Raw genomic sequence first — 71,892 nt, forward strand, 5'->3', positions numbered from 1 at the left:
TATAATCCCGTATGTCATTCCCTTTGTCCTTCGGCATGTTACTTGCCCGAGATTTGATCGTCAGTATCCACATACCTATTTCAATCTCGTTTACCAGCAAGTCTCTTTACTCGTTCCGTAATACAAGATCCCGTGACTTACACTAAGTCACTTTGCTTGTAAGGCTTGTGTGTGATGTTGTATTACCGAGTGGGCCCCGAGATACCTCTCCGTCACACAGAGTGAAAAATCCCAGTCTTCATCCATACTAAGTCAACGGACACCTTCGGAGATACCTGTAGAGCATCTTTATAGTCACCCAGTTACGTTGTGACGTTTGATACACACAAGGCATTCCTCCGGTGTCAGTGAGTTATATGATCTCATGGTCATAGGAATAAATACTTGACACGCAGAAAAACAGTAGCAACAAAATGACACGATCAACATGCTACGTTCATTAGTTTGGGTCTAGTCCATCACATGATTCTCCTAATGATGTGATCCCGTTATCAAGTGACAACACTTGCCTATGGTCAGGAAACCTTGAACATCTTTGATCAACGAGCTAGTCAACTAGAGGCTTACTAAGGACAGTGTTTTGTCTATGTATCCACACAAGTATTGTGTTTCCAATCAATACAATTATAGCATGGATAATAAACTATTATCATGAACAAAGAAATATAATAATAACTAATTTATTATTGCCTCTAGGGCATATTTCCAACAAATTTACCCTTCACAAATTTATTGGTTAGTGGCAACTAAATCAATGAGTCTAGGAAAGTAAGAGATATGCACAATCGAGAGAGAGATAGTTTCCTTCTTCTGATACAATTAAAGATACACGCAATCATGAGAGATATACTTTCTTTTTTCTAGAGGGCTAATAAGGGGATTACAAGGATTTACAAGAAATGCACCTTACATTGTGGAATTTTATCAAAAAACAAATACACCTTATATAAAGGAATGGAGGGAGTAGTGATCTGTGTGTTGATCAGTTTTAGGAAGGAAATGTCTGACGACGAAAGGAAATTCGCTATGTGTGAATACTGCCAAGACGAGCGCGGCCTGTGCGACACGCCTCACCTAGTTGATGATAGGCACTTCAGCATCATGCTGGATGAGGACTTCGAAGTGGATACAATAAGTCACAATGATAAGTCTTTTTTCGTAATTAAGCATGACTTATTTTGCTTCGACTTATAATTTTTATTTTTTACTATTCTACTAGTGTATCCCCTTCCATGCAAGAATTTATGTATTGGATAAGATTGGTTTCAGTACTAAAGAAACTATGGAGGTAAAGAGAGTTCACTTCAGGACCGAGCATGGTTATACTTTTGCCGTAAAGTTGTACAATGCAGACACCTACTCCTATTTTGAATGCATAAATTGGTAAGCACTATGCAAGGCTTATGCATTTGAGCCTAATATGCTTATCACCTTTGATATTCGTCTGGAAGATGAAATTGAAGGTAATATCGACATCTGGGTCAATGTGCAGACGCCTCCAATTCTACCATTATGTAGTTTCTCAACCATATTTATTAAGTAATTTATATTGTTTATTTAAAAATAGTTGACAACTTATTTCCATTGACAGCTTATTTTCGTTCTTCAAAAAATGTACGAAAGATGGTAGACAGAACTTATTACTACAATGACGAAGTGGAATTAACTTGTAAGGAGAAACATCATCTTGTCGCATTTATCAATGATCTTGAGAATTACAATACCTATCAGCAAACTCCCCCATATTATGGTCAATACGTGCCACTAGTGCACGTGGTGAACTACGGTAACATGCATGGAGATTGCATGGTAAGATTTTCTACTATTACGACATCCGTGCATCTTTTGCATAAATTCTTGTAAAACTAAACTACATTGCTAGCTACAAAGTTAATACTATGTTTTTAAACAGAAAATCCCGCAAGATTGTGTGCCTCATCTGATGTTTACAAGAGGTCACGTTGATGTTATGAGCATACGACCAGCACAGCCAGGTCAGCCTAGGTATCTGCATCACTCTTGTCCATACCGGGTTTCTAAAACCGATGAAATGACAACCAAAGATTGGAAAAAATGTATGGTCAATCGTAGAGAGCTACTTGGAAGCAACATTGTGCGTAGGTCAAGAATGGGAGACAAGATGATCTCCATTCTGCATAATGGAGAGTCAGGGCCTATCTTGTTTTATGATATTCTACCTAAGAGAGGGTAGAGTAGGTCCTATGAGAGAGGAGTAGGTCCTAGGTACAATGTGTTATTATGTGCTACAATGTGTTATAGTTGATGATGAGGAGGAGGAATTGTGATTATGACTAGTGACCAACTTTTGTTATACATATGACGTCTCATTGACGAAAATGATGATTAAATAGTGTTGGTGGTAATGACTATGATGATTATTAGCTATAGTGATGCAAGAGTTTTTATATTAATATGATGATGATGTTGATCATGATTATCATGAAGATTTGTTATTATGATCATGATTGGTTATTATATCATTGGGGGAAGGAAAGCGGATTAGATTCATGTGTGGATGAATCTTCGACGTTGGGTTCATTAGCCCAGATGTTGTAAATGAATGGTCGGTACGCCACAATACCTAAGAGACCGAGGATAACTTGCTAAAGTCATTACTTGTACATCACGGAGAAAGAGAGGACACTTCTCTCTATTAGCTAGCTAACACAATATGAAACCCTTAAATTAACCCTCCAAAACCCCCAACACACCCCCCATTCAAAAGAAAACCCACCTCCTGGTCCCGCTTGGTATTACCAACCGGGACTATAGGCCCTCCTGCCTGGGCTCCCCTAAGAGGCCACGTGGAGGCCCTTCTGTCCCGGTTGGTAAAGGAACCGGGACTAAAGATTTTGGGTTTTAGTCCCAGTTCCGGAACCGGGGCTAATGGGCCTATGGAACCGGGACAAATGGGCCATTTTCTACTAGTGGCTTGATGTGATCGAGTGGAATGATATGTGTATGTCATCTTTCTTGTTAGTTTCCGGTTGGTTTGAGTGTGTTGCTCGATTTTTCATTCTTTGTATTACCTTCTTTCTGGTTTATTAGGCATATGTATATCCATTACTTAATGGTTTTACCTGCGTAGCATAGTTTATATATTACAAGAATATTATTAGAAACTTTAAACGGTATAATCTTTAGTCATATATGTTTTGGGATATATTACTTCTATTATATTGATTAAAGCTAGGCTCATGCCTTATACCTCGAGACTATGGTTATTTTGAGCTTAACGAATATGAATGTATGCATCTTCAAATGCAGGGGCCAATAACATACCCCTGTTTTCAAAGAAAAAATATTGATTTGCACATCCCCGCCCGGAACAAAAATATTCAAGTTTAATATGATTTCCCCCGTGTATTTGGTTCTTCTCTACCATGGGTTTGCATAGATACCATTGGCTAGAACCAAACCTGAGGACAACCCAGCCCGACGACCCGACACATGCCCGACGTGAGAAAAGCCACTAAGTCATAAAGTAATGGCTTTTCTGCAACGTCAAAAGGTTCATGATGTACTTTATTATTTCTGTTTTATTGTGTTCAACTTGTGAATCACATATTAATACTACATGCATGGCCCTCTCACCCCTTCATGCATTGTTTGATTCTACATTCACAACAAAAATTTAACAAGAGTTTAATGTGGATATAGCTACATTTGCATGTTCCCAAGACGATGGACCTTCCAAATTGAATTTTTCTAATTTTTGGAATAGGCCCTCTGAACTGGAAAGGAGGGAGTAGTTGGGATCATTTGGGGTTGATCTCGCCTTTTGGGACAGGCTCGAGCTTCATTTTATAGCCTGAAATAGAATTTGGGTCGAGCTCGAGCTTCTATTTTCCTGTTTTTTGGGTCAGGCTTGCACGTGCGTAGGCTAAAATACAATGTTTGATCTGGTCTTTTGGGCTTCGAGTTGCTTTTCGAGCTAGGTTCGTGCTTGAGAAAATAGCTAGGCTTCTTGTCGGCCTCGGGCTTATAGTTTGAGGATTGAGCTTTTGCAAGTCCGGCCCGGCCTGGTGTATGATCAGGCTTAAGTATATATCTCTCCTTCTCTTTTTTAAATCAACTATATGGATGTGGTAGCAAGATCAAATGAGCTCGGGAGTGAACAGTAATATCCGAGCTTTCTTTTAAAAAAAGGCAAATAATTTTGGAAAAAATCGGTGCAAACATTGACAAATATTTTGAGCGCTCACAAAATTTCATCATGAAATAAAATTCATGGAAATGGTGGCAAAAAAACTAAATCGATGCTCCAAAGGTGTTATTTTCATAAGGATTTTAGAGTGCTGTTTTTTTCACGACTTTCACAAATATCATTTCATGATTAAATTTGGCAAGTGCTGGAAATATTGGTCAAAGTTCATCACTTTTTTTTGGATATTACTGTTCAACACGAGCTGAAATGAGCTTGCGAGCAGAATATAACTTCCATGCTTCTTTTGAACTTTTACTTTTCTTGAGGCCTAGAGGTTTGAAGACATCGTACAGCTACACTTTTCACGGCAATTCCTATCCCGCGCCATAGGCTGACCCATTCGGTACTGCTGGTTTGGTTCTTTTCTTTTTGGAAAGGTTTTGTCTGTGTTTTTCTCTATGCTTTTTTCCATCGGATTTTTAAATTATTTTTCTAGTTTTTGATTTTTTTACTATATTTTAGTTCAATACTATTTTAACATTCGGTTACATTTTTCTAATTCATATATATAATTCATGATTTTTTTCTAATTCATGAACAGTACATATTTTTAAATTCGTGAAACAGTTTCAAAATTCACGAATATTATTTAATATTTTGAATTATTTTTAAAGTTCACAAACCTTTTAAAAATTCATGGATATATTTTAAATTTGTGGCTATTTTTAAAATTCATGCATGAACATTTTTTAAGTTCATGTACTTAGGCCAACTCCAGCACGCGATCCCATCCGGACGTCTGTTTGGCCCGGATTCTGTCCATTTGGGGCGGGCGATGGGGTCGTGTCCGGGGCTGTCCTCGGATGCCGTGGTCATGCGCCTAACGCGCGAACTCATCCTTCGGTCGCATCCTGTCTGTCATGGCCAATATGCTCATATATTCATATTTATCGATGCTTTAAACAAGTTTGTACGTCCAAATATCAATTGTCTCGAATAAAATTAATTTTACAACCCAATCGAAATTGTCTCGAATAAAATAGTTTTACAACCAAATCGAAATTGTCTTGAATAAAGATAATTAACTAATACATCTACTGGTTTCCAATGTGATCCCACATGTGCTCAATCAAGTCATTTTGAAGCTGCAAATGAGTGTGCCAATCACGGATTTCACGATGGAATTGAGTAAACTGCTCAAACGAGGCCGGTTCTTGGTGCAGGGCTCAACATTGTTACCTTAAAAATTAAATCCTTGGTCGAAAATGGAGTCAGCACGCTCGTCCTCGACGATCATGTTGTGCATGATCACACGAGCAATCATCACCTCCCAAAGATTCCCTTCATCCCATTTCAATGCAGGGGTTCGAACGATACCCCATCGGGATTGAAGCACACCAAAAGCACGCTCCACATCCTTTCTAGCACTCTCTTGCATTTGGGCAAATCTCTTTCTCTTCTCTTCTTAGGGGTTTGAGATTGTCTTCACAAAAGTTGACCATCAGGTGGGGAGTATCCCTTGTTGTAATGGTGGTCATTGATCTCAAAGTTTACATGTGGGGAGTGGCCTTCTGCAAGCCTAGCAAACACCGGGAAACGCTGCAGCACGTTGATATCATTGTGAGAACCGGCCATGTCGAAGTAAGAATGTCATATCCAAAGATCGTGTGAAGCCACCGCTTCTAATATGACAGTGCACGCTTTCACATGCCCCTTGTACCGGTCCTGCCAAGCAAATGGACAGTTCTTTCACTCCCAATGCATACAATCTATGCTACCAAGCATGCCTAGAAAGCCTCTATCGGCGTTGATCGCCAACAGCCTTTCTGTGTGAGCGACATTTGGCTCTCTCAAGTACTCGGGGCCAAACACCGCTACCACGGCTTTGCAGAAGTTGTACATTGACAGCATACATGTGGACTCATTCATGCGCACGTACTCATCCACAAGATCGTCTGGAATTCCATATGCAAGCATGCGAATGACGATGGTGCATTTCTGATAAGAGGAGAATCCAAGCTTGCCAAGGGCATCCGTTTTGCACTCAAATAATGGGTCATGTTGAACCACTTCCTCACGGATGTGATTGAATACATGCCTTGACATACGAAAACGGTGACGGAATTTCTCCGGTTTGAAGAGTGCGGTATTCTCAAAGTAATCAGCATAGAGCAAGGCGTGGCCTCTCTCTCTGGCGGTTCAGGTTGGGCGCACGACCAGGCACTGACCCCGTGTACCGAGGCCGCTGCCTTTGAATGCGGTCATGAACGACCAGTGAAGCCACCACAAGTTTTTCGTCATCCAAGGACGAACGATGAACAAATGAAGTGGTTGAAGAAAAAAAATCATCTTCACTGTCCATACCTTTGTGGGAAAAGTGTCAAACACCTTGCAATCGTGATGGCGAAGAGGCTGCGAATCACCTCGAGGCAGCGGGGGCGGATGGCGGCCGGCTACAGGTCACTCTGTAGCACCCCCGACGGAAGCTGTCGTTGCCGATGGGCGTCGTCGGCGGTCGTATCCCCTCTACGATCGGATCCGACGGCGACGGCCAAAACTCATTCGAACGACGACCAAAACTCCTACCAAAGCGCGAGCGTGGTGGCGGCCATGGTGAGACGTGTTTTGGTATGGACGGCCAGTGGGCGAGCAGCAAGGAGGCGGCCGGATAATAGTTGCGGCGCCAGCGGCGAAGTTGGACGGGGAGGGGCCGGTGGAGGCTTGGGGGGAATGAATCGGCAGAGTCCTCGACAGGCGGGTCAAAGAAGGACAAGGGCGTGTGTACCGCTCGTCTGCGCGTTGTCCGTTTCTCCCCAAACGCCGCGCAAGTTTGGACCGGGAATGGATCGAAAACGGACGAGCGCGCTATTCGTCCATTTTACCTCGAACGGACGCACCTGGACCGGATGGGGTCGCGCGCTGGAGTTGGCCTTATTTTGAACTGCTTAAAATTATGTAAAATTTTACATAATAAAACATTTTTGCAAAAATTAAAAAACCTGGGTTGGAATAGGCAGCTGTCCACTCTGCCTGTCGCGGGTGCGCGTTTACTCTATAGCGCGTGGAACAGGACGCCCCTTGTCTCAGATCGAGTGAATGCGGCCGCCGCTTCTCCGCGTGCAACGACGACTTTGTGGGCAGCCAAATCAAAGCAGCAGCAGTGAGCTGCGCCGCGGCTTCGCTCAGCAAGGTCGCAGCGCGTACCCGCGCAAGGAGGAGGAAGCTGCAGTGCGGCTTTGACTCGCCTGGTGTGTTAGCTTGAGCTGCCTTCTTCAGGCCCCTGGTCCATGGAGAATTGGAGATGCATCGCATCTTGGAGACCTCACCGGCAACTTAGCCGCATAACGGCGGCTTAGAGGTTGCCGGAGACAGCGGATCCACATCGACGGACGTGAGTTCTCCTCTCTGTCCTTTGTTTCCTTGCTATCTACAGTAACATACTGTATTTCCTTATCCTGAATGTGTATCGTTATGCACTGCTGTTATTAACAGTACATCTGAATGGCTCTGCTCATGTGAACAGTTGGTTTAATATCGATTAATCGTGACCAGTTGGACATCGAATTTTATTATTTAGAGCTTTGTCTCTCCCAACCTGAATTTTGGTAAACTTCCGTTAATGAATTCTGGAGTAATGTTACTGAATTCTGATAGGTTGTAGCCTGAAACGTGTTCTGAACTTCAGGCAGCTGCAAATTTGATCTCGAACCGTTAGAAAGCCAACATTCACGTGATCTGTTAAGTTAAGAATCATTTTGGAAAAACAAAACGAAAGACAAATTGTGGCCATCTTATCTTCCGGCGCTATAATCTCATGTTAAAGATTATCCTTTTTCTTTTTTAGAAAAGGAGTATTACCCCCGGCCTTGCATCTGGGCGATGCATGTAGTTAAGTAGTACATCACGTAGTCTAAGTCACCATCTTAGCAACAACTCTCCTATTCACTTGATGAAGGGGTGTCGATAGTCCGAGCCTAATACCAAACAGATGTCGCACGAAAGCCTAACATCTAAAGCCGGAGACCCCAACCAAGCCACATACTGGGTTTGGGGTACAAACCGGTTTGACGCACTCTCATGTATCGTCGCCGCCGTCTTCCATCAATCCATCTTCAGAGAAGAACCTAACGCATCGACCTTGCCAGGCCTCTCTGCCATCGACGCCACCATGATGCCAGACAACGTCCTCCTCCTACACGAGTCCATCTCCGTGCATCGGACGCCGAGTCTCCACTGCGCAAAGTCGCCGAGATCCGCCGTCATCAATGTGTAAGATGAAGCACTGCTCCACCAAAGAAGTTGTCCATTGGTCCCTCTAGCCCGTGTACGCCTCCAAGAATGACCCGTCACCGCAGATCTGGTAACCGCCGCCAAACGCAGCCAACGCCGCTGCCCGACGCAAGGCCGGTCGTCGCGCCCGCAGCTATTGTTGCCCGAGGCAGAGCCGGCCGCCGCGCCGCCAAGGTCAGATCGGCCGCGCCTCCTCACATAGCGGGACTCCGCATCATCCCCATAGCGCAGGAGAGAGGGAGGCCCCCGCCACCGCCATCGGCCCCCGGGCTATAGGCTGGCGGCGTCCTTCGGCGACGGCGGAGGGAGGATGGTAAGGAAGGAGAGCCCTTGACGGCTAGGGTTTCGTCCCGCCCGAGTCGTCTGAGCGGGGGCGACGCGGGGGCGCTCTCTCTAGTCGCACCTGTCTCTCTAGCTCAGTCAAAGATTATCTAATATTGACCTTCTCTTATTGCAGGAAGCAAGTTCCCAAGAACCACTTGCTGCTTTTAGGCATGGCGGAAGGCATTGTTGCCTCACTGATGGTCAAGCTGGGAGTGGCTTTAGCAACTCAGGTGGCAACATTTGGTGGATCATGCATTGCTCATGAAGTGACTGCTTTGAGAAGGCTCTTCAGTGAGATGGAGGAGATCAGGGATGAGCTGGAGTGCATGCAATCCTTCTTACAAGTTTCTGAGAGGCTCAGAGACCACGACGAAACAATGGTAACATTTGTTAGGAAGGTACAGACGCTTTCCTTTGGCATCGAGGATGTTGTTGATGAGTTCAGCTGCAAGTTCTGCGATGATCATGGTGGAGCCGCTTCCAGAGTGATACGGAAGCTCAGGCGCATCAGGACGTGGCACCGCCTTGCCTTTCGGCTTGTGCGAATCAAAGCCAGCCTAAAAATTGCCATAGAAAGAGTTAAGATATTCAACACAGAAGGAATTAGCAAGGTACAACAACCTCAAGCACAAGACAAAAAATTGGGACCATCAGAATCTGCTGGTCTTGTAACAGTTGATTGTCCGGTTGGGATTGAGCATAACAGGGACTTGCTGATTGGATGGCTAACAGATGAGATCCACCAAAACATGGTGATCTCTGTGTGGGGCATGGGTGGAGTCGGAAAGACTACCCTTGTAACTCATGTTTACAACATTATCAAGCCAAGATTTGAGAGACATGCATTCATTACAGTTTCTCAACACTGTAGGTCCATTGATCTGCTAAGACAGATACTGAAAAAGTTCTGCAAGAAGGATCACAATGTGACTCTATCTGAAGACATCGATTCCATGGACCGTGAAAGCCTGGTCGAGATTATGCGAAGTTATCTTCATAGTAGAAGGTATATCCTCATCTTGGATGACCTATGGGATGCTAATGTTTGGTTTGAAATCCGTGATGCATTTGCTGGTGGAGATGGTTCCAGTAAGGTAGTGCTTACTTCGAGGATCCATGACGTCGCATCACTAGCAAAAGACAAGTACATAATTGATCTCGGACCATTAGAAAGCCAGCATTCATGGGATTTGTTCTGCAAAGAAGCATTTTGGAAAATGGAAGATAAAAGTTGTCCTCGAGAACTGGAAGCTTGGGGTCGGAAAATCGTAGAGAGCTGTGACGGCTTACCGATAGCTATTGTGTGCATAGGACGGCTCTTGTCCTTCAGAAGCCAGACTTGTTATGAATGGGAGAAAGTGCATAAAGATATTGAGTTGCAGCTAACGAGCAATTCGATCATTGATATGAACCTCATTTTGAAGGTTAGCTTGGAGGATCTGTCACACAACTTAAAGAACTGTTTCCTATTCTGTAGTTTGTTCCCAGAGGTCTACAGGGTCAGAAGGAAGATGCTGATCAGATTCTGGGTATCAGAGGGATTCATTAAAAGAAGTGAAACAAGAACAGAGGAAGAAATCGCTGAGGATTACCTGAATGAACTAGTTAACAGGTGCCTGCTACAAGTTACTAAGAGAAATGAATTTGGACGAGTTCGTGAATGTCGAATGCATGATGTGGTCCGTGTTCTTGCTCTATCAAAATCAAAAGAGGAGATGTTTTCTGCTGTTTATGACTGCTCAAAAACAACCTCATTACTAGGCAAAGCACGAAGGATGTCAATTCAGAATGCTGATTCTGCGCTTTCAAGACATGAGATGAGACATGTGCGCTCGTTACTTGTATTTGACAAATGTGTCCCTATAGATGCTCTAAGTGCTTCATTCACATCACTCAAGCTGCTGTCAGTTCTGGACCTACAGGGCAGTCAAATAAGAAGTATACCCGTTCAAGTGTTCAGCCTGTTTAATTTACGATTTCTGGGTTTGCGGGGAACTGAAATTGATGTACTTCCTAAAGAAATAAAAAGATTACAAAACTTGGAAGTGCTAGATGCTTACAACACAAAAATTACAACGCTGCCTGAAGAAATAACAAGGCTCCGGATGTTGAGGCATCTCTTTGCATCTGGAATCCAAGATGATACTGACAGCAATGTTGTGGTATCCACTGGTGTAGCTGCTCCTCGAGGCAAATGGCATTCCACTAGTCTGCAAACTCTTCAAAATTTTGAAGCAAATGAGGAGATGCTGCAGAGCATTGCATGTTTGTCCGAGTTAAGGACGCTTGGCATTACAGATATAAGATCAGGTCAGTCTGCAAGCTTGTGCAGTGCTATCTCCAAGTTGTCTAAACTTCAACATCTTTTGGTGTCCTCGAAAGGTGATGAAGCCCTGCAGCTTTCGTCTGTTCAGCTGCCTCAAACAATTCAGAAGCTCGAGGTTGGGGGTCTGCTGGGACAGGCGACAGCCCGTAACCTCTTCACTTCAGTCCGATGCCTCGGGAACATCACTCATCTCCATCTATGGTTCTCAATGATAAATCAAGATCTCTTCCGCTACCTCCAATCGGATTGTTTGTTGTCGCTTTGTATTCTGCGGGCGTTTCAAGGTGAGGAGATGTTCTTCTCCGCAGGATCATTTCCAAAACTTCAGTCGCTTGTGATACACGGTGCATCACAACTCAGACAGATTGAGATAGAAGAAGGCTCTATGGCGAACCTGGTCCGTCTTACCGTAACAGGTTGTCCATCACTGAAGGAGATGCCTCAAGGTGTTGAGTTCCTCCGGAAGCTCGAAGCATTGCACCTGGAGAGCACGGTTGATGATTTTCTTGAGAAGATTCAGTCGGAAGAAGAATGGGAGGTACACCAGAGCAAGATTAGTCACATCAAGAAGGTTTATGTTGGTTTTTCAGGAAATGGATAAAGTACTTTCCACTAATGGGTTCTTAGCTGGTATCTCTAGCTGGACAAGAAATATGTGCTAAACAGGGTCCAAGTTATCTACTTAAAAGAGTTGTAACTGCGTGGAAATAAACTACTATCAGTTTCTGCTGCTAGTGGAAAACTGGGATACTGCGTCTAGTCTCCCTTTTATCTAAAAGAGTTGTAAGTTTGTATCAAATTGTACGTTTGGTATACTTTGATGACTACATTCTGGTATGTAAATATGGTGTCATTCGTCTTTTCTCATCATAAAGGTGACCTTTTATTTTGTCCTCCACAATTCTCTAAAGATTATATCACACATGTTGAAGACAATAGCTGACTGAGCAATGCTACACACACACTGAAACAGGCTTTTACCCTGCTTTTTATATACTTTTTATATAAAGCAACAACCGAACAGAGTACATGGTAGAATGATACAGAGTGGAGAGGTAGCCCCCTTACATAGCCGATGCTAGGATAAACAGCTCACGTACACCGCAAGCGACAACGCAATCGAGAAAAGAACACAGAAGGATCCGAGCACAACGCCACGCTACACCCTACACACCTAAGCTCCACGACAACGCCCTCAAGAGGGATGACGGCGCCACGCGTAGCCGTTGTCGAGTCCACAATGGACAGAGGTTTTCACCCGAAACCCGTGGACACGGAGGAGAAAACCACGACGACGTGTTCAAGAAGAGAGCGGCGCCCACAAGCGTCGCCATCGTCGGCGCCAGAGCGCAGAGGTTTCACCCGGTAGTTCTCCTGTGCCAACACAAGGTCTTCGGAAGGCATGACGAGCTCAGAACCCCAGATTCGGATCGAGGCGCCCTCATGGAGACTGAGAGCGCGCCCGAGCTACCTTGTACCATGCCTCTCGCCGCCCACACGACCAAGAGATAAAGCCACCACCACCGCCATGGTGCCCACCAACCATGCGGACCTCCTTCCAGGGTCGCCGCCCCGACATCCATGTCTCGAGACAATGCCAAACCGTCCACTTCCCACTGCATAAACCATGGTTGGTAAAGCCCGACATCAGCCCCCAAGACAGGGTGAGTGCCACCACCGTAGGGGCACACACGCCTGAAGTCCCCTCCAATCTCGGTGGACCGATGGACGACATGGCCCAGTGGTTGCCCACGACCATCGTCGAGCCAACAACTCAAATGACGCCAAACCGTGACCTACATCACTGTTCCGATAGCTGGCACAACACTGTCCCGACCATCGCCGTCACGGACCATCAACAACACCATAACGAGCGGACAACCCCCCTAATCGAACCGAAAGCTCCAACCTTGACTGAACTGGAGGCGGCCCAGAGTCGTGCACCGACTCTAGGGCGACCGAGCGTCGGGCATCACATGAGGAGCGACGAGCCCCGAGCAGGAGGACCACGTCGAACTCCCGCACCTGTAGCCACACCGTGCTGCCGCCAGCTGCCAGCCAGCGCACCCGGTGAGGCGGGCGCCGCCCCATCAAATCTGGGCATCCAAATCCAGATGTGAGGCTACCCAAGGCAGTCGGCAGTTTCGGCCGCCAAGCAGCCGCAATCAAGTGCCAGCCCCGCCCCTCATCGGCTCACCACACAAAGGCCCCCGACCCTCATCCATGACGAAGGTTTCCACTGCTCATCCACTGCCCTGCCTTCACCTGCCCATGGGAGGAGCCGCCAGCCACCACGCTGCTAGCAGCCGCCGCCCGACGCCCAGGAGCCGTCAGGCCGCGTCGCCCCAGCCCTCGCCGCAAGAGCTCGTCGAGTGATAGAGGCGAGGGTCCCGATCTTTTGATGAGATGATGAGTATCGATTTTGTGGATACGACTTTGACGATCCAACTACAAACGTGCACGACGTTGTGCCTTAGCAATCGCTAAACCAACTCCAAGAGGTTATTGATCACGCGGAAGCACAATCAACCTGACCATGAAGTCTCTTCCTGCAAGCAATCGAAGAACAAGCAAGAATATCATAAAAGCAATATGAGTATTGCTAATATATATGAAGTATTGATAAGAATGGTGATCCGAAAGCGGTATTGGTCTGGTTGTTGGACACAAACGAAGTACACAAAGTTGCAACGGATAACTTTTAACTAAACAAATTCATGTCTAAACGATGCTCTGATACCACTTGATAGAGGCAAAGTTGTCCCTATCTTTCGATGAGATGGTGGATATTGTTTTGGGTGGAGTGGATTTTGACGATCCGACTACGAACGTGTAAGGACGTCGCGCCTTAGCAATCGCTAAACCAACTTCGAGAGGTTATTGACCATGCCGGAGCACGATCAACCTAACCACGAAGGTTTGTTTCCTGCACGCAAACGAAGAACAAGCAAGAAACTAAAATTGCAATCTGGATATTGTGAATATAAGAGGAAAGCTTTATTGATAAAAGTGGGGTTCTATGACGCCTTTGTCTGGTCGTCGAACACAAACGAAAAAAGCGAAGTTACAGCTATGACGAACTTGTAATCTAAACAAAACACAAGTCTAAACGGTGCCCTAAGGGTTGTATATATGAGGGAATAGAGAGGAATTTTCGTGACCCTTGGAGGAGGGTCCAAACAGGGCCCGCCCATAGGCCGGGGCAACGGGGCGCCCGCCCTGGGCCCGTGAGAGGTAGGGGCCCGGCCCAGGTAGTAGCACAATATACGTTTTGCGATATTTCTTCCTTAGATCCAGAAAAATAAGAGGATAAAAATAAGGTCCAAGACACTACCTAGTTAGCACTGACAGACCGAAAGAATTGACCGCTAGTTAACTACTCTGTCGGATTACCTAAAAGGTAAACTATGCTCATGGAGCACGCCATCGGTTCCTCCAGTCTCGTCTCCAGCCTCCGCCTCCTCGCCTCCTCCCCAAAATTCTTCTATCCCAAAGAACAACGCCCTCGCTCCCATGCACTTACAAATTCGAGGAGCCCATCCGTACATCCAATAATGGAGACGAAAGGTGATATTCCCTTCCCAGTCATTTCTCTTTGCATCCTCAACGTTCCCCATCAACTAGATTTTTGAGGCATCACCGCATCAGAGATGGTTCCTCTACCTCCTTTATACCCTAACTGAGTACTACTCTTCTAATTTGCTGTCAAATAATCCCGTGCTCCACGTCTGATTGGTCCAACTGACATCTCTAATTCTTCTCTTCCTTATTCCTACTCTTCTATTAGCCTATTCTAAAAAGATTCAATGGATCCAGGGATGAGAAGGGGGCATGGGGAATAAGTGTTGAAGCCTTGCAGATCTGGGAAGCTACACCAACAATTCGACATCAAGCCATATGCCCATATTCAGGTGCTTTTGTTCCCCGTATTGACTGTTTTCCTGCAATTTTATGGTGACATGTCTTCAAAAAAACTGTTTATCTGTGAGAAAGGAAGTGAAAAAAATATGCATTGAGAAAGAAAAGTTTGATGAAATAAATACTGATGTGGTTATTGATGACTTTTCTTCCAGAAGTGTTAGAAAAAACAACAAGGCGTGATGTGGCTTTAGTTCAAAGACCATTAATCTATGTTATGTACTAAATTGCTCTCGAAATACAGTATATTCTGGAAAAAATTGTCCACAAGGGCCCCATTTTGTTTTCTCGCCCGAGGGCCCCAAATATGTATGGACCGGTCCTGGGTCCGAAAACGACCCTAAACTCGGTTTCCCCACACACACGGACTCTAAAACAGCCTATACTATGGTATCTTAAAATTACTTGGGCCTGACCAAAAAATTAGGTGGCATGGGACCTATAATAGCATATGGACGAAATTTATAAAGTGGCGTCTTGAATATTTCATCTAAGCCTTCATGCTCTCCTTATGGTGGCTTCAAAGTGCGAAAATCACCAGTGAAAGCTTCATTGTTCTTTTCTGCGCGTGCACCTTCTTCTCCATGCTTGATCCCGCTCCAATGGATATCCTTCTTGTCCATGCTACAACAAAATTATCTAATATAGGCGGTATCATATGTTCATCAACATAGAAGGATTTCCAAGAAATGAATGTAATTCAATTAGCATGCGCGAGCTCTAGTAACTGGTCCAGTATGTATAGCACCTGGGGCTGTGGGTGTAACAATGGTATTGATGTCCTCATCACCAAGCAACAGATATGCGCCTCCTCAGCTCGCCCCCGCGAACCCCCACCTCCCGCGCCGCCTTAATCACGTCAACGCCCTCTAGCCCGCCGTCACGACGACGCGCCACGGTGCCCGCGCCGTGTCCCAGCCGACGAGGAAGGCCCGCGTCATGCCTCAGCCGCCGGGGAACATGAAGGCCTCGCCGTCGCCGACCGGGTAAGCTTTGCCCAGCCAGGCCCTCTGGCGGCAACGAGAGAGTAGGAGGGAGTCGGGGGGCTTGGCGGCCGCCGTCGAGGATTCCCTCCTCGCCGCCGCGCGGGGGCGGGAGGAAGAGGAGGGAGTCGGGGTTAAACTTTCGTGTTCAACTCTGACTACTCGAAATCTTACCTCTTGTGGTTGGCCTTACTGTTGCCGTTAGACAATGTGAAGAGTGCGTTGTCAGCAATGCTACACACACGGGGGAGTTGTATGGTATTCACGGAATATCTTAGTTGGGATCTCTTGGTTGGTTAAAAATCAGGGTGGGGGGGAGAAGATTAGTTAGAATGACAATCCGGGAAGACCCCGTGCGTTTAGAATTATCGTAGCTGATTACATGTAATTAGTTGTGAATACTGAACTTTACAAGTTATGCACGGTTAGTTTTCTTGTAAAATAGCTATATGTTCCATCCCCACCATGCACCTTAAGCATCTCCACTCGTTGGCCCCCCCATGAGCCAGTTTTTTAGCCGGTTGGGGTCATGCCGGCGAAAAATTTGGCGGGAGGGGGGAGTTTTTCAGCCATGCCTCCACCCAACACTAGAAGACAAAAGAGATGAAGTGGGCGAGAGGCATGCATGTGGGTGGGCGTGTTGCATGCAAGAGAGAGAGAGAGAGAGAGAGGAGAGAGGGAGCGGGAGGTTGACAGTGGGCCTGTTGCATGCAAATAATACCGTTCGTGTCCCCGGACGCCCCCAAGAGCGTTGGGTTCGGCCTGGGACCGTCGGGGCCAATTTCGGCCCTAACCAGCACAAAACGGACTCATGAGGGTGCGACTGGGCCTTTTTTCCCCGCCGATAAGAAAAAATGGCATGGGGGGGGGGCTGTTGGGGGCGCGGCTGGAGATGCTCTTAGCCATGGTAGTTAGTGGCTTGGTGCTGACCAACCCCTCCCATCAAACCCTCCCATCTTCTTCCTTTCGACCACTTCCTCTTCACCTCTCGTGTGGACAATGTCGTCTTCAAGGGTGTTAGATCTGTCATTGCCTATCCAAGTGCTGCCGCATCGGGAAGTTGACAATCACATCCTCCAAAAGCTTTCTTGCCTCCGCGAGAGAGCCCCAAATCCACTCCCCCTCCCAACAATCTTGGCTTCTTCTCTTGGGCAATGGTGGGTGATGGGGTTATAGTCCCAGGGTAGGGTCATAGGCCTGCCCTATAGGTCCTACCAAAGGACTACCCTTCATAGAGGGCAAGGCCCTTAGACAGTTCTGACTGAACTAAGGACTCCTCCCACCATCCAGTCGGTGACGAGCATTCGGAGCGTATTCAACGTACCGACTGGATTCCACTCTGTACATCGTAACCTCCCAGGAGGACAATGGTGATACGTTTTCATACACCATTATTAGCATTTAAGGCATACGTTACCTGCAACGTAGGCATTTATTCACCACTAATCCACCCCTGTCCACCGGGCCGTTGTGAAGGGCAGCGCACTCTATATAAGCCGCCCTTCCCCACTGGTGCAGGGGTTGGCATTTACTGTAACCCTATATTCCACTCGACACTAAGCTCCCAAGAGCACTGAGACGTAGGGCTTTTACCTCCACCCTAGAGGGGCCTGAACTCATACAACCTCGTCGTAGCTAAGGCTCTGCCCATCCTTTTGTACCCTACATATCTACTGTCAGACTTATACCCACGACAGTGGGAGATAGTGGCGTCGGGCTGGCAAAACTCCGTGAACTTAACGGGGATGAAGGTGGCCATCTAAAACATTGGAAAATCGGAGAGAAGTCAGAAATGATCAGAAGAGAAAATAGAGGATTTATAGATATAAGAAAATAGTTTTCTTCCTAAGGCTTTTCCATTCCTAGAGGTTACGTCCTATGGTCAGCGTGTGCTCTGAATACCATTTCTGTAGCGACCCGACTCAAGACGAGTCAAGCCTCTGGTGTTTCCGTACCATCCCAAGATCATGCTGGTACACACTCAGTACATAATGTATATATTCAAGAGTTCAATCACACAACTTTATTAATCGAAATCTCATAATGAGTACTTTATTACAATAAAGGATTACAATAAAGTGGCTGAAGGCCATCTCATGAGATATCTAACGAAGACTAGCGGAAGCATCAGGTAGACGAGTCCATCCGACTCCAGGGCATGTCGCTGAGCGTAGATCGTAGCCTCACTCCTAGTCGGAAAAGTACTCTTCAACATGATACGTTGCAGCCGTGTAGGTCATCATATGGAATATGCCGGCAAGTCATCAAAGAGAGGAGTAAAATAATAATCAACTATCTCTACATGCATATTTAACCGGTGGGGCTATAAGTTTTGCATAAAGCCAATTTTATCCTACAACAAGAGGGCTGGAAGCAAAAATATTACTACATTGTTTGTTGTTAACGAGATGGTTCCGCCAACCAATTCTGGTACCCGAATAGTTTTTAACACCCACATCATTATTAAGTTGTGTCGAGAGTTCAGGGGAATTTCAATGCCTTCGGCTCAAGTTGTCCATGACCGTGGACACGGCTAATCGATTAGGTTGGGCACTCTGCAGAGTTTTGCACACGTTCCCCCCAAGATTTGATCGCCTCCGTGTTTGTCCTCGCACTTCAGGGTGTTTGAAGACCGGATGACCAAAACATGGTCTTTCAACGGGTCCCTCTGAATCCCTGTCGGTGCCCATCCATTCCTACCGTTCTTCTACATCTGCTAGCACCGCCTGTCCAGAATCGCCGCGTTGTCCAACCAAGCCAGAGCCCATAATGACTTGTGGTTGTGCAGGTAAGCCTTGAGTCTTGAAGTCTCCGTCCGTCTCTTCGAGCCTGGGTGAAGCTTTCCGCAGGATGTCATGGCCATCTCCAGCATCCCGGGCCATCCACTGGTTTCTCCAGGGGGGGCGATCAACCGTCCTTCACCCAGAGTTGCATTGCGTCCGAGGTCTTGAAAATCTTGTCTTAACCGGTCTTGATTTTTTAAATCAACCTCGCATCACTCGTGTTATGCACTCAACCGAACCCCGTCTACTCAAGCATAGCGATATGAAATTTGTCGTCCCGGGGCCAAGTATAGGGGTTGTTGTGTGCCAACCACATGATACTACAAACTACACTAAAATTTCCAAGTACCTAGGCAGCATGCAATTGGGCAAAGAAAGGTGAAACTACCATGCATCGAAAACATAGGAAATAGAATGATCAAAATGACTTGCCTTGATGATAGTTGTCTTGATCGAGCGCTTCTAAGTAGCAAGCTTCGCACTCCGGGTGATCTACCGATACAAACAAAATACACACCATAAGCACTACAATCAAGCAACAAGTAAAAATAACATCACAAGTAAAAGTTTGCTATGGCCTAAGTGAAAGAATTCAATACGCGTCACTAAGGCAGAAACTTGTTTCTGTTAAAAACCCAAGTAAAAATATTTAAAAAAATCTGAAACTTCTACCACAGTAATATATAATCACTAGGAAGCAGTAGCAAAAATAATCAACTAAAAATCAATTTTTAAACTCCTAGAATAGGCAAAACAAGGTTTAAACTAAATCTGATCTAATTCATATTTGAATATTTCAAACATAGACAAATTATATATTTTTAAAAACTACAGAAAAATGGGGATCTACTGGAACAAGAATCAACATCATTGGACTTCGGGATCAAAAGCTATGGTCAAAACAAAACTGAAACTATTCTGTTTTTGGAACTAAACAGAAAAAAGAAAACAATAGCTAACGGACAGGGGGTACACGTGGCGCTCTGTGAATGGCTGCGGGGGTGTGTGTTGCTGGTGTTAGGAGCAAACGGCCGAAGTCTAACAAGAACCCGCTTCGGATAATAGTTAAGTAAATAAAAACCGAGCGGTTTTGTTAGAAAACCGAAGGGGTGTCTAGGAACTAATCTAGCATGTCGGTGAAAGATCCAACAGTTACTGAGGAGGGGTGGGGTGCTCACCGGCGGGATGAACTCCGGCAGGAGCTTGACGACGGCGGCGGCTTGGGCGCGGGCGGGGATGGCGCTGCAGAGGTTCTCCGGCGGCGGCGAGAGCTCCAGAGGGTGCGGGCGAGGGCGGCGAGCGTGATGGTGGCGTCGGGGCGGTGTCGGGGTGGCCGGAGGTGGTGCCTCGGGTGGCCTCGGGTGGCCGGCTTCGGGTGACTCCGGCGAGGGCAGCAAGGGGCGACGGCGGCGGAGCTTGGGCGCGGCGGCGGCGGGTGGAACGGAGTGCGGGGGAGAGGGGTAGCTTTTATAGGCGGGGTGGGGGCTCGGGAAGGGAAGAGCAGGGGAATCCCGGGTGGATCCCGGCGAACCTGGGGACTCGGGCTCGGGCGCAGGTTTGGAAGGGGCAGGAGGGAGGTGACCGAGGGGAGGGGGAGATCGGGCGGTGGGGTCCAGCGCCAGAGAGAGGGGGCTGGGGCGCGCGGGGTCGGCCAGCCGATCCTTAAGGGATTCGGGGTCCCGGGCTTTGGGGGATTCGGCCCACGGCTAAGATGCGCTCGCTGCGGTTTCCTTTTAAAAAAAACTTTCCTAGTTTTAGTCCTTTTTTCCGAAACAGAAAATAAAAAGGAATAAAAAGGAAACAAATAAAATATTTAATATGGGGTATTATATACCAAAAAAATCAGAAAAATATCCTCTACTCGAATAACATTTTTCCAAAGTAAAAATAAAAACTTCTAAAAAATGTTTTTTTTCAGAAAATCCCTTAAATGCTTTATTTCTTTTTGCAAATATGCTCACGATAAAACTTTGGATTTCTTGGCTCCAAATATTTTAGAAATGCCCCGCACTTTGGAGGGTCATTTTCCTCCGCTCTCTCTCTTGCGTGCAAGAGAGTATTTTCCCGGCATTTCTCGTGTGAGGAAAAATAGAAATGCAAAATCAAAAGTCGAAAGAATTCAAATGCCAACTTTATTTCAATCAATATGCATAGATGCTTAGCTACAATGTAAAACATTCCCAATTAGGAAAATTGGGATGTTACAAACCTACCCACCTTAAGATGAATCTCGCCCTCGAGATTCGGGTTGGCTAGAAAATAGGTGCGGGTGGTCTCGACGAAGATCCTCTTCTCGTTCCCAGGTGGCTTCTTCCTCGGTGTGATGGCTCCACAACACCTTGCAGAACTTGATGATCTTGCTGCGGGTAACTCTGTTGGCAGTCTCGAGAATCCTGACGGGTTTCTCCTCATACGTCAGATCACTGTCAAGCTGTATGGCCTCTAGGGGCACTGTATCTCTCAACGGAACATCGGCCATCTCAGCGTGGCATTTCTTCAACTGGGAAACATGGAAGACATCATGAACTCCGGACAATCCTTCCGACAGTTCCAGTTTATATGCAACTTCGCCTCTACACTCAAGAATTTTGTAGGGGCCAATGAATCGGGGTGCTAACTTTCCTTTCACACCGAATCTCTTGATTCCTCGAAGTGGAGACACCCGAAGATATGCTCGGTCTCCCACTTCATATGTCACTTCCTTGCGTTTGCTGTCAGCATAACTTTTCTGCCTGGACTGAGCTATCTTGAGTCGGTCACGAATAAGCTTGAACTTCTCTTCAGAAGCTCGGATAAGGTCGGGACCAAAAAGTTGTCGGTCACCAACTCCATCTCACATCAACGGTGTTCTGCACCTCCTTCCGTATAGAGCTTCGAAAGGGGCCATCTTCAGACTGGTCTGGTAGCTGTTGTTGTATGAGAACTCGGCATAAGGCAAATTGTCATCCCAACTAGACCCATAGTCTAGTGCGCAAGCTCTCAACATGTCCTCTAGAATCTGATTGACTCTCTCGGTCTGTCCATCTGTCTGTGGGTGAAAAGCTGTACTGAACTCCAATCTCGTTCCCAAGGTTTCATGCAGTTGGTGCCAAAATTTTGATGTGAACTGAGTCCCTCTATCTGACACAATACTCTTCGGTACTCCATGCAGACATACGATCCTGGTCATATATATCTTGGCCAGCTTGGCACTTGTGTAAGTAGTCTTCACAGGAATGAAGTGAGCTACCTTGGTCAAACGATGGACCACAACCCAAATAGAATCATAGCCAGAACGGGTCCTGGGTAATCCCGTGATGAAGTCCATACCAAGCTTTTCCCATTTCCACTCGGGTATCGGCAGAGGTTGGAGCAAACCTGCTGGCTTCTGATGCTCGGCTTTTACTCGCTGACAAACATCGCATATTCTACAAACTCGGCAATGTCTTTCTTCATTCCTATCGACCAGAAACTTTCTTTCAGATCCAGATACATCTTGGTGTTGCCGGGGTGTATCAAGTACGGGGAATCATGGGCCTCCTGAAGTATCAACTTCCTGAGCTCGGGATCATTGGGCATATAGATGCAATCCTCAAACCATAAAGTTCCGTGTTCATCCTCACGAAAACCTTTAGCCTTCCCGTCTTTCATTTTCTGCTTAAACTCAGCTATCTCCTTGTCTGATTTCTGTGCCTCGCGGATCTTTTCTGTTAGAGTGGACTGAATTTCTAGGGTGGCAACAAATCCGCTTGGAACTATCTCCAATTTGAGCTCTCGGAGGTCATCGACTAACTCCTCGGGTAATCCTCCCGCTATGAGTGTGTTCACATCATTCTTGCGGCTCAACGCATCGGCTACAACATTTGCCTTGCCTGGGTGATAATGCAATCTCATGTCATAGTCCTTGATCAACTCTAGCCATCACCTCTGTCTGAGGTTCAACTCCTTTTGCGTGAAGATATATTTCAGGCTCTTGTGATCAGTGTAAACATCACAACTATTTCCGATCAGGAAATGTCTCCAGGTCTTGAGAGCGTGCACTACGGCTGCTAGTTCCAAGTCATGCGTGGCATAATTCAACTCACGGGGTCTGAGCTGTCTGGATGCATATGCTACAACTTTACCTTCTTGCATGAGCACTCCTCCGAGTCCTTGACGAGAAGCGTCACACTAAACCTGGAAATCCTTCTGAATGTTCGGCAATATCAGCACTGGGGCTGTAACCAGACGTTTCTTCAACTCTTGAAAGCTGATTTCACATTCCTCAGTCCAAACATACTTGGATTCCTTCTTCAATAATTCTGTCATGGGCTTGGCGATCTTTGAGAAATTCTCAATGAACCTCTAGTAATATCCGGCAAGTCCGAGGAAACTGCGGATCTCCTTGACTGAAGTGGGTGCTACCCATTCGGTGACTGCTGCGACCTTGGCAGGGTCCACTGCTATTCCTTCTCCTGAGATGACGTGTCCGAGGAATCCGACTTCCTTCAACCAAAACTCACATTTGCTAAACTTTGCATATAGCTTATGCTCTCGAAGCTTCTCCAGAACTAGGCGCAGATGTTCCTTGTGTTCCTCTTCGTTCTTGGAGAATATCAGTATGTCATCGATGAACACAACGACAAACTTGTCCAAGTATTCCATAAATACCTTGTTCATCAGATTCATAAAATATGCCAGAGCATTAGTCAGTCCAAATGACATGACCGTGTACTCATACAAGCTGTACTGAGTGGTGAAGGCTGTCTTGGGTATATCCTGTTCACGAATCTTCAACTGATGATACTCGGATCGAAGATCGATCTTTGAGAATACGCGAGCCCCAACTAACTAATCAAACAAATCATTGATCATCGGCAAGGGGTACTTGTTCTTGATGATCACCTCGTTCAATGCACGATAATCGACAACCATTCTCAAGGACTTATCCTTCTTTTCAACCAAGAGCACTGGGGCTCCCCAAGGTGAAGAACTTGGGCGAATATACCCTTTGTCCAACAACTCCTTAATTTGCTTCTTGATTTCTACCAAGTCATTTGCTGGCATCCGATAGGGTCTCTTGGATATCGGGGCTGTTCCGGGTAATAGCTCAATCAAGAACTCAATCTCTCTATCAGGTGGCATGCCCGGCAATTCCTCCAGAAATACATCTGGGTACTCCTGTACAATCGGTACTTCCTCTTGGACTACTCCCGTGAGAGAGCTTACTCGTTTACTCCGTGTCGGGCGCTGAGACACGTACTTAATCCGCTTCTGCTCGGGGGTGGTGAGCAAAATAGACTTAAGGGCACAATCAATATTCCCTTCATACTTGGCCAACCAATCCATGCCTAGGATTATATCCAATCCCTGGGACTCTAATACGATGAGGTCGGTGGGAAAATTATGGTTCCCGATGTTGAGACTCAAAGCATGGCATCCTATCCCGGCTGTCATCATGCCTCCTGGGGAACTGACCTTAATAGGCTGGCTGAGGGTTCTAGTTGGCAAACTATACTTTTCCACAACTACCCTTGATATGAATGAATGTGTTGCACCAGAATCAAAAAGTACCAATACTGGACGTGAATTTAGCAAAAACTTACCAACCACAGTATCAGGGTGATCATATACCTCTTCAACATCAATATGGTTCACCTGAGCTCGAGGAAAAGGATTGGGCTTCTTTGCTGCAGAGTTGCCGTTGCCGTTTCCATTTCCCTGCTTGTTCTGGGGACATTCAGTGGCATAGTGTCCCGTCTTCTGACACTTGAAGCAGGTGATGTGATTCAGATCCTTCTGAGCTGGAGCTGAATGCTGCTGAGTGCCAGTACCACCATTCTTGAAGTTGCTGTTGTTGCGGTGGTTCCCATTTCCTCCATGGTTGTGGCCTCCATGGTTGTGCACTGGGTGGTTATGCTGGACGTGTCCTCCAAATTTACCGGATCCAGTCCCGGTATTCCCTGAATAAGGGGTGTAGCGAGGCTTCTGCTGAGTGTCGGAGTTGAACTTTCCAATCCCATACTTCCGCTTGCGGTTCTCCATCTGCTGGTGTTTCCCCTCCAAGATGAGGGCCTTATCCACCAGCTCCTGGTAGTTGTTGAAGGTGGCTACAGTCAGCTGAATGCTCAGCTCATCATTGAGTCCCTCCAAGAACTTTTCCTGCTTGGCCGCATCATCGGCCACATCTCCAGGTGCATAACGGGCGAGCATGCTGAATTCATCGACATACTGGGCCACAGAGCGATTCCCCTGGCGTAAGTTGCGAAACTCACGCTTCTTCAGACTCATTGCACCAGCTGAGACATGTGCGGTACGGAAGGCTTGCTTGAACTGCTCCCAAGTGACTCCAGCAATGGGGTATGTGGTGGTGTAGTTCTCCCACCATGCAGCTGCAGGGCCTTCAAGTTGATGCGTGGCAAAGCGCACCTTCTCAGCTTCAGTACAACCAGCAGTGATAAGTTCACGCTCCATCTTGCGGAGCCAATCATCTGCCACAATGGGCTCAATGCTGCTGGAGAAAGTCGGAGGGTTCAACCTCAGGAAACAGGTGAGATTGTCGGCCTGGGGTGGATGACGGTTGTTGTTATTGTTCTGGTTCTGTATGATCAGCTGCATCAGGGTGTTCTGTTGCTGGATCAACTGGGTGAGTTCCGGCGGAAAGTTGGAGGTAGGGGCACGTCCCGGAGGCATGTGATGTTTGTAGAGGGGTGAGATTAGCATAGAACAATGGTCTAAGAGTAATTACACTACCCACATGAAATGCAACAAACAAGTATCACACCACACATTTTATTCAATACCATCACAAAGGTTCACACGGGGATACAAAATTCGATAACCTAAACATCGGCCTAAGCGTTTAACGATAAGATAAATTTGGTGGTCTAGTCTAAGTGTCCTCCTCAGAAAAGCATGGTGGTGGGTCCTTCGATGAAGCTTTCTTCATAGTCCTCGTCATTGCTGATCAAGGGGGCTACGTCGCCTTCGGGATGAAGGTTCTCGCCCATGTCCAGTTCCTCCTCCAGGTATGCAACTCGAGTCTTCAGCTTCTCGATCCTCTCCAGAAAGTCCTTCACCTCCAGTTCGTGCTCATAGTGGGCTTCCCGAGCTGCTTCTTCGAGTTCGAGTTCGCGGAGCGACAGTTGCTTGATCTTCCTGGCGTCCCTGATCACACGATGCTCCAGAGTCCCGCTGTGCTTCTCCAAGGTCTGGGCATAAGACAGGAGAGCGTCCTTGGTCTTGCTTGAGATGATTTCTCCGTCTTCGCTTCTCCGGGATACCGCGAATAGGTCTGGTGAAATAGGGCAGCCTTTGTACTCTTCCTTGATACGTCCGAGTGCACAATGGACCGCCATGTCCCTTCCGAGAATCCAGTTGGGTGCGATGAACTTGAAATCCACCGGCTCAGTGCGCGGCTCGAATGTCCTTCCGGGAACGTGCACCTCGATCCTGTAGCGTGAATCCTCCGGGTAAGACGAAGTCGGCTTCCCTGTGATAGTCGGCAGAGCAATCCTCAAGTTCTTGGTGATCTGTACCAGCTCCTTTCTGAAAGGCATAGTGGCGTCGGGCTGGCAAAACTCCGTGAACTTAACGGGGATGAAGGTGGCCATCTAAAACATTGGAAAATCGGAGAGAAGTCAGAAATGATCAGAAGAGAAAATAGAGGATTTATAGACATAAGAAAATAGTTTTCTTCCTAAGGCTTTTCCATTCCTAGAGGTTACGTCCTATGGTCAGCGTGTGCTCTGAATACCATTTCTGTAGCGACCCGACTCAAGACGAGTCAAGCCTCTGGTGTTTCCGTACCATCCCAAGATCATGATGGTACACACTCAGTACATAATGTATATATTCAAGAGTTCAATCACACAGCTTTATTAATCGAAATCTCATAATGAGTACTTTATTAGAATAAAGGATTACAATAAAGTGGCTGAAGGCCATCTCATGAGATATCTAACGAAGACTAGCGGAAGCATCAGGTAGACGAGTCTATCCGACTCCACGGCATGTCGCTGAGCGTAGATCGTAGCCTCACTCCTGGTCGGAAAAGTACTCTGCAACATGATACGTTGCAGCCGTGTAGGTCAGCATATGGAATATGCCGGCAAGTCATCAAAGAGAGGAGTAAAATAATAATCAACTATCTCTACATGCATATTTAGCCGGTGGGGCTATAAGTTTTGCATAAAGCCAATTTTATCCTACAACAAGAGGGCTGGAAGCAAAAACATTACTACATTGTTTGTTGTTAACGAGATGGTTCCGCCAACCAATTCTCGTACCCTAATAGTTTTTAACACCCACATCATTATTAAGTTGTGTCGGGAGTTCAGGGGAATTTCAATGCCTTCGGCTCAAGTTGTCCATGACCGTGGACACGGCTAATCGATTAGGTTGGGCACTCTGCAGAGTTTTGCACACGTTCCCCCCAAGATTTGATCGCCTCTGTGTTTGTCCTCGCATTTCAGGGTGTTTGAAGACCGGATGATCAAAACATGGTCTTTCAACGGGTCCCTCTGAATCCCTGTCGGTGCCCATCCATTCCTACCGTTCTTCTACATCTGCTAGCACCGCCTGTCCAGAGTCGCCGCGTTGTCCAACCAAGCCAGAGCCCATAATGACTTGTGGCTGTGCAGGTAAGCCTTGAGTCTTGAAGTCTCCGTCCGTCTCTTCGAGCCTGGGTGAAGCTTTCCGCAGGATGTCATGGCCGTCTCCAGCATCCCGGGCCATCCACTGGTTTCTCCAGGGGGGCCGATCAACCGTCCTTCACCCAGAGTTGCATTGTGTCCGAGGACTTGAAAATCTTGTCTTAACCGGTCTTGATTTTTTAAATCAACCTCGCATCACTCGTGTTATGCAATCAACCGAACCCCGTCTACTCAAGCATGGCAATATGAAATTTGTCGTCCCGGGGCCAAGTATAGGGGTTGTTGTGTGCCTACCACATGATACTACAAACTATACTAAAATTTCCAAGTACCTAGGCAACATGCAATTGGGCAAAGAAAGGTGAAACTACCATCGAAAACATAGGAAATAGAATGATCAAAATGACTTGCCTTGATGATAGTTGTCTTGATCGAGCGCTTCTAAGTAACAAGCTTCACACTCCGGGTGATCTACCGATACAAACAAAATACACACCATAACCACTACAATCAAGCAACAAGTAAAAATAACATCACAAGTAAAAGTTTGCTATGGCCTAAGTGAAAGAATTCAATACGCGTCACTAAGGCAGAAACTTGTTTCTGTTAAAAACCCAAGTAAAAATATATATTTTTTTGAAACTTCTACCACAGTAAGATATAATCACTAGGAAGCAGTAGCAAAAAGAATCAACTAAAAATCATTTTTTAAACTCCTGGAATAGGCAAAACAAGGTTTAAACTAAATCTGATCTAATTCATATTTGAAAATTTCAAACATAGACAAATTATATGTTTTTAAAAACTACAGAAAAATGGGGATCTACTGGAACAAGAAGCAACATCATTGGACTTCGGGATCAAAAGCTATGGTCAAAACAAAACTGAAACTATTCTGCTTTTGGAACTAAACAGAAAAAAGAAAACAATAGCTAACGGACAGGGGGTACACGTGGCGCTCTGTGAATGGCTGCGGGTGTGTGTGTTGCTGGTGTTAGGAGCAAACGACCGAAGTCTAACAAGAACCCGCTTCGGCTAATAGTTAAGTAAATAAAAACCGAGCGGTTTTGTTAAAAAACCGAAGGGGTATCTAGGAACTAATCTAGCACGTCGGTGAAAGATCCAACGGTTACTGAGGAGGGGTGGGGTGCTCACCGGCGGGATGAACTCCGGCAGGAGCTTGACGGCGGCGGCGGCTTGGGCGCGGGCGGGGATGGCGCTGCAGAGGTTCTCCGGCGGCGGCGAGAGCTCCAGAGGGTGCGGGCGAGGGCGGCGAGCGTGATGGTGGCGTCGGGGCGGTGTCGGGGTGGCCGGCTTCGGGTGACTCCGGCGAGGGCAGCAAGGGGCGACGGCGGCGGAGCTTGGGCGCGGCGGCGGCGGGTGGAACGGAGTGCGGGGGAGAGGGGCAGCTTTTATAGGCGGGGTGGGGGCTCGGGAAGGGAAGAGCAGGGGAATCCCGGGTGGATCCCGGCGAACCTGGGGACTCGGGCTCGAGCGCAGGTTTGGAAGGGGGAGGAGGGAGGTGACCGAGGGGAGGGGGAGATCGGGCGGTGGGGTCCAGCGCCAGAGAGAGGGGGCTGGGGCGCGCGGGGTCGGCCAGCCGATCCTTAAGGGATTCGGGGTCCCGGGCTCTCGGGATTCGGCCCACGGCTAAGATGCGCTCGCTGCGGTTTCCTTTTAAAAAAACTTTCCTAGTTTTAGTCTTTTTTCCGAAACAGAAAATAAAAAGGAATAAAAAGGAAACAAATAAAATATTTAATATGGGGTATTATATACCAAAAAAATCAGAAAAATATCCTCTACTCGAATAACATTTTTCCAAAGTAAAAATAAAAACTTTTAAAAAATGTTTTTTTTCAGAAAATCCCTTAAATGCTTTATTTCTTTTTGCAAATATGCCCACGATAAAACTTTGGATTTCTTGGCTCCAAATATTTCAGAAATGCGCCGCACTTTGGAGGGTCATTTTCCTCCGCTCTCTCTCTTGCGTGCAAGAGAGTATTTTCCCGGCATTTCTCGTGTGAGGAAAAATAGAAATGCAAAATCAAAAGTCGAAAGAATTCAAATGCCAACTTTATTTCAATCAATATGCATAGATGCTTAGCTACAATGTAAAACATTCCCAATTAGGAAAATTGGGATGTTACAACTTAGCTGCGACCCAGAATCGCCTAAGTACAAACTCGCTCTGAGTGCGCGCTAAAAGCCGCACTCGGGGGCTTAGCTGCGACCCAGAATCGCCTAAGTACAAACTCGCTTCGAGTGCGCCCTAAAAGCCGCACTCGGAGACTTAGTTGCAACCCAGAATCTCCTAAGTACAATCTCGCTCTGAGTGCGCACTAAAAGCCGTACTCGGGGACTTAGCTGCGACCCAGAATCGTCTAAGTACAAACTCACTCCGAGTGCGCACTAAAAGCCGCACTCGAGAACTTAGCTGCGAACCAGAATCGCCTCGGTACAAAATCGCTCCGAGTACGCACTAAAAGCCGCACTCGGGGACTTAGCTGCGACCCCGAATCGCCTAAGTACAAACTCGCTCTGAGTGCGCACTAAAAGCCGCACTCGGGGACTTAGCTGCGACCCAGAATCGCCTAAGTACAAATCGCTCCGATTGCGCACTAAAAGCCGCACTCGGGGACTTAGCTGCGACCCAGAATCGCCTAAGTACAAACTCGCTCCAAGTGCGCACTAAAAGCCGCACTCGGGGACTTAGCTGCGACCCAGAATCGCCTAAGTACAAACTCGCTCCGAGTGCGCACTAAAAGCCGCACTCCGGAACTTAGCTGCGACCCAGAATAGCCTAAGTACAAACTCGCTCCGAGTGCGCACTAAAAGCCGCAATCAGGAAATTAGCTGCGACCCAGAATCGCCTAAGTACAAACTCGGTCCGAGTGCGCACTAAAAGCCGCACTCGGGGACTTAGCTGCGACCCAGAATCGCCTAAGTACAAATTCGCTCCGAGTGCGCGCTAAAAGCCGCACTCGGGGGCTTAGCTGCGACCCCGAATCGCCTAAGTACAAACTCGCTCCGAGTGCGCCCTAAAAGCCGCACTCGGGGACTTAGCTGCGACCCAGAATCGCCTAAGTACAAATTCGCTCCGAGTGCGCGCTAAAAGCCGCACTCGGGGGCTTAGCTGCGACCCCGAATCGTCTAAGTACAAACTCGCTCCGAGTGCGCACTAAAAGCCGCACTCGGGGACTTAGCTGCGACCCAGAATCGCCTAAGTACAAATTCGCTCCGAGTGCGCGCTAAAAGCCGCACTCGGGGGCTTAGCTGCGACCCCGAATCGCCTAAGTACAAACTCGCTCCGAGTGCGCACTAAAAGCCGCACTCGGGAACTTAGCTGCGACCCAGAATCGCCTAAGTACAAACTCGCTCCGAGTGCGCACTAAAAGCCGCACTCGGGGACTTAGCTATGACCCAGAATCGCCTAAGTACAAACTCGCTCCGAGTGCGCACTAAAAGCCGCACTCGGGGACTTAGCTGCGACCCAGAATCGCCTAAGTACAAACTCGCTCCGAGTGCGCGCTAAAATCCACACTCGGGGACTTAGCTGCGATCCAGAATCACCTAAGTACAAACTCGCTCCGAGTGCGAGCTTACAGTCGCGCTCGGGGGCTTAGCTGTGATCCAGAATCGCCTAAGTAAAAAGCTTCCTTCGAGTGTATCCTAGAGATCCACTCGGAGGCTTAGCAGACCCTCATTGAGGCTCATGTGGATGTGAAGACAACTGAAAACTACATGAGTAGCAACTCACTCCGAGTGCGAGCTTACAGTCGCGCTCGGGGACTTAGCTGCGATCCAGAATCGCCTAAGTAAAAAAGCTTCCTTCGAGTGTATCCTAGAGATCCACTCGGAGGCTTAGCAGACCCTCATTGGGGCTCATGTGGATGTGACGACAACTGACAACTACATGAGTAACAACTCGCTTCGAGTGTCCATTAAAAGTCGCACTCGGAGACTTAGCCACGACGAAGAGTCGCCTAAGTAAAAGCTCGCTTCGAGTGCGCACTCGGAGACTTGGCAGACCCTCATTGAGGCTCATGTGGATGTGAAGACAACTGACAACTACATGCTCCGCATGTTTGCCATTGGCTTCACCAAGAAACGCCAAACAATAACCACGAGCCAAAATCGTGTCAAATTTTTTTTTTGGCGAAAGAAGAGCAAAATATTTGATTCAAATTCAAAGTTGGATCTACGATAGTCGGCTCGGTGCGGATCAAGCTTATCCACACCGAACCACGAATGTGACGACCAACAGCAGTGGCCAAAGTTTGATACAGATACCACTCGGCATACCGAGGTAAAGTTTTTCAAGCGTCACCGGGACTGGCAGGCTCCACAAAGGTGTCAAGGTCGATCCCGTCTGCGATGCGAGTGGCTATATCGAGGAAGGTCTCCATGAAATCTTCGAATCGAAGCTTCTTGGTGTTGGCAACCTGCAACGCCTTCAGCTTTTCTTCGCGAGCTTCCTTGCAGTGCACTCGGACCAGCGATAGCGCCACGTCCGCACCACAACGAGCGGCAGACTTCTTCCATGCCTGCACTCTGTTCGGGACGTCCTCCAGCCGAGTCATCAACCCTTCTATTTCCCGCCGGGAATCGTCTTCGGGCCACAACTCCTTTTCGATCCGGCTGATGACTTCTCTCAGGCGGCCAATGAAAGGTCCCACTCTGCCAAGGCAAATATGCGCTCGGAGCAAGTCCCTATTGGCTTCGTCGCCGAGTGGAATGTTCGGAACAACCGACCGCTCAATGTCAGCTGCTTCAGCATCAGCGTCCAGACAAAAATCTGCAAAGAAAAGACGAGCAGAAAGTAAGCGCAGAATGAACTACAAAGTCAAGAAGCACTCGGCAAAAACCTTACTACCGAGCAGTGCAATCATCTTCCTTGCCCAGTAGCTGACGTACTTCTCCTGCGCCATGCACCGATTGTTCATCAACTTCAGCTGAGACATCCGTTCGGTTCTTTGACTCTTCAGTTTTTCAATTTCGGCCACCAATGCCTTGTTGGTCTCCCGGGACTCCTCCAAAGACTTCTCTCGGTCCGCAAGAGCCCCCTTCACACTAGCCAGGTCGTTCACAGCCGCCTCCAAGTCCGCAGCAAGCTGAATCTTTTCAGCCTTCAAAGCATTGTACGCGGATCCCATTTCGCAAGTCTTCTGCCAAATAAGCGCAAAGGGAAGATCAGACACATTGAACAAGGAAAACAATAAAAGCTCAAAGTTCTTCAGACCCCTGCCGAAGCAAGCATTCGACAGCGGTCTCGGGGACTACACCCAGTGGGTTCACTAAGAGTTACCCCACTGGCATGAAGCTCGAACAGGTCGGCCCTATTGAGCTACATGACAAACAGACAAGCCTATGAGACTACTATTACCCGACCTGAGTAAAACTACTCTCGGGGACTACATCCAGTGGGTGCACTCGGAGTGCCCCACTGGTACCATTCGGGCAGATCAGCTCTGATCCGATCAAGTCACGGAAAATGCATATAAAGACAACTGCCGGTGCAAGCACTCGACCGAAGTCTCGGGGACTACACCCACTGGGTTCACTCGGAGTGAACCCACTGCAAAAAAAAACATCCTACTGTATCCGAGTCGATCACTTAAACCCCCACTAGGTAACAAGAGGAAAGTAAACACTTACTAGTGCACTTACTCGGATATCGTCCCGGAGTTCCAAGCTTCTCTTGTACAAAGACGTGATGGAGTCATACGCTCCCTTGGCGTCACCCACCATCAGCTCCACCTGCACCATGGCCTCCTTGGCGGCCCCCACTTGGTCTTCCGGGAGGTATCGGGCGTCATACTGAACGGTTGACGGACCCGGCACGACAGAAGACTCCTTGGGCATCCCAAGCTCCGCTCCAGTCGGTTCCGCCGCGAGGGGCACCGTTTCAGTCGGCGACACGTTCATGGTGGGAGCAGTAGCAGATGGAACAACCTCAAGGACAGGCGCCAAAGCTGGCCCTGACCCCCTCCGGTCATCGTCCTCCAGATGAATCACCTCCGAAGGAAGCCCGACTGAACAACATGGAATTGCGGAAAAAGGGCAAGATTAAAGACAACACTCGCGAAACAATAATACAAACTCTCAGAGTCGTGACAACGTACCTTGCTGGGATGTAGCAGCGTTATCAGTATCCATGGGATCATCGTCCTGGCGCGGCAGAGAGGTGGCGGAGGTAGCAGCTGTGTCGAGTAAAATCCACTTGACGGATAAGCACGAGTTCAACTAGAGACTGAAGGAAGATGGGAGAACAAGACACTTACACAGAGGCGACTGGAACAACGATCCTCATCCGAGGCAGAGCTTTCCGAGGCTTGGGCCCGCTAGGTTTTGCCACCTTGGACGGCTGGTCCGTGGGCTCGGCAGCAGCGTCCCTAGTCCTCTTCATGCTCCGAGCATTCGGAGCCACGGGAGAGGCTGGTGGAGCACTCGGGGCCGCTGGAGGAGCCGGCGGAGCCGCGGGTTCGTGACGACGCTTAGTTCGGGGCTCTGATGGTGGAGGTGGCGAGCTCTACTCCCCAACCTCCCCCTCCTCCTCTTCAGTCTCCTCCTCCGTCTCCCCACTGTCAGAGACGTACTCGGCGCTGTCCACGCTGCCCTCCTGGCTACCCTCCTCTTCCTCAGCTGGATTCCCATTCGAGACGGGAGAATACCAGTTGGTCCACTCCTGCACAAAATACAGTCGACAACGTCAGACGTCAGGCGGTGGTACAAGAAAAAGCGATAAATCTAAGAAGATTGAAAGCACTCGACAAGATGTGCTCACCTCATTCGGAGGAGGATTGTCAGCGCGGAAGGGCTTCACCCGCCGGGCTCCTCTGGGGTTATCGCAGGCGCCTGTGATGCCGCGGACCCACGCCGTCACAACCTCCCCGGTCACGCATTCTGGATGAGTCTGAGTGGAGTCCTCAGGCCCCACGTAGTGCCACATGGCGTGGTGCCGGGCTTGCAGCGGCTGGATGCGCCGACCCAGAAAAGTCTCCAGCAAATCCGTGCCGGTGACCCCCTTGCGGACGACAGCAATCAGTGCATCGACCAGAGGTTGGATCTGGATCTTCTCCACCTTTGAGAGCGCAAGCTGCCTGGGAGGGGCCGGACGGTCTAGGCTAAAAGGTGGCAACCCAGTCGCGGCATTCGGACAAGCTATGTCATGGCAGTAGAACCAGGTCGACTGCCAGTTCCTAACTGACCCGGACAACTGGAGAGGGGGGTAGCTACTCTTCGTTTTCTTCTGGAAGCCTAAGCCCCCGCAGAGCTGGAGGAGATGGGTTTTATCGTCCGACTGACTAAGCTTTTTGACAGTCTGGGACCGAGCGGAGAAGATGTACTTAAAGAGCCCCCAATGGGGGGGACATCCAATAAAGCACTCGCAAAGGGTGACGAATGCGGCGAGATGGGCTATCGCGTTTGGAGGAAAATGATGGAGCTGCGCCCCGAAGTGATTCATAATACCTCTGAAGAAGGGGTGGGGAGGCAAGGAGAAGCCCCTGTACACGTGGCTGAGCAGCAAGACGCGCTCTCCCTCCTGCGGCGCCGGCTCCGTCTCGCCCTCCGCCGGCAGCCTCCACAACTTGTTGGCAATCATGCCTTGCTCCACCAGCTCCAGCAACTCGTCCGCCGTCACCGTGGAGGGGAGGAAATCCCCCTGGATCCAACCCGCCGGCAGTGCCCGCTGTCGCCGCTGAGCAGGGGCCGCCTTCTTCTTCTTCTTCTTCTGCGACTCGAGCTTGCTCGTCTGCCCCTTCGTCATGGTGAAGATGGCAGATCCGCAGAGGAGGAGAGGAAGGAGGAGGCTTGGAGCGCGCAGGGAGCTACGGGAGAAGCGAGGCGAGTGCGAGTAACAAGGGCAACGCAACAAGAAACCCCCGCCGGAGAGGCTTAAATAAGCTTCCGACTGGGTCACTAACAGGTGGCCCCAAAATCTTATCCCCCGACTGGCTGCTGCGATATTAGTGGAGAAGATAAAGGCGCGGTAATCGAGGCGGCAGAAACTACTCGATGACGATGTCGTCATCCCCGCTGAGCGCGCGGCAACCGAAATTTGAGGATCCCAGAAAATCCACCGCTGTCAGTTGACCGGTCACATCGAAAGATTCCGCGGAAGCACTTTGTCCCTGACGGTTCGTTTCACTGGTATATTCACTCGGATCACTGGTTGAAAGGATACAATGGATCGGGGCAAGCAACGCCAAAGTCACGTCCATACCAGTCGGATCCGTACTCCAGGCATCACTTCATCGTACCAACCCCGATCCATTCGGAGACTAATGATGGGGTTATAGTCCCAGGGTAGGGTCATAGGCCTGCCCTATAGGTCCTACCCAAGGACTACCCTTCATAGAGGGCAAGGCCCTTAGACAGTTCCGACTGAACTAAGGACTCCTCCCACCATCCAGTCGGTGACGAGCATTCGGAGCGTATTCAACGTACCGACTGGATTCCACTCTGTACATCGTAACCTCCCAGGAGGACAACGGTCATACGTTTTCATACACCATTATTAGCATTTAAGGCATACGTTACCTGTAACGTAGGCATTTATTCACCACTAATCCACCCCTGTCCACCGGGCTGTTGTGAAGGGCAGCGCACTCTATATAAGCCGCCCTTCCCCACTGGTGCAGGGGTTGGCATTTACTGTAACCCTATATTCCACTCGACACTAAGCTCCCAAGAGCACTGAGACGTAGGGCTTTTACCTCCATCCTAGAGGGGCCTGAACTCATACAACCTCGTCGTAGCTAAGGCTCTGCCCATCCTTTCGTACCCTACATATCTACTGTCAGACTTATACCCACGACAGTGGGAGACTAGTTAGATGGGCGGAGTAAGTTCCCATAGATTTGTGTGTGTTCAATTGTCATGTTCATTTTTTGTGTTTGCCTTGTTGTTGCCAAAGAGTGGATTTGACTTGCACATATTGTATTGATTTTCATCTATTTTTTTCTATTAATTTATTAGGCAACGAACTTACTTACTCTCTCCAACCGGGTTTATTGGCCCCCCCTCGTATTTTGTATCAAAGTTTGATCATAGATTTGACTAACAAAAATCTAAGTTGTATCTTGCAAAAATTTTATTGTTGGATTTGTATTTGAAAGAAAGTTTTCAATAAGATTGTGTTTGTGGTATGTAACTTATATTTTGCTAGTTAAATCTAAGGCCAAAGTTTGATAAAAAATAAGAGGAGTCTAATAAACCCAGAGGAAGGGAGTAATACAACATGTAAATGTGTTTTTCTAAAAGAGGCACCAAAAGGACATCTTGGTAAATGTGTTGCCTTGGTTTTGGAGGAAAAGGATATTACCAAGTCGAAATGGTGAATTTTCAGAAGTCAAATCACAAATGAAGTATAAGCTAGTATATCTGGTGGGAGAGGGGGCAATTCACTCATGACGAGGATCTCCAAACTCGTAGTGCTATGATGATCGGTGTCCTAGTTACAAACTATTGGAGGTCAAGAAAAAATCCAGTAGAGCGAAAGAAGGAATCATGGGCTCGACCATTAAAAGGTATAACAAAAATAAATGTCGATGCAACGTATGATATGGACAAAGGCGAGGAAGTATGGGAGCTATAGCTCGAGATTCTCTTGGAAAATTCATTGATGCTAACTGCAAGGAGATCCATTTTGTTGCTGATCCATTTATGATGGAAGCCTATGCATTACTAGAAGGACCGAGTTTGGCTCAGTTTCTAGGATGCAACAAAATCATTATTCAATCTGATAATTTTCTGGTAATTGAGACTATGAAGGATGACGGTTTTTCGGCCACCTCATCTATAACTATATTTGATGATTGCAGAATTCTCGCAACTGCTTTTACACATATCACCTTTAAACATTGTAATCGGGAGGCCAATGAGGTTGCTCATGAGTTAGTAGGCATAGTTTTCGTGATAATATCGATTGTATTTGGGACGATGATCCTTCTACCTTTTTGTTTGCTAAGCTCGTAAACGATGTAATTGTGTTTGAGAATCAATAAAGGACCCCACTATGTAGCAGCGCCGCACCTGGGTCTTTCCGTGCGGCGGCCTAGCTAATGCAACATTAGTATGCATGATTAGCGTGTCCCTCTAATCACATACTCGTATTACTTCAAATAGCTTGGACATGGGGTGTCAAATCCCCCTCTCATTATCACGCATGCATGCAATGACTTAATCAAGATTCCCTTCAATGTTTGAAATTCAAAAAGTTTTATCTCTAAAATGATGAATTTAATCGATGATCTGTTCTCATAATTGTCTTTGTCGCGATGAGATCTTCGAAACTAGATTCCATATTAGCATGTTTTGGCAACTATTTTTCCGTCCAAATTTACCACATTATTGCGCTTACTTGTCACATTTGTAAACACTAAGTTGCTTGATAAAATATAACTAAAATGTCATGTTTTACGGTTGTCAGATTTATTATCTCAAGTTATCATTTTTACATGCAATTGTAAAACATAGCAATTTAGTTATATTTTACCATGCAAGTAAGTGTTTACAAGTATGACAAGTAAGTGCAACAGTTATATTTCCAGGCAAGCAAGTGTTTACAAATATGACAAGTGCAACAATGTGACAAATATGGACCAAAAAAAAGTTGCCAAAAGATCATTGATCAAATTAATCGTTTTAGAGATAAAACCTTTTAAACTTCAAACATTGAAGATAATCTTGATGACATCATTGCATACATGCTTGGTAGAGAGAGAAGATTTGTCGCCGCATGTCCAAACTATTTGAGCATTGTAGCACAATGAGCGCATGTGCTTGCATGATTTTTTTAGTGATTAGCAAAAATACTGTAGCAAAATAACGACGTATGCAGAAGTATAGCACCCGCGTGGCCGGGTGCCCATGCATTGCGCCAGCCGAACGGAACGGTTCTAGTTAGATTTTTCCATCAATAAAATACGCCTAATGCCTTTTCCTTAAAAATAAAGGTTAGAGTGCTAAACCGCGCCAGCCGCCAGGCCACAGGGAGATGAGCTGAACCGTAACGGGCCTAGCCCGAAGAGGCCACAGATCGAGAAGTGCTGAACCGTAACGGGCCTAGCCCGAAGAGGTCACAGATCGAGAAGTCTCTTCCTCCACCCCTCCGCTTCAAGGAAAAGCCTGCTCAAACCCCTCATGGCCGCCGCCCCGTCACCGGCGCCGCCGCGGATCCTCCTCGCCGGCGACGCCCACGGCCGCCTGCATCAGCTCTTCAAGCGCGTCAAATCGGTACCCTCCGCTCCCCAACCTCGCATTCCAGCTGGTTTCGTCTTCTCATTCGTGTATCTCTGCGCCGCCCCAGGTGAACCAGTCGACGGGGCCGTTCCACGCGCTGCTCTGTGTGGGGCAGTTCTTCCCGCCCGAGGTCCCCGAGGGGGACAGCCCGCCGGGGGACGTCGCGGACTATCTGGAGGGACGGGCCGCCGTGCCCATCCCGACCTACTTCACCGGCGACTACGGCCCCACTGCTCCTCGCCTCCTCTCGAAGGCCGCTGCTGACGCCCGAGGATTCAACCCCGGTGGCATCGAGATATGCCCCAACCTATTCTGGCTCAGGGGCAGCGCCCTCTTCAACCTCCACGGTCTCTCCCTAATTTGTTTGGTTAGCCGAGCTATCAGTAGATTAGTTTACCACAAGAGTCCCGTTTACTTGCTACATTTTGTACCTGATAAACCATTTCATGTGGCAATGTGAGCTGATTTACCTGACAATGAGAATATGAGATCATTTGTATGACATGCTTATTCAAATTGCCCGTTGATTGATGTCCCCTTCTGTTTGTAGGTTTATCGGTGGCTTACTTGTCGGGAAGGAAAGGATTAGGAGGGCCTGGCTGCTACAGCCAGGATGATGTTGATGCCCTGCGGGCTCTTGCTGAAGAACCAGGAATTGTTGATTTGTTCTTGACATATCCTTTGTTCCATTTTCACATTCTTTTAAATATCTATGAGTGTTAATACCATTTTTTTATCATCAATTTTGAAAGCACAAAGCATGCATAATTGGTTCCCTTGACGATTATGAGATGTACTAACGAATGGCCAGCTGGAGTGGTGGATGGCACTGATACTTCTAAGGTGTCTCCTCAGGTCTTGGATTCTCAGGGTTATGATCCTGTCGTTGCTGAATTGGTTGCCGAGATTAAGCCAAGGTTTGGTTTCTACTTTCTAGACCCATATAGTAGCTTAATTGTTGAGGCTAGCCTCCTTGAAGCACTAATTTGATTTATTTTTTAACGTTGATTTCATACAGTGAGTTTCTATGATACCATCCTCTGCCAAATTTGCGAAATATGTGACATGATTTGTTTCTTGCAGATATCACATTGCAGGTACAAAAGGTATATTTTATGCAAGGGAACCTTATGTGAATGATTCCTCTCCCCATGTTACCCGTTTTATTGGACTTGCTAATGTGGGAAACAAAGAGAAGCAGGTATACTTACACTTAACAAAGTCAACTTGTCCTAAAATGCTTTTCTGTTTATATTTCTATACTACGCCACTACATTCTGCCCTTTATTGTGCTCACAGTTTAAGACTTGTTCCTCCTGTCATTCAGTTTAACAAATAAGATTCATTCTTTTGTCCACATATATCTTGTGGCGCAGTTAATTTCAGTTGTAACAGTTCTTCTGTAATTATGTATTTTTCCAGTGTAAATGTGCTGCTGCACTGACAATCTGTTTATCAAGTCATTAATTGGCAACTCCTTATTGCATATACTTTTCAGAAATTTATTCATGCGATTTCTCCTACTCCAGCATCCACCATGTCCAGTGCTGATATTCTTGCGAGACCTCCAAATGCTACTTTATCACCATATGCTGCTCCAGCAAAATCTGTTCATGTTGAGGACACTCCAAAGCGTCCTGCTGAGAGCACTGATTTGCAATATTGGCGTTATGATGTCAAGCGGCAAAGACAAGGACAAGCTGACGGAAGTCTATTGTGTTTCAAATATACATCCTCAGGGTCCTGTCCTCGAGGGAGTAAATGCAACTTCAGGCATGATGAGGAAGCCAGGGAGCATTGTCAGAGAAATGTCTGTTTTGATTTTCTAAACAAGGGAAAATGTGAGAGGGGCCCTGAATGCAGGTTTGCTCACAGCCTTACTGAAGAGGCTACTCTAAAGGATGCAAAGCCCCGTAGGTGAGAGGAGTTGTCCAAATTTCTCTCTCTCTCTCTCATGCATTCAGTAATCAGTTGTGGTACTCATCCTATAATTTTGTTAACTATAGTGAACGACGACGTGTTGAGAGCAGTTGCTGGTTCTGTTTGTCAAGTCCAGATGTCGAGTCACATCTTGTTATCAGTATTGGAGATGGTTACTACTGTGCGCTTGCGAAGGGACCACTTGTTCCGGACCATGTTCTAATGATACCGGTTGAACACTTCCCTACTACAATAACGATGCCTGTGGAACCTGAGGCAGAGCTCAGGAGATATAAGAATTCACTGAGTAAGTATTTCAAGAAACAAGGAAAAGCAGCAGTATATTTTGAGTGGGTTTCACAGCAGTCTCGCCATGCAAACCTTCAGGTAAGGATACCTCTGTGTAGTATGATTTGTTACATTCGGACTTTCATTTTATGTTACAGTGGATATTAATCTGCCAAATTTGAAATTTCTTTGTGCAGGCTGTCCCTCTGCCATTGTCAAAGGCAGCTAATGTTAAGAAGATCTTCCACTTAGCAGCCCAACGGTTGGGATTTGAATTTTCTGTTGTGAATCCAGGTGCGCCATTATCTAATTATTTATATGGCCCGACTTAATGTAAAGGAAAGACTCAAACATAAGTACATTCTTTCAATCCATGCAGCAGGATAAATGCATTGTTCTGGTTACCTATTATTTCCAATTTCAGAAACTTCCAGAAACATGTTGCTTTTTACACCAATTGTCCCATTGTGCAGCATTTTCTTATTATGATGCCAATATTACTTCTAACATATGATATTGCTACTTTCAGAAAGCCTTCAAATCTGAAATATAGGTTGCTCTTGGTCGCATGTCAAGTCATGCTTTTATGTTATTTGTGAGTCATATGGGGATTAGATGACTGAAATTAATGGATTGCAAATCGTTGTCCTGTGCACATGACTTTTTTCAGCCTGTTCTATTGATTAAATGGCCTTAAATCTGATCACAAGTAAACTATAGCTGTATATAGCTTTTTTATTTAAAAAATGTGCATGTATCCTATTTGCACTAAGCTCTTTTTGTTTTGGCTTATGACAGATGGTGATGCTAATCAAGGTAGAGAACTGTTAAGGTCACAGTATGATGGCAAATCAGGCTTGTTTTATGTAGAGCTCCCAGATGGTACATTACTCTTGCACATGATTGACAGTGGTGAGAAATTCCCTGCCCAGTTTGGACGTGAGGTATGTCAGAGATGATCATTGGCCCATTTTTTAGTTTCAGAAAATAACATACTCAAACAGGGAAAGAAAATAAGAGCGATACCTGATACCTCAGCAACCTAACTTGGTTAATCTCAAGGCATAACTCGCCTACAAGGCGATGCCTGAAATTCACATTTGACCAATACACATGCACAATCCTACAGCTGCAGTTGAGTCTTTCTTGTAATTTCAACAGGTATTGGCAGGATTGTTAAGCATGGCAGATCGTGCAGACTGGAGGAACTGTAAGCTTTCCAAGGAAGAAGAAGTTAAGATGGTGGATGATTTTAAACAAGGGTTCCGCGAGTTTGATCCTGCTGAATGACAACATTCTCAAGCCGCGAAGCTCTTGGAGGTTGATGATGTATGCCTGATGTTTATGACGTCTTAAGCTAAGCCACTGCGACAAGTCCTAGCGTGTCCCCAACACGTGAGCCAGGCCATGATCCAGAACATGCTGCGTGTTCGTGGTTTTGTGGCTGACCGTTACGAGTACTTTGGTTGGTCAGGTATAACTACCAGAAATGAGAATCGGCGTCACAAGAAATTTTCATTGATGAGGAAACAGGGTAGTTGACATTTCAAAAAGAAAAGAAAAGAAAAAAGAAACAGGGTAGTTGATGGATTCAACCATTCTTTTTGTTATGGATCTGCCATACCGAGTCCAACATTTTTTGTGCCGCTTTCCTCTCTCTTATTTGTTTGAACCCTAGAAGAGATAAACAAGAAATCTAACGCAATAGATGTACATTTACGATGCACCCTCCAGCACGATCTGGCTTTTGTCATAAATTTGTAATAGATGTTCATCTGTGGGGAAAAAACGTTTATCCATGTTGGAAGGCGTAAGTGATATCACATGGAGTGGGAATTATTGCCATTAACTCGGTTTGGAAGTGTCTGTGTGCAAATGTTTACATGGGATCCTTGCTTTCTTTGGTGTTTTGGTAAATCTGCAGTGTAAGAAGCTCTTCATAGAAGGAAACCTCAATGAATGTGGGTATATGTAACATGAAGAATACCCCAATGATTATGCGGCTATTTAACATAGGTTTTGAAGGAGTGCATTGGGGCTTTGGTTATGGCAGCAAGAATAAAAAAAGGAGAGGATGTCTTGAGTTTTGCTTTAGCCTACAACGTGATTATGGCCAACACCCTTTTTAAAATAAGAGAATCTCATTTAAGCTTTTAGTAGTGGTCAACACTCTAACCAGATTGATTTCGTGCTTTCGAGAAGATAATCATGCGTGCATAGATTGTAAGTTGATACCTGAAGAGTGTCGTCCCTCAACATAACCATGTGTTGTGGACTTTTGCTTTCGGATGGCAAAAGTTACTAGAATGAAGTAGTGAAAGATCAAGGAGGGGGAAGGGGGTTTGAGGCTTTCAAGGAGAGTTATTGTATTCGTTGTCGGAAGTCATGTGGATTAAATAGCTTTCCAACAGAAGGGATGACTAACAAGCTAGATGACGGGTGATGCAAATAATATGGGGATGAAGATGATGACTTGGGTTCATAAGGTGGCTTCAGAAAAGTTAGGTGACCAGGAAAAGTACAAATGAAGCTAAAGACACTTGGTTGCGAAACAATGATGTCAAAACAACTATTAAGGAGAGGAAAGAATGTTTTAGCGTCTATACCTGGATAGGAGTGCAAACAATATAGAAATGTACAAGATGACAAAGAAGACCGCAAAAATGAGTTAGAAGTGAAGTAAGGGGTCAGACGTATGAGGATCTCTACTAGCGTTTAAACACGAGTGAAGGTGAAAAGGAAATCTGTAAGATTACCAAGATCCTAGAGAGGAAAACGAGGGATGTCAATCAAGTCAAATGCATCAAGGATGGAGAAAATCGACCTTTGGTGAAGGACGAGGAGATCAAGAATAGATGGCAAGAATACTTGGACAACTATTCAAAGAAGAGAATGTGAGCTCTGGCATTAAGCTAGACGACTCTTTTGAGGATACCAACATACATTTTGTGTGATGAATCCATGAGTATGAGGCTAGGGTGGCTTTAAAAAGGATGAACGGGGACAAGGAGATGGGCACTGATTGTATCCCAATTGAGGCGTGGAGATGCCTTGAAGACATGGAGATAATACGCCTAACTAAGCTTTTGAAACATATTTTAGAGGTAAGCAATATTCCCAAAGAATGGAAGTGAAGTATATTAGTGTTAATATTTAAGGATAAGGAAGATGTTCAAAGTTTGTACTAATTACCATGAAATTAAGTTGGCGAACGATACAATGAAACTATGGGAAAGATCCATTGAGCATCGCTTGAAAAGTGACAAGTTTGACCAATAAATCTATTTGATTTTATGTCTGGGAGGTTGATCATGGAAGCTATTTTCTTGTTATGACAATTTATGGAGAGACACAAGGAGTAAAAGAGGACCCACATTGACTTGGAGAAGACCTATCATAAAATATCATGTGGCGGGCCTTGGATAAATACAAAATCGTAACAAAGTACATTAACCTCATCAAGGATATGTATGACAATGTTTTGACAATTATTCGGACAAGTGATAGTGATATTGATATATTCCAAGAAAAATAGGATTGCACCAAGGGTCAACTTTGAGCCCACATATTTTTTTTTGCTTTGATCATGAATGAGGTCATAAGGGATATACAAGAAGATATCCCAAGATGTATGCTCTTTATAGATGACGTGGTGCTAGTCGACTATAGTGGGACACGAGTTAATACGAACTTAGAGTTATAGAGACAAACCTTATAATCAAGATTTTAGTCTTACAAGAACTTAAAGTGAGTACATGAGGTACAATTTCGGTACTATTAGGCACCAGGAAGAGGAGGTTAGCCTTGATGGACAGACAATACCTTAAAAGGACACCTTTTGATATTTTGGGTCAATGCTGCAAAATAATGGTGATACTGATGAAGATGTGAGTCGTTAAATCAAAGTTAGATGGATGAAGTGGAGCCAAACTTATGCTGTCCTCTATGAGAAGAGAGTGGCATAAAACGCTAAAAGACATGTTCTATAGGATAGTGATTCAAGTTACGATGTTATATGGCGCAGAATGTTGGGCAACTAAAATGAGACATACCCAATAGTTAGGTGTACTAGAGATACACATACTGATATGAATGTGTCACCATACAAGAAAGGGCCGTGTCCGAAATCTTGATACATGTGATAGAGTTGTGGTAGCACCAATTGAAGTCTTGAAGAGAAGCTTGTGCAATATTGTTTGAGATGATTCAGGTATATACAACGTAGGTATGAACAAGCGTTGGTGCATTAAGGAAGAATAAATCGTGCTAATAAGGTTTGTGTCCTACTTAGAAAGACGAGATGGTGGCAACTTTCTGAAGATGGAATAAGGTTTTTCCCGCCTAGTCCCCGCTGGTTATGCTTCTAGCCTCATCGGTGGTAGTGCGGAGGTTTGTCTCCGACGAATCTCGTGGGATTCAGTCGGCGTTTGTCCTTGGTGGATCCGCTTGGATCCAGTCTATGTTTGTGTGTCTATGATTGGATCCTTTCAATCTACGCTTCCCTTCATCGACAACAGTTGTTGTTCTGGTGCGTTGGTCCTCTCAAGCCTTATTATGACGACTTTTCGACTGTTGACTACAACAAGGTTTGCCCGACTACGGTGACGGAGGGGTGATGACGGCGGCACGCCTTCGGCTCACTCCAGCGCTTGTAGTCGTCGTTAGTTAGTCTATGAACTTGGATGTAACTTTTTTTACTTCTCGCGTTCTTTGTACTACCTCGACAATTGATGAATAGATTAAAAGTTTTCTCCTAAAAAACAAAAACAAAAAACAAAACCACGACACTTATTTCCGATTGAAGGGAGTATTATATAAAAAAGCAATTATTGTTAGGTTAACAAAATCTAATTTATAACTTCCAAACAAATGCAAGAATAAGATTGTTTTAATTGGGTTAGAAAACTGTATACAAAAGGTAACATTTAAATTTACACATTCAACAGTATTTAGGGCCAGTTCTTTTGGACTTATGGCTGGCTGTGTAAATGATGCTTTTAGAACAAAATTTAGTTTGGGCTTCTAAACTAAGTTGAGGTGGGCGTCCATAGCTAGCCATAAAAGCATCTACAACCGGATTTGACAAATCTGCACCCCTATATGTTCACGGACGCGTCCGGATACGTGTGCAGATACATCCAAATGACCCCTCATATGTTGCTTCGAGTATTCACTTATCTCAAATCGAAACTCTCAAATCCATGCATGTCGATCATAGACGCCAATGTCTCATGTAAATAACAAATATTTGGTAGCAAAAATAAATAGGTTTACATAAAATTTATTTAAAGTGCACAACTCAATCATCTGCTCTTTGGTTTCCATTATAGGTCCACACATGGTCTAGAAGATCAATGAGTAGCTGCGCGTGCCCATGCTGATCTCAAAGATTCTGATGCATTTGTAGAAAGTTTATAAGTTGAGTTGCATCTTGATCTTCCGGGATTTGAACTTATTATCCCGGCGCTTAAAAATCATTGGTTTGGGCAACATCATCACCCTCATCCCCGACAATCATATTGTTCAAAATAATATAACATGTCATCACCTGCCATAAAGTTTTTGATTCCCACATCATTACAGCTCCACGAACAATTACCCAACGAGCTTGAATCACTCCGAATGCCTTCTTCACATCCTTCCTAGTTTCTTCGTGCAATGATGCAACTGCTTTTGTGTGTTGCCCTGTGGTTCAGACATGGTCTTCACAAACGCAACCCGCCGAGGATAGATGCCATTGAGAAGATAGTATCCCATGTGGTAGTCACGACCATTGACGGTGTAGTTGCAGAGTAGTGAATCCCCATTGCAAAGCCTTCTAAACACCGGAGATCGTTGAAGCACGTCAATGTCGTTGTGAGAACCCGATATGATGGTGGCCTCATTGGTGTGACCTTGATACATTCCCCGCAAACTTTGGGGTAGTTCTTCCATTGCTGATGCATGCAATCAATTGATCCGATCATTCCTGAAAACCTTGTGGTCTCTCCAATAACCAACAACTTTTCTGTGTCGTGCGCGTTTGGTTCACTCAGATACTCAAGTCCAAACACCCGCACCACGACACATCCAATCTTGACTGTAGTCTTCAGACATGTGCTCTCGTCCATGCCGACCAGCTCACCAGCGACATCTGCCGCAATACCAAGTGCAAGAATCCTTAGAGAAGTCGTGCACTTCTGCTTAGCACAGAAAGAAAGCTGACCACAACAATCCCTTGTGGGCTTGAAGTAATCATTGTGTGCCTCCACTCCCTTGACAATGTGCAAAAACAATGGTTTTCACATGCGAAAACAACGAAGAAACCATGGATCATCCGGGAAAGTTGCGTTCGAAGCAAAGCAATCCTTCTGCAGTAGCTTTGCTCAGGATACCCTATCCCGGTTGATAACTCTTCTCCCTTTGATTGAGCCCTTGAAATTGAAAATATGCTCCACTTGTCGACCCATTTCCTCTTGCATGCTTATGAGCATGATCATATCCACTTCTTCGTCCGAATTTGAGGAATCGAAGAAATCATCTTGAATCATTTGATTAAGCTCTGTTGGTCCATACTCCTCGTCCGACGAAGCATCGGAGTTCATCGTTTTCCCTAAAAAGATCACAAAAAACTAGGTCGGACAATGTGTCAAACACATAGAGTGCAAGGGGAGCTCCGGAGTTGCTGGACATACTGCGGTGGCGTCCGGGCCGGCGACGAAGACGGGAGACAGGAGTGTTGCCCCGGTGCTGACGGCGCAGACGTTTGGAACGGCTGCGGAGCGTGCGCGATGACGGAGCTGTGAGACGGACGACGCGGAGGAGGAAGAAAAGAAGGGAGAGAAAATGGATCCGATAGGTCGAGGGGGTAGATTTGGTGCAATTTGCAGTGGGTCGTGCTGTCGGGTCCCACGTGGCATGCGCACCAAGGCGCCTCATATACGCCCCATATTTGGGCTGGTTTGAGGCCCGTTTTACTGCGTCCGTCTGATCGCTTTTATGTGGTCTATTAGTGATCAAGCAGCTTGCCCGGTCATTCGAGACGGGTTTGAGAGGTCCGATTATAGATGACCTAAGCTTAAAAAATACGACCCTTAAACTTTGCAACTCTATCCTTAAAAAAAACTAACCCTAGAAGAGGAATAGTTATTTCTTCACCCCCTTTATTTTAACATCAACCATCGTAATTTTATGTTTCATAAATTTTATCTTATTTCATACGAAAGAAAAGACAGTAAAAAATACATAATCACACTAAGAATACATTTTATGTCATGTAAAATTACAAAAAAAACATAGCGTAAAATAGACATAAAATATATTTTTTATGGTCGTATGATCTATATTTTTATTTTTTATGTTAAATTTTACATAGTGAATCAATATAAATATAACTATCTGCATTCCAAATATAATTTATTTATGAAACGATCGTAAGGTTAGCTTAGATGAAAAACAACTTATTCTGCATCCTGGGTAACGAATATATGTGCATAATTTAAGTGGACTCACTATATAACAGTACCTGCAACAAAATGTGGGCTTCAATATCAATAATCAATAATCATAAAAAGTTGACGTGATAGCTTCCCCTAAGAAAGAAAACCGAGAGTTGAGTTCACGGATCCGATGCACACGCCCTAACGTACGGCAGTTGAGTGAACAAACCCTCGATGTAAATTTGTTGCAACAACTCAACAAACCCTCCAACGGTATTACGAATTCAAGTAGTACTAGATCGAAATGGTCCGTTGGCTGTAGAGGGCACGTGGCCACGAGTTTGTCGGGCACGACCAATTCCACTCAGCAGCCGTGCGTGCGTAGCTAGCTACTCCAGCTAGGAAGCTTCTTCCCTCTCTGTCCAACTTTTCTTCTTCTTCCAAAGTAAGTAAGCAGCATGAGATGTAAAAATGTGTTTGCATGGATAAGTTTGGTTCAACAAGCCTCCTTTTATTAGGCACCGATCGCGCCGACTGAGGAGGCACGTACGTACGTAGCTAGCCTCCTCTTCCTCCTCCCCTCCTCTCCTTCCGGCCGATGCCTACGACGACGGACGGGGCCGACGCCCCCGACCTCGCCGGCCGCGCAATGACCCGCTCCTCCTCCCCCAGCCCACCGCCAGCTGCGTGCCACCTCCAGATCACAACTGTTGCCACCACCGCCGCAAACAACTCCGACAATCCCTCCTCCCCCGTCGCCCACGCCCAGTCCTCCTCCTCCCGCGTCGCCGGAGCCGCCGCCGGGTCCGGGCAGAACCAGGCCTGCGCGGCCTGCAAGTACCAGCGCCGCAAGTGCAACCCGGACTGCCCGCTCGCTCCCTACTTCCCCGCCGACCAGCAGCGCCGCTTCCTCAACGCGCACCGCCTCTTCGGCGTCGGCCACATCCAGGCCACGCTCCGGGAGACCCCGCCCGACCTGCACACCGACGCCATGCGCGCGCTCATCTTCCAGGCCGAGGCCCGAGCCTGCGACCCCGTCGGGGGCTGCTGCCGCATCATCCTCGACTACGAGAACCATCTCCTCGCCGCACAGGCCGAGCTCGCCGCGCTCCTAAGCCACCTCGATCTCTGCCGCCACCAGGCCGCCGCCGCCGCCATCGCCCAGGACGCGTACGTCGACGACCCAGGGATGCAGCTGCTTGCCCCCGGGCCCAACCCGGCCGATGTCCACGACGTGCTCTACGCCGGCCACGAGATCAACAACGCCCAGGCTAACCACCACGATCACGATCATTACCTCGTCGGCGCCGCAGACCAGGTACAGCCGCAGAAGCACCAGCCGCCTTACGACTACTTCTACTACGACGGGCCGGCGGCCGGCGACGAGAGCAGCAGCCACGCTTGGGGCAATGCCGGCAACGTGCATGTGCATCAACAGTACGGGAATGGCGTCAAGGCCGAATCTCCGGTGGCGCTCGGCGTCCAGATCGAGACGCAGTTTGTCAACGCCTTCGACGTGAAGCCGGAGATAGCAGCGGCAGGAGCCGTCGTCATGGAACACGACGCCGGCAGTGGAGCCAGCTTCGAAGACCACCACCTAGAGCAGAAGGTGGCGGCCACCGTGGTGAAAAATGAGTTGATTGACCACCATGCGGCGGCGCACATGGCAGCAGAGTCATCTTCGCGCTGCCAGCTTGAGCTAGGGTTCTCTTCCTTCTAATGCATGGTAGATTTCATCCATCCATGACCATGCATGCAAAAGGTTGGAACCTTCTGGGCGAGAGGCACAGCCTCTGTTCTTCACTGCATCCAACATGGTTAATTAAGAAATGCTTCTTCTCTGTTGCATTTCTCAATTTAGTTCCACGTAGTCTTAGTGTTAGTTAATTAAGCTAGCCAATAATCCTTAGCCTTAGGTCACACATTAGTTACAATAATCTTCCTCACCATTGGTTGTGCGAGGAAGTACTCCGTCCCAAAATAAGTGTCTCAATTTTGTACTATCTTTAGTATAAAGTTATACTAAGTTTGAGACAGTTATTTTGAAACGGAGGGAGTAATTAGTTAATTAGTATCTATGAAAGGAGTAGCTCGTTGCACTACAAAAATATACCGTGTCATTTTTTTCCATGAGATGGGGTAATATTTTGCAACATATGTATCGATAGACTTTTTCACAAAGGCACATATCCAGTTCACTCCTTTCGTAGACGAGCATGCATGTTGTATATATCTAACAGCTGACACACTTTTGAATACTTGTAATCTATTCCGTAGTTCAAAGTTTATTTTCATGCCTACCTTATTGTAGTAGTTTTGCCGGAACTAAGTTACCTGAATTTCTAATTCGGGTCAGTCGATTCGGTGGAGAAGCAAGCAAGCGACGGGGCGCAGCAACTAGGCTGGCTATGAGCATCTCTAGTAGACTTCATAAAAGGACCGAATTCGTAAAATAATAGTTAAAATACAGGTCGAAGCGACCTCGTAACTGCGTCGATCCGTAATTTTTTCTGCGGGGCGCGGCAAAATGCCCATCCAACCCACGAAAACGCAGATTCTCCTCCTGACCCGTCAGTGTCCTGTATATATATCTAGAAAACGGTTGGTTGGTGGGACATTTCACCCGTGCTTTTCCCCCGGCCACTGCCGCCGGGCGCCGCCTTCGATTCCGGTCATACCAGCCGTCGGGATCACTTCGGTGGGCCGCCGCAGGACCTAGATCGACCTCCTCCATGCCCTCGTGCCTCGGCTCACCAGAAAGCTACAGATCGACGGTTGCGTCAAAGCCATGAATTGGTCAAAGAGCACCCCGCACAGCCCCGGCAAAGCGCAATGCAGGTATTGGTTCATCCTTTAGTCGCCGGCGTCGGTTTGCCGGCAAGGACTCTTCCGACCGTCGTCTGGGCTCGGTGGTCGTGCAGTGGCTCGCCGGCTTGTCGACGCCGCTCATACAGTGCGACGATTGACTAGAAACAGTATTGCGGCTCACATCCAACACACGACAGCGACGGTATGCTCTTCTTCCTCTCCGGCTTTGTCAACTTATTTGGTTAAATTACAATAGCTTATTGAGGTGTTTATATGTGTAGGAAGGTGGATGCCGTCGGGTTCTTCCTCACCTACTTCAAGCCTTGCCACCACGCTCTTAACCAGCCGCGGCGGCCGTCGTTAGGACGAGGCTGCCGCTCTTCTTCGGCGCCGCTGCCGCTCGCTCACCTGAGCCGCGCCTCCTGTCCACACTCTTCATCTCCGTCCAGCATCAGCTCATTGCTAGCGTCGCCCTCCTCTACCCCGACCACTTCATCTACTCCGAACACGGCGAGTGACATCCCCCCGATCGATTTGCATCGCAACCGTCATCGAGTCCTTCTCTACTAGCCTCCTCGACATGGCGTACCAATTTGTGTAGGTCCCCGTCTACGCATTCCCGGTGCTGGCAACACCGACGCGTGCCTTCATCCCTGATGTGTTCCTAGGCCTCGCAAGCCTGGAGTGTCACATCATCAACATTGTCTTCGTCTGTCTAAGCATGTCCGGTGATGGCAACACCGATGCGTGCCTTCGTCCATGATTTGTCTCCGGGCTTGGCAAACCCGATGCGATGCGTCGTCAACATCATCTTCTTCCCAGTGCACCACTTCTTCGACACCACTGCGACCATGACTAACTCGGCGCCTCCTTGCGCCCGTGGCTTCACTGTGACTTCCTCAACATCGGCCTCCCCTACTCGACATCGACCACGACATTCTTCGCACGGCTACCTCGACTATGGCTACACCGTCCTACGCTCTTGGCTACCTCGACATCGACATAAAGGGTTATCGTCTTGCTTGAGCAACCACGTCGGTTTTCACTCTATCCACAACTTTCGTGATGCATCGACCGTTACGATTGTGGGAATATCCGTCGGCTTATCTTCGGATTCTTTTCTAGTCTCACCATCTGTGTCGCTACCGTCGTGACTGCGGGGGATTTTGAGTATATGTTGATTAGTTAGGAAATATGAGATAGACTAGGATTTATCATGTCTTATCTTGTATTTTAAGTTGATCATGTACTCCTATATATATATGATCATGAGGGTCAAACAAAAAACATCGATTCCACCAATTCCTCTCTCACTTCTAACAGATATGATAGCAATCGAGGAAAAGACTCAGCCTACCTGTTAGTTATAGTGTTAAGCCGTACTATGCACGGCTCAACTTTCTTTTCCGGTAAACATGGAAAAAATAGGAGACAAGATAATTGAAATTCAACTAAAATAGGAACAAACTTAGCATTTGTACACGGTAAATACAATGTGACGTACATATAGGTCTCGGTGAAATGAAAAATAATTCATCATTAACTGATTTTATGACTTTTAGTTATATATTCTTTTTTTCAAACAATCATGTTACAGTAATAATTTGTGCATCTAACTTGTTCAAATATATAGCATCATAGATAGCCGAGTGGGAATTCTTTTGTACAAATCTAGAAAGTATTCTATGGGTTGTACTCTCTTTGTTTCAAAATAAGTGTCGTTGATATAGTATTAATTTTGTATAAATTTATACTACATCAATGGCATTTATTTTGAAACGGAGGAGTAATAATGTGTTTAACTTTTTTAGGGGAATTTGTTCGCATGTTATATAAAAATATATGTGAACCAACCTATAGTTGTATGGTTAAGAGGACAATAATATCGTTAGCCCATTAGGATTTAAGTCTTAAACTTGATAATGATGTTTATATTTTCCTAGACCTTCTTGCGATGCGCGTTTCGTCAACAATAAAGACGTCAGTGATGATTTCGTCTCTCGTCAAGATGATGTGTTGGCTCGGTTTTTTAGAGGTGCTCATAGAAATATGATGAGTGCATGTACCTATGTATGAGAGTATATGTCTTATTGTGTTTTAGAAAAATACAAAAATATAGTAGCATTTATTCTCACAGTTCAGAAAATATGAATATCTCGTTGATATTCTCCGTGACACTATGCTTCCTAGTTTTAAAAAGCCCAAATTCAATAAAGGTCTCTAAATATAATTGGGTCATCTTAGTTTGATCAAAGCTTCCTAGTTTTGATCGGGTCAATAATTTGTCTAAGCTCCCTAATTCAATTGTTTTATACTATAAACTATGTTTCCTAATTTTTAAGTCCTCGCAATTAATTAAGGTATTCATTTAGAATTAGGTCGTTCAGTTTTGGCCGAGTCAACGATTTCTTAAGCTGTCTCATTCGATTCTTTTAATTTATGTTCCCTAATTCTTTCAAGTTCACAACAAAAATATCAACATCCCAGTTTTGACCAGTCATCCCTAAAAATACCGATTTAAAATTATGAATTTTATTATATTTCTCTACAAATTTGATTAAACTTAAAAGATTTACCTTTTAAAAAAAGTAGCGCACCCTATATTTTGTAATAGAGTGGTTATTTTTTTAAGGAACTCAACATCACCAGCAACGCAACAAAGCGTGTCAAACCCTTCTAGCTAGATGATGGTTTTTAACAAAATAAAAATTCAAGGTGGACGATGGTTCTCAATATTGACTAAGCGCCAAGACGAGGGGGTGTGCGAGGTGTGCCATGGCACACCCAGATTTTTGAAAAACATTTTTTCACCATGTAAAAAGTAGTTGATTTTTAAGACCCATGCAAACTAATTGAAATATGCCTCATTTTTTTAAGTGTGCACACCTTCTATTTTGTTTCTAGGTCCGCCACTGGCCACGACCTTATCAGAAGACTAAAGTTTAGCAAACCTATAATTACTATTGTGTTAACGCCATAGGGAATTTGGTATATGAACTATGTTATGATCTAAAATAGGATGGTTCAGTGATCTTAGGTAATTTGGAGCTCCACGATGGACGTAGACGGTCCATCACGCTTGTCGTCCGAGTGACACTCCCAAAATTTCTTTGGCGGCGCGTAGGATGCGTAGCTGGTGGTGTTCGCATCCATGATCGTGTAGTGGCATCAGAAAGTTCAAAATACTGTTAGAACCCTTGATAGGTGTAATGCCCCAAGAGTGTATCTTTCTCTATTTGGAACCTTCTCCATGTGGGTTCAACTTGTCATTGATATGAGAGCTCAATGCATATGATTTCATGTGATGTCACCTTGATTTGTGTTCCTTTGCATGCATGCATCACTATCATTTCATGTCTTGTGTTTGTGCCTTTGTGAATCCATGTGTGTTTGTGGTGTGATGATGTGATGGTGTTATGTGAATGATGTGAGTGCAAGTGTTAGTAGTAAGCACTATGTGGATTTCCCCTAGGGTTTTAAACCCCCCCTCTCTTTTGTCTTAAGCCCAAAAGTTACTTGATCCTTCCTGTTTTATAAATGCCTATGTTTTAGCATGTATTATTGGTGTTTGTGAGGAGGTGTTTTGCTGATTTGAAAATATGTTTTAAAAGTGCTAATATTCACAAAACAGATCCAATAAATTCTGTTTTGTTAATATTTAATTGCTCCAAATATTTCTTTTCCAATTTATTAAAATAGGTCATATATCCTTATGACCAGGGGCATTTTTGTTTTGTTTTTAGTCTTAACAGAATTGCCCTTGCTTTATTTTTCTTTCTCTGGTTATTTGTAATTGAAAACCCTAGGGATTTAATTTTTCTTCTATCTGGCGCCAACTAGTGGGCCTCCTCCCACTAGCAGGCCCAACTCCCCTCCTTCTCTTGTAGACGCCGTTCCCTGTTCTCCTTCCTCCGTTAGAGTTTCTTCAGAGACAGAGGCAGATCGACGACAGTAGACGCCATCACGGACGTCGAGGCGCGTTCCTCGCCTCTCCTCCTCCATAAAAGCCACCCCTTGGCGTCCGTGCAGCTTAGGGTTCCCCTCTCGCGCCGCCACCTCCGTCCCATCTCCTTCTCCCTCTCTGTCGACGACACCAGGTAAGGGGATCGACCTCCTCCGCCATGGTGGCAAGCTGAGAAGCTCCTCGCTGTTGCGCCCGTACACCTGCGGCCCCTCCAACACCTCGGCGAGCACGCGGGATCTACCAGGAGCCCATTCCCGCGGCTACTTCGACGAGATCGACCCTGCTTCCACTACCTCGACGACGGCGGCCTTCGTCCCCGACGATCTCCACCGAGTGGCTCCTTCCCCTTCTTCCTCTACTTCCTCTCCGGCCGACGCAACCACCTCGTCCAGTAGGTGAGGTAGATCCATCTCCCCTTCTTCCCTATCCCAGATCGAGAGCAATAGGCCGTAGCGTTGACGCCGGAGCCGCCGTGCCTCATTGAGCCGTCGCTGTAGGTCCTCTCGAGTAGTGCTAGTAGTTGAAATGGAACCGTGAGAGCAAGGGCTTCCTTCCATCGAGTAGCCATACCTGGATTTAAAGTGTATCGCCGGCGAGCATCGTCCACTGTTCCGGCCATCTTCGGGCAGAGCAGATGCTGAGGGGGTTACTCAAAAGGGTTAACTCCCCTCCCATGTTAAGATCCCATCAAGTAGCAGAGTGGTAGTGGTAGTTTTGGCAAAGTGGCTAGTCGTGGGTTCGATTCCCCCTCGGCGCACCTTTTGGGTTTTTGTGGATTTTATTGGCACAGAGTCATAGGGAATACTTACCTTGGTTGCACCCCGTGTACTGCCGAGCAATTGTCATATAGTAGGGTGGTGTTGTTGGTGTGTTGTGATCCAGGGGGTCCTGTGTTCGAAACCCACCCCATTTCTTTTATTTTTCTTTTGCTTTTATTTCTTGTTTTGCATATGTATGTTTGTATAATTGCTGCAGCTGCTTGGTTGCCATGTGTGGCATTTATTTTTAGCTCTCAACAGCATGTGGTCTCTAGAGTATTTTCTACCATGTTAGATAGCATGTGTAGGCCTTATATGTATGTGTAGGTGGAGCTAGATGGTGTATATTGTGTATTTAGCATGTGGTTTGCACTAGGCTAGTGTGTTGATGGTGTGGTTACTCTCATGCTTGGTGTTAATCTTATGCACTTTGATGTGCAAGGTGAGAGGAGTGTGTGTGTGGGTTCCCCCCCCCACATACCTTGAGTGTGTGTCTTTATAGCTTCTCATGAGATGTGGTGTGTGCATGATGTGTGTGTATGTTTGTGGTGACCCACACATGCCCAAGGCATGATGTGCCTTGAAGAGAACATGTGCAATATGTATGTGTAGGTGTAGGAATGCACTTGTGAGTGTAAGCTAGGGTGTGTGTGTGATACTAGCATGTGTAGGACTTGCTATGTGTTGTGCTTGATACATGTGAGTGTGTGGTGGTGTGCTAAGGCACATGAGCATGAGGGCTACCCTCATGTGCACCATTGTAGTGTTGATAGTGTGCAAGAGGATGTGTAGGTGTTGTTCTAGTGAATAGCACATGCGATGATGCACTATTCACTATATGTGATTCCATGTAGGTTTTCTTTTCTAGTTTGTGCCCAATTATTCTATGCAAGTGCCTATGTATTATATATGTTTTTGGGGTAGAATCATCCCAGGAATCCATTGGTGAAGTCAGTTTTGCCTTTGTAACACTTTCTGGGAATGTCATATTTCAGTTTTGTTCCATGTTTGGAGCTTGGTTCCATGAGATGTGGTGAGCCCAAGAGGTTGATTCTTTGTTGTGGTAGTAGAGGGTGAACCCCTCTACCACATGTTGGTTTTGTTTCATGCTTAGGAGTTCATGTGTGCAAGTGGTGCTTAGTCAAAGTAGGCATGTGGCTGAAATTCCAGTTTAGTGAAAATCTGTGATTTTCACTAAGTCTGAGAAACTGCTTATATTTTCTTCTCCCGTTGTTGTGCTTGTAGAAGTCCATTTGTTGGGAATCAGCCTTTGCTATCAACTGTAAAGTTGTAGCTTTTGTTTTTCTAGCTCTTTGTCAATTTTCATTCCATTTGGAGTCGTGTAGATATTGTTTTGGGTGCTGTCAAAATGCTTCAGAGCATAAACAACTAGTGAGAATCTGGAATTTTCACTAAGTCCGTGAAAACTGATATTTTTGTCCAAGTTAGCGGCTATGTAACTTTTTGTGTGAAACCCCTTTGTATTATCTTTTGCTTGTGCTTGTAGTACTCTTGGATAGCTTCTGCCACATATCCTATTTGGCATATTTGGGTGGGTGTAGGTGCCTTGCATGTAGCTCTCAAACTGCTATGATGCTGTTTATGGCAGATTGTATAGTTTTGATGTTTTGATGCTTGTGAGTGCACAGATGATGGTGTGGTGATATTCTTTGCATCACCCCATCCATACTTGTTTGTTTTATGTCTTGGAAACCTAGGAATACCAGAAGTATGCCATTGGAGTGAGTTGTGATGATTTTGATACGTAGCACTTCATTTCTTGTTTCGTTGTTTCCCGTTGATCCGTAGATCCGTTTGTAACGTTCTTTATATGATTTTGCATCGTTTTCACGTGACACATCTGTTCATGTCATCCTCATGCATGTCAAGATAGCTTAGAGTGCAGTTCTGTCCATGAACTTGTATTTACTTCTCATGCTTGTGCTAGTGACTAGAATAGAGATGCATGTTCATTTTCATCTCATGCATCATGTGCTTGTTGCATCTTGAGGTGCTGTTGTTGATTGGATGCTATTTTTATGTTGGGTAGATCCGGGATCGGAGAACGAGTACGTGGATCCGGGAGAGTACGTGCAGGACGAACAAGAGCAGTTCCAAGCTGAGGACATCATAGGCAAGATGATTTGACCTTGATTCCATCTCTAGACTTGTTATGCTAGATTACGTTTCTTCCGTCATATGCTCGCTACCTACCACTGAAATAATTGCCTCCTGAATTACCATGAAACCCAAACACTTATTCCTTCCTAGCAAATCTTGAATGACTAAGTAGGCTTGCTCAGCTATTAATGTTTGCGTTGCTAGTTGCAGGTGCCTTGTCTCATGTGGTAACATGAGTTTGATATCATTAGATTAATTCTGTTATTTAATTAATGCACCTATATACTTGGTAACTAACAGAAGGCCTAGCCTTTTGCCGAGTGTTTTGTTCCGTTATTGCCGCCATAGTTACCGGCTACGAGTGTTTGATTCCATAACTGATCGCTCCTAACACGTTTGGGGTTGTTATGGGGACCCCCTTGATAAATCGTGTAGTGTTAAGACTTGTCCGACAGGACCCAACATTAGTGTTAATTTGCTAATCACTTAATAATAATCTGCATAGGGAATAGCTACCCCGAGGAATTTAATCAACAACCCGGGCCAGTGCTCCTCATGAGTGTTGGTCCAAACTAGAGTCGTGTGCGGGGACAACCCGGGGTAACTCGGGAGATGTCTATCACGCCACTGTACGATGTGCTCATCCGGCGTGTCCTGAGACTGAGTTACGCGGCTCTTATTAGGGTCGTCGACACGTTGGGAGGTCCTGCTAGTCTTGTCTTACCTTAGCGATATATCTGGCGTATAGGAATCCCGGTGAAGCTTTGGTTCTCCCCAGAGTTGAGGTTTTCCTCTAAGGAATCCGACGAGATCACAAGATTCGTGATAGAGGATTACTTTGCGGCCCGTGACCGTTTGTGATGGACTAGTTGGAGCACCCCTGCAGGGTTTAATCTTTCGGAAAGCCGTGCCCGCGGTTATGTGGCAACTTGGAATATTTGTTAACATCCGGTTATAGATAACTTGAACATAATATAATAAAATTGCCAACTGTGTGAGTAACCGTGACTGTCCCCTTCGAAGACATCTCTTCATTCGGGAACACGGTGGGGTTAGGATTGACGTAAGTAGGTGTTCAGGATCACTTAGTGATCAGTTAATCATCGACCGCTAGTATAGTCCACCTTCTATATTTGTTCTACGTAAGTTAGCCACCATATTTGCTGAGAATGCTGCAACCTAAATACTCCACCTTCCTTACCTAATAACTTGACTAGTTCTGGCACCGAGGTCATAGATTGCTGAGTCCCTGTGGCTCACAGATTCCTTCAAAACACCAATCGGTTCAGGTACATTCGAGACAGGTGATCCCGACGGCACGCAGCTGGCGTGGCAGTATGATGAGGAGAACGACCGCCTTTATGTGAACTATCCAGAAGACTGAGGCGTGGTCGTGATCGTGGGCAAGCATGCAGGGTAGCATAGTCATTTCACATGTTTTGTAGTCCGTTTCAGAACTACCTTGTTTGGATGCATGATGTAACTCTGATATATTTATGGGATGGCTATTGAATCCCTAATTGTCATTCTACTATTATTATGTATGTGCTATGTTACCGTGCTTGCGAAACGCTTATGCGCTTATTTCCAATTCGGGGCCTCGTTCCCTAAATCGGAAAGGACCGCATCTTAGTCGTTACAAGTTGGTAATCAGAGCCTTACGACCATAGGAGCCTTTGTGTGATCGTACTTGGCCGAGTCAAGTCTAGTAAAATGTTTTGAGTCTTAGTTATATCGGAGAGTAGGATTCTTTTTTTCTCCTCTTCCATGCTTTGGTGAGGTTCCCGACTTAGGAAATCTTAATTCTACTCCTCTTCTCGCTCAAAATTTTTTAGGATCACGCGGGTATTTTTGAAATCTATATGATTTCAATGTGACGGAGTTCTGTCTTGGTGCCTCCTGTCTGCCTTGATTTCTTCTGGGGAGTTGAGCTCTAGGGGATTCTTGTGCACATCGCCATCACTCAGTTTTCTGAGTATCTAAGAACGAAGGATGTTCGTAATTGCTTCAATACTAGTAGTGGCGAGATAACCCCGATGTCCCCAGTACTGGTGCAGATTGTTCGGGAGTACTGCCATACTTTGTATCATTGTGATCATGAGGGTCTGTTGTAGATGAAGGTCCGAGATTCTGGTTATGTGTTGACGGATGTGATACATGTGACGGGTTAGTATAGGAGTTGTGTGATTATTACTCCTTGTATCCGTGTACCAGATTGCATGACCAGATATTTCGGGAATTCATAGGTGGGATATCAAGTAGTGACTTATAGGACAATCTCCCTACATATGCATGATGTGAGGTTGGGATTCGATATTCAGTTGGTATGTTTGTTCACGGTCGTCTTACAACAGTTCTCGTTGTGTCTTAAAGAGTCCTTGTAGCTTGCTACGACTTGGGGATACTTCGTAAGTCGTGTGCACTACCTTGCACATGATGACTACTGTAAATGCGAGCCCGTGCGATCTTATCCACGAAGATATCGGATGAAATCTCGATCATATGTTTGTTCTGAGCAGTTCTAGCTCATACTTGTTTGCAAGTGGTCTTAATCAGAATTTTGTCGACCGTCACTTTGAGGAAGCATTCTTACTATTTTGTTCGAGCGCAATTGCTATATTCCTGTTCAGATATTCCTGCCATTTTTGATTCAGCTATACCTTCAATTTATTCTGTGGGCTAACATGTTGTCTGTCTTCAGGATGGCTCCACTAACTCGTCAGAATCCAGGTCGTGAGGATGTGCCGCCACCACCACCTCCTCTGGAGAATCCTCCTCCGCCGCCGCCTCCTCCTGCAGAGGCTTGGCAAGCGGTGATGGCTGCTACAAATGCAAACACTCAGATGCTGCTACAATTGTTGCAAGAGAGGGCTAATCAGCATCAAGGCAATTTCCAGCATGGTGGCAATCAGTTTGCTAATCTGAGTCAGTTCCTGTCGAATCAACCGAAGACTTTCACTTCCTGTGACCAGCCGTTTGATGCTGAGGATTGGATCCGTGACATGAACAAGCACTTTGAATGCAACAATGTTCGTCCTGAGGATTTCATCAAGTTTGCTACACTCCAGCTGAAGGGGCAAGCATCTATCTGGTGGCAACAGTTGAAGGATTCCAGGGGTGCTAGAGTGATCACTTGGGATGAGTTCTGCCGTGACTTCAGATCCCACTACATTCCGTCCAACTTCGTGGAGGAAATGCGTGAGAAGTTCATGCGCTTGAAGCAGGGTGGTAACTCCATGTACAAGTACAACGTCGAGTTCCACGAGCTAGCCCGTTACGCCTTGCAGGATATCCCTGATCAGAAGAGCAAGATTTATGAGTTCAGAGGTGGCTTGAAAGAAGATTTGCAGTTAGCTCTTGCTTTGCATGATCCTGAGGAGTTCGATAAGTTCTACAACTTAGCTCTCAGGGCAGAGGCAACCTTGCTTAGGGTGGAGAGTTCTAAGAAGCGCTTCAGAGATTCCAGCTCGTCTTCTACTTAGGTGGTTCAGAAGCAACAGAAGTTTTGGGTGTCTCCTCCTCCTCCTCGGCACACGTAGCAATTTAAGCATTCTGGTGGACGTGGTTCTTCCCACCCACCCAACCCAACCTTTCAGCAGAGATTCCAGCATCAGAAGCAAGGGCCTCCTCAGACACAATACCGTCAGCGAGTAGATGTTACTTGTCACAAGTGTGGGCAGAAGGGTCACTATGCCAACAAGTGCACTTCTCAGCTCCGTCTGCCGCCTCCTCCTCCAGGCAAACCTCCAAGCAATGCTCTCGTAAAGTTCAACCCCAGATCTACTCGAGTCATCATGGTGAATGCAACTGAGGCAGAAAACTCGTCAGATATGATCATAGGTAACCTCCTCGTTAATGATATTCCTGCTAAAGTGTTATTTGATTCTGGTGCATCGCATTGCTTCATGTCCCGTCCATTCTTTGCAAATCATGAGTTTGTGTGTCAAGATTTGGTTAAGCCGGTCTCAATAGTTTCTCGTGGGAGATTGATGAATTCGAATTGTCGGGTCCCGAATGTTTTTGTGAGAATGGGCAGTTATTCGTTTCTGGTGTCTCCTATTGTCTTGGGCAATTCCGACATTGATTTGATCCTTGGTATGGACTGGTTGGCCATGAACAAGGCATCGATTGATTGTGAAGCTAAAGAAGTGAAGCTTACTCACTCTTCGGAGGACGTGTTTATATTCGCGGCGCGCGATGATACAATCCGTCTGTTCTCTTTGAATGAAAAGGGTGAGATTAATCCTATTTCGCAAGTCCGAGTGGTCTGCGTATATGAAAACGTGTTTCCAGAAGAGCTGCCGGGAATGCCTCCGCACCGATAAGTTGAATTTGTCATTGAGCTTGAGCCAGGTACTGAGCCTGTGTGCAAACGACCGTACAAATTGGGTCCAGAAGAGTTGAAGGAACTTAAGAGGCAACTCGATGAGCAGGAGCGTTTGGGTCTGATCAGACCAAGCTCGTCTCTATGGGGCTGTGGAGTTCTGTTTGTCAAGAAGAAGGATGGCACGAACCGGTTGTGTGTCGATTACCGTCCATTGAACAAGAAGACAATCAGGAACAAATATCCACTTCCGAACATAAATGAGTTGTTTGAGCAGTTGAAAGGGGCTAAGATCTTCTCCAAGCTCGATCTCAGAATGGGCTATCATCAAATTCGCATTCGCGAAGAGGACATTCTGAAGACTGCTTTCAGGACTAGTTTTGGCTCGTATGAGTATACGGTCATGTCTTTTGGTCTGGCAAATCCTCCTCTGACATTCTGTCGATTGATGAACTACATATTCTCTCCGTTCAAGAATGACTTCGTCTTGATGTATCTCGACGATATTCTGGTATTTTCTGAAACTAAGGAAGAACATGAAGAACATCTCAGATTGGTGCTTGATAAGCTGAGGGAGTTCAAATTGTATGCCAAGTTTTCCAAGTGTGAGTTCTGGCTGAAAGAAGTCGTCTATCTTGGGCACATCATCTCTGGCGAGGGCATCAAAGTTGATCCGTCAAAGGTGCATGCCATTGTTGAATGGGAGCCTCCGCAGAATGTGAAGCAGCTTCGAAGCTTTCTCGGGCTTGCAAGCTATTGCAGAAGGTTCGTCGATAACTTCTCCAAGATTGCTAAGCCGCTCTCAAATCTTCTTCAGAAAGGTGTGAAGTATGCTTGGTCTCCAGAGTGTCAGTTGGCCTTCGACACACTCAAAGAGAAGCTCACCTCTACTCCAGTCTTGGTTCCTCCGGATGATTCCAAGCCTTACCAGGTGTTCTGCGACACCTCTCTTCAAGGTCTTGGTGCAATTCTGATGCAAGAGAAGAAAGTGGTTGCTTATACCTCCAGGCAGTTGAAGCCAGCAGAGAAGAATTATCCTGTGCATGATCTTGAGCTAGTAGCTGTGGTACACACTCTGATGACTTGGAGACACCTCTTGTTGGAACGAAAGGTTGAAGTATTCACCGATCACAAGAGTCTCAAGTACATCTTCACTGAGCCTAACCTGAATCTCCGGCAAACTCGTTGGGTGGAAATGCTCCAAGATTTTAATCCGAGTGTCGAGTACACGCCAGTCAAAGCTAATGTCGTGGCAGATGCTTTGAGCAGGAAGGCTTACTGCAACAGTATCATTCTGAAACCTCTCCAGCCTGACCTTTGTGAGTCATTCAGGAAGCTCAACCTTCAGTTAGTACCTCAGGGATTTCTTGCAAACCTTCAGATCTCTCCTACCTTGGAAGATCAGGTCCGAGCTGCATAGCTTCTTGATGCTATGGTGAAGAAAGTCAAGATTGGCGTGGCGAAGGGAGTTCCCAAATATAAGTGCTTTAGTGTTGATGCCAGAGACACATTGTTCTTTGAGGATTGTCTTGTCATTCCGAAAGGTGATCTCAGAAAGGTAATCATGGAAGAAGCTCATAACTCTCTGCTCTCTATACATCCTGGAAGCTCCAAGATGTATCAGGACTTGAAACAGACCTTCTGGTGGACTTGCATGAAGAGTGAGATTGCTCAGTTCGTAAATGAATGTGATGTATGTCGAAGGGTGAAAGGAGAGCATCAACGTCCAGCAGGTCTTTTGCATCCGTTGCCCATTCCCGAGTGGAAGTTCGATCATATTGAGATGGATTTTGTCACTGGGTTTCCAAAGTCCAAGAAAGGTAATGATGCCACCTTTGTCGTCATTGACAAGTTGAGTAAAGTGGCTCATTTTCTTCCAGTCAAGGAATCCATTTCGGCAGCTCAGCTTGCAGAGTTGTACACTTCCAGGATAGTGTCTTTGCACGGCGTGCCTATGATGATTTCTTCGGATCGCGAAAGTATCTTCACTTCCAAGTTCTGGGACTGTTTTCAGTCTGCGATGGGCACGAAGATACGCTTCAACACAACTTTTCATCCTTAGACTAGTGGTCAAGTGGAGCGAGTCAATCAAGTTCTTGAGGATATGCTGAGAGCCTGTGTTATCTCTTTTGGCTTGAAGTGGGAAGATTGTCTGCCTTTCGCTGAGTTCTTGTATAACAACAGTTATCAAGCTAGTTCAGGCAAAGCTCCGTTTGAGATTCTCTATGGCAGGAAGTGCCGTACCCCGCTCAACTAGTCCGAGATCGGCGAGCGTCCGATTCTTGGGAATGACTTGATAGAAGAAGCTGAGGAGATGTGTCGGGTCATTCGGAACAATCTCAGAGCAGCTCAGTCCCGTGAGAAGAGCTATTATGATAGCAAGCATCGTGACATGTCTTATGAGCTTGATGACTTCGTCTATCTCAAGGTGTCCCCTATGCAGGGTACACAACTGAAAAGACCTCGATGACGCCTAGAGGGGGGGGGGGTGAATAGGCTATTTAAAAACTTCTTCAGATTTGGCTTGAACCTAATGCAGAAATAAACTAAGAGGGTACTTGTCAAGCACAAATCCTAAATGCACTAGGCACTGCAACGTGTATCAACAACACGATCTACCAAGATGGACACAATGTAGTTACTAACAAGCACAAGTAAGTTACACAAACTTACTTGAGCTATATCACACGACAAGTAGGTGAACAACACAAGATACTAGATCACACTAGATCACATGATATATCAAGGGCTGCAAGTATGTACGTGTGGATATAGAGGGTATGCTTGAATGATTGATCTTGTACAAGAAATAGCCAACACAATATAATGAGCACAAACAATATGCAATGTATGTATGCTCAAATAACACAAGTAAACCACAAGTAAGGAGTTAGGGTTAAGGATAACCAAGGTCACTGAGACGAAGATGTATCCCGATGTTCACTTCCTTGGAGGGAAGCTAGTCACCGTTAGAGAGGTGGATGTTACCACGAAGGCACACCAACGCCACGAAGGCTCACCCTATTCTCCCTTTGAGATAACACCACGAAGGCGTTTCTCAACCACTAGTGGTAAGCCTTTGAGGTGGCTTCCAAACCCTCACAAACTTTTCCGGGGGAAATCACACAGATTGATTCCTCTCCGAAGAACTCGTACTGCCTAGGAGTCTCCAACCTCCAAGAGTAACAAGATCACGGGGAATGCTCAAAACTTGCTCAAATCACAAATAGCTTGGGTTGAGAGAAGGAGAGGGAGACGATCTATCTTTTGATTGGAACAACTCTCAAAGGGGCTCACACATGCTCTTGGGATCTAAGATTTGGAGTGAGCAAATGTGTGTGAGGTGGAAATGTGTTCTTATGAGGATAAGGCTGTGTTGGGCAACACTCTCACGAAGTGGGAGGGGGGTATTTATAGTGGGAAGAGAAAAAGAGCCGTTGGGGACACTTTAAGTCACACAGGGTCCGGATGTCCGACAGTTGTCGGAAGTCCGGGCGTCCGCGAGGAGTCGGACGTCCGACAGGGGTCGATCGTCCGAGGCCTGTAGATACGACTGAAACTATTTTGAATTAAACAGCGACCGGACGTCCGACAGGGGTCGGTCGTCCGAGGCCTGTAGATACAACTAAACCTATGTTGAATTTATCAGCCACCGGACGTCCGGAGAGGACCGGAAATCCGAGTTATACAGCTCAACTTCTACTGGTGGTAGGTTCCGGATTTCTGACGGGTGTCGGACGTCCGACGCTCGGACGTCCGGAGGGAGCCGGATTTCCGAGATATAGAACTCAACTTCTACTGGTGCAGGCTTCCGGATTTCCAAAGTTGGTCGGATATCCGGGCCTCGGACGTCCGGAGGATGCCGGATGTCCGGGCCTCGGACGTCCGGAGGAGGCCGGATGTCCGAGGCACTGGTCCTGTTTTCTGATAACAGCAGAGTAGTGGAGATGTGGTATGAGCAGAACAATGGAGATGTAGTTTGAGCAAGTTCATCGCAAAACCTGTGATCCCCTCTTAATAGTGCGGGATCCCTAAAGACTCAAGAATCATAAAAGGGGTACTGATGATCCATACTTGAGTGTATACTTTTATTCGCTGATCATCACTCCGCACAACTAACGTCAAAGGAACTGCTACCTTTGAGTTAGCCCTTTCACTTGAGCTTGATGTTGTTGTTCCTTCTTGGCTCAAGTTGAAAGCACGACATGATGAAGTCTTCAAGTAGCTCTCCCATACTCAATGTGGAAAGCCTAGCTTATGTATTCATCTTCATTTGTCCACCATGTGAACATCCACAAGAATCAAGCATGTAGTGCTCAGGAATTCTTATCTTGATCTTGTCCTTGTTAGCACATGAGGTTGTCCTTATCAACACAAGATCCTTGACAATAGTTTCAATGATATATTCGTGCTGATCCTCTTGAACTTGCACACCACAATCTTGATGACGATCACCACTTGACGTCATCCTTCATTGGTTGTATGAGATCTTCCTTTTGACGCAAGCCCAATGGAAGCACACCTAACCCCCACATAGGAGTCTCACAAAGACCATGGGTTAGTACACAAACACGTAATGGACAATGCTTACCATACCATGGGATCACTTGATCCCTCTCGGTACATCTTATACGCTTTGTGTGTTGATCATCTTGATTTACTCTTTGTCTGAGATCTTGATCAACCTAGTGTTTCTATGACCATTCTTTGGATAATACCTTGAATAACGTCTTGGTCATCATATAAACTCCTTGAACCCGACAGATGGATTTCAAGAAGTGCCTATGGACAAATCCTACAAATATAACTTAAGGCAACCATTAGTCCATAGGAATTATCATCAATTTCCAAAACCACATATGGAGATATATGCTCTAACAACAACGCTTTGGCATCAAAGGCAAGCTTGCGCCTCGTTTCGTTGGTCCTTTCAGAGTTGTTGGCAAGAGAGGTGACCTTGCGTACCAGCTCGAGCTCCCGTCAAACTTTGCAAATGTGCATGGCGTGTTCCATGTCTCTCAGCTCCGGAGATGCTTCAAGACTCCCGAGCACACTGTTCATCTTCAAGAGATCGACCTCCAGCCTGACCTATCCTATCGTGAGCATTCAGTTGCGGTTCTCAAGGCGACTGAGCGCAAGAGCCGCAACAAGACTGTCAAATTTCTCAAAGTGCAGTGGTCACACCATTCCGATAAAGAGGCAACTTGGGAACGCGAGGATCACCTCCGTTCTAAATTTCCGGAGTTCTTTCAGTCTTAGATATCGGGGCGAGATCTTTTTGTAGTGTGGGAGAGTTTATAATGCCCCAAGAGTGTATCTTTCCCTATTTGGAACCTTCTCCATGTGGGTCCAACTTGTCATTGATATGAGATCTCAATGCATATGATTTCATGTGATGTCACCTTGATTTGTGTTCCTTTGCATGCATGCATCACTATCATTTCATGTCTTGTGTTTGTGCCTTTGTGAATCCATGTGTGTTTGTGGTGTGATGGTGTGATGGTGTTATGTGAATGATCTGAGTGCAAGTGTTAGTAGTAAGCACTATGTGGATTTCCCCTAGGGTTTAAAACTTTCCCCTCTCTTTTATCTTAAGCCCAAAAGTTACTTGATCCTTCCTGTTTTATAAATGCCTATGTTTTAGCATGTATTATTGGTGTTTGTGAGGAGGTGCTTTGCTGATTTGAAAATATGTTTTAAAGGTGCTAATATTCACAAAACAGATTCAATAAATTCTGTTTTGTTAATATTTATTTGCTCCAAATATTTCTTTTCCAATTTATTTAAATAGGTCATAAATCCTTATGACCAGGGGCATTTTTGTTTTATTTTTAGTCTTAACAGAATTGCCCTTGCTTTATTTTTCTTTCTCTGGTTATTTGTAATTGGAAATCCCTAGGGATTTAATTTTTCTTCTATCTGGCGCCAACTAGTGGGCCTCCTCCCACTAGCAGGCCCAGCTCCCCTCCTTCTCCTGTAGATGCCGTTCCCTGTTCTCCTTCCTCCGTTAGAGTTTCTTCACACACAGAGGCAGATCGACGACAGCTGACGCCGTCATGGACGTCGAGGCGCGTCCCTCGCCTCTCCTCCTCCATAAAAAGCCACCCCTTGTCGTCCGTGCAACTTAGGGTTCCCCTCTCGCGCCGCCACCTCCGTCCCATCTCCTTCTCCCTCTCTGTTGATGACACCAGGTAAGGGGATCCACCTCCTCCGCCATGACCGCAAGCTGAGAAGCTCCTCGCCGTCGCGCCCGTACACCTGTGGCCCCTACAACACCTCGGCGAGCATGCGAGATCTACCAGGAGCCCATTCCGCGGCTACTTCGACGAGATCGACCCTGCTTCCACTACCTCGACGACGGCGGCCTTCGTCCCCGACGATTTCCACCGAGCGGTTCCTTCCCCTTCTTCCTCTACTTCCTCCCCGGCCGACGCAACCACCTCGTCCAGTAGGTGAGGTAGATCCATCTCCCCTTCTTCCCTGTCCCAGATCGAGAGCAGTAGGCCATAGTGTTGACACCGTTCCTTCTCTGTCGCCGGAGCCGCCGTGCCTCGTCGAGCCATCGCTGTAGGTCCTCTCGAGTAGTGCTAGTATTTGAAATGGAACTGTGGGAGCAAGGGCTTCCTTCCATCGAGTAGCCATAACTGGATTTAAAGTGTATCGCCGGGGAGCACCGTCCCCTGTTCCGACCATCGTCGGGCAGAGCAGATGCTGAGGGGGTTACTCAAAAGGGTTAACTCCCCTCCCCTGTTAAGATCCCATCAAGTAGCAGAGTGGTAGTGGTAGTTTTGGCGCAGTGGCTAGTCGTGGGTTCGATTCCCCCTCGGCGCACGTTTTGGGTTTTTGTGGATTTTATTGGCACACAAGCATAGGGAATACTTACCTTGGTTGCACCCCGTGTACTGTCGAGCAAGTGTCATATAGCAGGGTGTTGTTGTTGCTGTGTTGTGATCCAGGGGGTCCTGGGTTCGAAACCCACCCCATTTCTTTTATTTTTCTTTTGCTTTTCTTTCTTGTTTTGCATATGTATGTTTGTATAATTGCTGCAGCTGCTTGGTTGCCATGTGTGGCATTTATTTTTAGCCCTCAACAACATGTGGTCTCTAGAGTATTTGCTACCATTGTAGATAGCATGTGTAGGCCTTATATGTATGTGTAGGTGGAGCTAGATGGTGTATATTGTGTGTATTTAGCATGTGGTTTGCACTAGGCTAGTGTGTTGATGGTGTGGTTACTCTCATGCTTGGTGTTGATCTTATGCACTTTGATGTGCAAGGTGAGAGGAGTGTGTGTGTGGGTTCCCCCCCCACATACCTTGAGTGTGTGTCTTTATAGATTCTCATGAGATGTGGTGTGTGCATGGTGTGTGTGTATGTGTGTGGTGACCCACACATGCGCAAGGCATGATGTGCCTTGAAGAGCACATGTGCAATATGTATGTGTAGGTGTAGGAATGTACTTCTGAGTATAAGCTAGGGTGTGTGTGATACTAGCATGTGTAGGACTTGCTACGTGTTGTGCTTGATGCCTGTGAGTGTGTGGTGGTGTGCTAAGGCACATGAGCATGAGGGGTAACCCTCATCTGCACCATTGTAGTGTTGATAGTGTGCAAGAGGATATGTAGGTGTTGTTCTAGTGAATAGCACATGTGATGATGCACTATTCACTATATGTGATTCCATGTAGGTTTTCTTTTCTAGTTTGTGCCCAATTATTCTATGGAAGTGCCTATGTATTATATATGTTTTTGGGGTAGAATCATCCCATGAGTCCATTGGTGAAGTCAGTTTTGCCTTTGGAACACTTTCTCGGAATGTCATATTTCAGTTTTGTTCCATGTTTGGAGCTTGGTTCCATGAGATGTGGTGAGCCCAAGAGGTTGATTCTTTGTTGTGGCAGTAGAGGGTGAACCCCTCTACCACATGTTGGTTTTGTTTCATGCTTAGGAGTTCATGTGTGCAAGTGGTGCTTAGTCAAAGTAGGCATGTGGCTGAAATTCCAGTTTAGTGAAAATCTGTGATTTTCACGAAGTGTGAGAAACTGCTTATATTTTCTTCTCGTGTTGTTGTGCTTGTAGAAGTCCATGTGTTGGGAATCAGCCTTTGCTATCAACTGGAAAGTTGTAGCTTTTGTATTTGTCTTGCTCTTTGTAAATTTTCATCCATTTGGAGTCGTGTAGATATTGTTTTGGGTGGTGTCAAAATGCTTCAGAGCATAAACAACTAGTGAGAATCTGGAATTTTCACTAAGTCCCTGAAAACTGATATTTTTGTCCAAGTTAGCAGCTGTGTAACTTTCTGTGTGAAACCCCTTTGTATTATATTTTGCTTGTGCTTGTAGTACTCTTGGATATCTTCTGCCACATATCTTATTTGGCATATTTGGGTTAGTGTAGGTGCCTTGCATGTAGCTCTCAAACTGCTATGATGCTGTTTATGGAAGATTTTGTAGTTTTGATGTTTTGATGCTTGTGAGTGCATACATGATGGTGTGGTGATATTCTTTGCACCACCCCATCCATACTTGTTTGTGTTATGTCTTGGCAACCTGGGAATACCAGAAGTATGCCATTGGAGTGAGTTGTGATGATTTTGATACGTAGCACTTCATTTCTTGTTTCGTTGTTTCCCGTTGATCCATAGCTCCATTTGTAACATTCTTTATATGGTTTTGCATCGTTTTCGCGTGACGCATCTGTTCATGTCATCCTCATGCATGTCAAGATAGCTTAGAGTGCAGTTCTTTCGAGGAACTTGTATTTACTTCTCATGCTTGTGCTAGTGACTAGAATAGAGATGCATGTTCATTTTCATCTCATGCATCATGTGCTTGTTGCATCTTGAGGTGATGTTGTTCATTGGATGCTATTTTTATGTTGGGTAGCACCGGGATCGGAGAACGAGTATGTGGATCCGGGAGAGTACGTGCAGGACACACAAGAGCAGTTCCAAGCTGAGGACATCACAGGCAAGATGATATGACCTTGATTCCATCTCTAGATTTGTTATGCTAGATTACGTTTCTTCCGTCATATGCTCGCTACCTACCACTGAAATAATTGCCTCCTGAATTACCATGAAACCCAAACACTTATTCCTTCCTAGCAAATCTTGAATGACTAAGTAGGCTTGCTCAGCTATTAATGTTTGCGTTGCTAGTTGCAGGTGCCTTGTCTCATGTGGTAACATGAGTTTGATATCATTAGATTAATTCTGTTATTTAATTAATGCACCTATATACTTGGTAACTAACAGAAGGCCTAGCCTTTTGCCGAGTGTTTTGTTCCGTTATTGCCGCCATAGTTACCGGCTACGAGTGTTTGATTCCATAACTGATCGCTCCTAACACGTTTGGGGTTGTTATGGGGACCCCCTTGATAAATCGTGTAGTGTTAAGACTTGTCCGACAGGACCCAACATTAGTGTTAATTTGCTAATCACTTAATAATAATCTGCATAGGGAATAGCTACCCCGAGGAATTTAATCAACAACCCGGGCCAGTGCTCCTCATGAGTGTTGGTCCAAACTAGAGTCGTGTGCGGGGACAACCCGGGGTAACTCGGGAGATGTCTATCACGCCACTGTACGATGTGCTCATCCGGCGTGTCCTGAGACTGAGTTACGCGGCTCTTATTAGGGTCGT

The 71,892-nt window shown here is 46.2% G+C and overlaps 3 protein-coding genes across 4 annotated transcripts; all 3 read left to right on the forward strand.

The window, feature by feature from the left end:
• Positions 1-7,215: 7,215 nt before the first annotated feature.
• LOC123395119 (disease resistance protein RPM1-like) lies at positions 7,216-11,951 on the forward strand. 2 transcript variants are annotated; one of them, XM_045090055.1, is made up of 3 exons: positions 7,216-7,559; positions 8,314-8,771; positions 8,916-11,951. In XM_045090055.1, exon 3 carries the CDS (start codon positions 8,953-8,955, stop codon positions 11,707-11,709), a length of 2,757 nt encoding a protein of 918 aa, XP_044945990.1. In that variant the 5' UTR covers positions 7,216-7,559; positions 8,314-8,771; positions 8,916-8,952; the 3' UTR covers positions 11,710-11,951. The 2 variants fall into 2 exon arrangements, with proteins under 2 accessions (XP_044945990.1, XP_044945989.1); XM_045090054.1 differs by lacking the exon at positions 8,314-8,771.
• Positions 11,952-38,476: 26,525 nt separating this feature from the next.
• Positions 38,477-42,705, forward strand: LOC123395120 (zinc finger CCCH domain-containing protein 59). Its single transcript, XM_045090056.1, has 10 exons — positions 38,477-38,642; positions 38,716-38,995; positions 39,199-39,322; positions 39,446-39,565; positions 39,732-39,849; positions 40,147-40,565; positions 40,655-40,955; positions 41,054-41,150; positions 41,655-41,800; positions 42,018-42,705. Exons 1-10 carry the CDS (start codon positions 38,550-38,552, stop codon positions 42,144-42,146), a joined length of 1,827 nt encoding a protein of 608 aa, XP_044945991.1. The 5' UTR covers positions 38,477-38,549; the 3' UTR covers positions 42,147-42,705.
• Positions 42,706-48,907: 6,202 nt separating this feature from the next.
• On the forward strand, positions 48,908-50,303 carry LOC123399158 (LOB domain-containing protein 28-like). Its single transcript, XM_045093585.1, has one exon. It carries the CDS (start codon positions 48,924-48,926, stop codon positions 49,992-49,994), a length of 1,071 nt encoding a protein of 356 aa, XP_044949520.1. The 5' UTR covers positions 48,908-48,923; the 3' UTR covers positions 49,995-50,303.
• The last annotated feature ends 21,589 nt before the right edge of the window (positions 50,304-71,892 follow it).

The sequence above is a fragment of the Hordeum vulgare genome, chromosome 5H (genome assembly GCF_904849725.1).
Source record: "Hordeum vulgare subsp. vulgare chromosome 5H, MorexV3_pseudomolecules_assembly, whole genome shotgun sequence".
NCBI lineage: Eukaryota > Viridiplantae > Streptophyta > Magnoliopsida > Poales > Poaceae > Hordeum > Hordeum vulgare.

Coding starts and splice junctions, on each gene's coding strand:
- LOC123395119 (XM_045090055.1), top strand. CDS start 8,953: ATGGCGGAAGGCATTGTTGCCTCACTGATGGTCAAGCTGGGAGTGGCT.
- LOC123395120 (XM_045090056.1), top strand. CDS start 38,550: ATGGCCGCCGCCCCGTCACCGGCGCCGCCGCGGATCCTCCTCGCCGGC. Junction 38,643..38,715: donor TCTTCAAGCGCGTCAAATCG/GTACCCTCCGCT, acceptor GCGCCGCCCCAG/GTGAACCAGTCGACGGGGCC. Junction 41,151..41,654: donor ATTTTCTGTTGTGAATCCAG/GTGCGCCATTAT, acceptor GGCTTATGACAG/ATGGTGATGCTAATCAAGGT.
- LOC123399158 (XM_045093585.1), top strand. CDS start 48,924: ATGACCCGCTCCTCCTCCCCCAGCCCACCGCCAGCTGCGTGCCACCTC.